Genomic DNA, 72,089 nt, shown 5'->3' with positions numbered 1-72,089 from the left:
GCTCCCCACTGGATGCAGGGATCCCCAGGCCCTGCCCCCGGCCGCCAATCAGCTGGCCAGCGGGGAGACTTAACCAGGAGCATGAGGAAAGCTGGCAACATGGCAACTTCAGTTCCGATCATCACACTGGCAATGCCCAGGTGATACTCTGGTATTTGGGCAAAAACTCTATGGCAGAACCCATTTTTAACATAGAATTTTTGCCCAAATGATAGAGCATCACTGGGATGTTCCAGCATGATGATGTCACTTCTGGTACATGACAGAAGTGACCTCCCAACATTCCCTCCCACTGCTGGTAGGTCCTCCCATCCCCCACTGGTTGCCAAGAGGGACCTGGCAATCCTAAATTCACGGCCAGAAGATGTAGCAATGGCCACAAGCACAGATGATTTTAAAAGGGGATTATACAGATTCATGGAGCATAGGTCCATCAGTGACCACACACCCTAGTGACTAAAGGGAACCTCTAATCAAATGAAGGGAGCTTGGACAAGAGTCTTATACCCAGGACCCTAGTGACTAAAGGGAACCTCTAATCAGATGAAGGGAGCTTGGACTCTTGGAAGCTTATACCCAGGAAATCCTGTTTGTCTTTAAGGTGCTACTGGAATTGAATCTTGCTCTGCTACATTCAGAGGCAGTAAACCTCTGAATATCAGGGCTAGAAGGCAACATCCAGGGAAGTCCTTGGCCTCTATGCCCTATTTTTTGGCCCTCCACAACAAAAGGTTGGTTGTTGCATGAAACTGGATGCTGGACTATATGGACTAAATTGAACAGGGTTCTTTTCTGTATTTATGGTAAAACTTTTGCTCAGACATCATATTATCATAGATCATCTTCCTTCCTGGATGTTTTCCAGGACTTGGTGAGCCATATATTCTGGAAACATACTAAAACAAGGCCAAAAGGACAAAATGCACTCTTGAAAAATGAGGTGTTCACCACTTAGACAATAGCTGTGTGAATCAGCCCTGAGCTCATAAATAATATAAAAATTCTAGAAGTCACCTGGAGATCCATTTCTTACTATCATGGCTTCCACTGTTTACTGCTGATGCAGTGCATCATAATACTGTAATGGACTTTTTGTTAGCTAATTTGAAAGAAGCTTAAAAAGGGCTGAATTAAGCACAGGGAGTGATGCAAGATGGAGGGAATCTCTGTTTGTCCAACAAGAAAGTGATTTTCCTTTCTAAGTTAGGCATCATTCCATACCTTGCTAATTCATGCTTACCCGGAAGGAGATTGTCCTTGGACTGATTCGTTTGAATGAGCTACTGTAGGTAACCAAAGGATGAGAAACTGAAGAGGAGACCTCCGATCCATTTTCACTATCAGCTTCATCAATTTTAGGAATACTTCTTTCTGTTCCCTGGGAAACACACATGAATCAAGGAAAGGGAGATATAAGAGGCTGTGGTGGCTGCACAGAATCAGGTGAATTGGACATGTCTAGATCCAACAGACTGCCTAAACTGATAGGCACTGACTGGTCATTATACCTTCTGGAATTACTGCAGGAGACAGGGAACCAATCAGCTGAGGAATAATTTAGGAGACTTATTTAAGGAAGCAATCAATCACAGCCATGTTGGTGATGTTCCCTGAAGTTTCATTAAATCCCAGATAACTATTTCAAATCCAGTTGCAGGAAGGCAAAACAAACACTTATTAAAATTTAGGATTATGCAATGGTAATTCACACATGCCAATATCCACTGACTCTGGGTGGGAGTAGTCCTTCAAATGCACCGAGTGTTCCTCAGACCATATCTGAGCCACTCAGCCATCCTTGCTAAATCCAGCTCAGATGTCATTACTAATTGCCTTTTGCAAAGCTGCCAGCTTTGGGAACAGATGTGAGTCATGACAGCTCCATCAGTCCATACCACCTCTAACTGGCCTTCACACCCATCACTTTTCACTCCTCAGCTCCATCAGTCCATACCACCTCTAACTTCACACCCATCACTTTTCACTCCCGTGGCTTCCATTTTTCTCCTCTACAAGTATCAAGACCTAATCACCTGTGGGACAGAGGCAGGTGGAGGTGAAGCTGCTTCTGTGCTATTTCTTACTCTTGAGTTAATCTTCACTTCAAGTCGACTGATGCTCTTACGTTCCCAAGCAGTACGCTGAGGTTTTTGCACTGTCTCCTCATTCTGGATTGCAGGTGCCCTCTGGGACTCATGTGCATTCTGAACCTTCTGTTCCTCATCCAATTGCTGATCCTTAGACAGTTTGGGGGGTTTCTCTTTCTGCTCCAAGCTTTCATGCTTTCCCACTACTGGTTCCCTCTTTATCAGACGCAAGTTTTGAGGTTTTTCTTCTATGGGGGTTTTCTGCTGACTCAGGTCCTGGCATTTCTCTGGTTTTGGATCTTTCTGTTCCTGAATTGATCCTGAAAGAGTCTCTGCTTTCTCTTTATCAGCTTCCAACTTCCTGGCATTCACTGTCTCTTTCTTTTCTTGTTTCACATTATTTATGGTCTCTGCTTTCCACCTTGTCCTTCTATTGTCCTGCTTATTTAGTTTCTCTACCAGTTTTCTCTCATTCTCCAGTATGGCGTTTCCCACTTTTGATGGCTTTACCTCTGAGGAATTATGGGACCTACAACAACAACAAAAAAGAAAGGAAGGTATCACAACCTTAGATGCAACACTGGGGGACACAACAGGTATGATGTCGAGACAAATCCATTATTGTCAAAATGTGCATGAGAATGTGAATTATGCTATGTAGGTAGAGAACTTCTAAACCAGGTAGGAAGGATTACACGTATCGTTCAAGGACATATTGGAGAGTTTGTTCCAAATGTCCTGGTATATTTTGGAAACTAGGGGATGTATTTTTAAGAGGAAAGGCTTTTCAATGGATAGGGACACTGTCATGCCCAGCACCTAGAAGCCGCAAGCAAGCATCCAGGAGGTAAGACTGAGAGTGCAGAACTAACATCTGGGGCAATTCTCCCCATCTCTCACCCATAGCTCCTGACAGTCCCAGGTTCTTGATGTTCCAGCCAACCTCAAGAGATGTTAGAGCATACGTTTAAAAAATTGAAAAATGCATCTCAGCAATTGGCTTAAAATTAAAAACACATAGAATGGATAGCCTGGCTAGGCCAGGTTAACAAGAGCAACTCAAAACTCAAGCAAAAATAAAATGAAGCTGGAAGACTGAGCAATTAATCCCCACCACCACCGTCTCTCTGCTTCCAGTCAGACACGCTCAGATCCACTACTTATGTAGTATATTAAGATGTATTTTAATTCTGACTGTGGGCAGCAGTTTGGCTGGAAAACAGGATATACATACATACAGTAAATGAAATTTAATAGATTGATAAATAATTTAAACCACATATCTTTATATTATAATTAATATATGACCATACAAATTTGGCCTTTATATCAGATGCTTTGAGTACAAACCCAGTCCATGCTCTGCCCACCCTTTTCTCACTCACAACTCTCTACGCATGGAGGGGGTGTGTGTGAATGGAAGGAGAATCTCATATGTGAAATAACAAGAGAAACGAAATGATGGATCTGGTGGAAGACTGCATCATTCCTACCTCTCAGTTTCCACTTCTTAATAATAGCAGCTAATCAAGGATGTGTTTCTTTTGCAAGTCAGTGGAGAAATAAAGTGTGATTTATACAGCATCCATTATCCGCCACATGAACCTCCATGTTTTTTCATTGAGATTTGTGAGGTTTGTGGGAGGGTTCATGCAAGCTCCGAAGGCATTTAAATACCTTCGGAGTTTACTTCCATGTCTGGCGGCCCAACCAGAAGTGAGGTCTGAAGGCATTTAATTGCCATCAGAGCCCACCACTGGCCCATGGGCCAACCCAAGTGAGCTTCGAAGGCATTTAAATGCCTTCGAGGATCACTTCCAGGTGGGGCCACAGCTTGAGTGAGCTCTGAAGGAGAAGGAGAAGAGGAGGGGGAGGAGGAGGAGATTGGATTTATACCCCACTCTTCACTCGAAGTCTCAGAGTGGCTTACAAACTCCTTTCTCTTCCCCTCCCCACAACAGACACCCTGTGAAGTAGGTGGAGTTGAGAGAGCTCTGAAACTGCTCTTTTTCAAGAACATCTCTGACAGAACTATGGCTTGCCCTAGGTCATCTAGCAGCTGCGAGTGGAGGAGTGGGGAAATCAAACCCGGTTTTCCCAGATTAGAGTCCATGCACTTAACCACTACACCAAACTGGCTCTCAGTCTTCAATGTCTTCAAGCCCACTTCCAGGACATGCCGCAGGCATGCCCCCAAACAGAAGTGAGCTCCAAAGGCATTTAAATGCCTTTGTAGCTCACTTCCAAGTGGGACTGTAGCCCCATGAACTTCCTGAAGCACGAACCAGTTCGTGCAATGGAGAAGTTCATGGATGTTCAGAGTTTGGGGTTCATGAAAACCCTGAAACACAAACCTCCGGTTCATGCTCACCCCAGTAAGCACTTAAGAACATAAGTACAAGCTGTGGCGTATCTAGCCTATTTGGCGCATGGGGTGGATAATTGTTTTTAACACCTCTCTCCTCTATTTTTATTTCAGGTCTCAATTTGGTCCAGGAGGATTCAGTCCAGGAGTATGCAAAGAATAAATGGAAATAATTCTGACATTAAAAATCACAACATTTAAAAAACAGTGGGGGAACATTTTAACCTTCCAGGACATTCAGTTGTTGACCTAAAAGTAGCAGTTCTCTTACAAATGAATTTCAAAGGGAGATTAGAGAGAGAGACTACTGAACTGCAACTGATAACAAAGCTCAAGACAATGCATCCTCTTGGACTGAACCCTAACCCTAAAAGAACCCAGAAGTGACATCATCAAAAAGAACTTGGAAGTGACACCATCACATTGGCAACATTGCAGAGGACACTCGAGTTTGAGGGCAAAAATCTATGGTAAATATGCCCTTAAACCAGAGCATCGCTGCGTGCGGATGTCACTTCTGGGTGATGTCACTGCATCAAGGATGTCGCACAATGTTGGCCCCCTCCAGGAAGGCCCCCGAATCCCCCCACTGTCGACAAGGTAGGACCTGGCAACCCTACTTTCTTTTAATATGCATGTGTGCGTGATCAGGTCTCAAAGTAAAAAGCAGAGCAGGGCAATCTCGATGTAAATTCTGCTTCTCAGAAGAATTCCCCTCCCTCCTCCCCTCTGAAGAAGTGTGGGTGCACAGGAAAGCTTATACCTTGAATAAAACTTTGTTGGCCTTAAAGGTGCCACTGGACTCGAACTTTGTTCTCTCTCTGGCAATTACTATAGCAACTATCAATATGATCTGTTAAGGCAGTCTGCTTGAGTCTTGGAGAAAGCCAGGGAAGCTTAGTTGATCCTAGAGATTTTTGCTATGCTTAGACTTCCAGTTTGGTGTAGTGGTTAAGTGTGCGGACTCTAATCTTGGAGAACCGGGTTTGATTCCCCACTCCTCCACTTGCACCTGCTGATGTGACCTTGGGTCAGTCACAAGCTCTGGCACAGCTGTCCTTGAAAAAGAGCAGTTTGTGTCAGAGTTCTCTCAGCCCCACCCACCTCACAGGGTGTCTGTTGTGGGGAGGGGGAGGGATAGGAGTTTGTAAGCCGCTCTGAGACTCCAAGTGAAGGGCGGGGTATAAATCCAATCTCTTCTTCTCTTCTTCTTCTTCTTCCCTGTATCCTTAGTGGCTGCAGCCAGAACTGCATCTTAAAAATAAAACGGAAAATGTTCTGCAGGAGGCAGCAGGACAACACTGCCTTTGAAGGCCCCCTTCAAAGGTCTTCCTTAAGCTGCACCCGGGACAGACTGCACCCCCTTACCCCCTTGGTATGCCACTGAGTACAAGTGCCTGATAATAGTGCTTCACTCTGGCATTCAAGCATCGTCCATACACAGTACTGCCTTCAGCTGTAAGACAGGTTAAGACTGATAGCAATTGACCCAGAATCATTCAGTCAACTATATGCACAGCTGAGGACGGGGTTTGAACTGGAGTTTCCTAGTCCAGCACTACACCACACTTTACTGCCACCACGCAATTTGTATGTACACAGTTTCTGTTTAGGCCTTCAGATCAACATGTGGAGGATAGGTGCTATCCCACTTCCCCTTCCACTTTCTGGTTGTCTAGCTTTACCTACTCACATACATCACCCTAAATCCCGAACTTAATCCACAGAAGTAAACAGAAATGTACCACCAGGATTCAAAACCAATGCAATTTGAGCCAGGCTCTGTGACAGCTAGAAACCATTTCAACCTGCACTGCCAAGCAGAGTCTCTCTTATGCTCCTGGCACTGTTATTTCTAGAACAGAGCATTTCCCCATGCCACTTGTAAGCATGCGTGCACACATACCTATTTCGTACTTGACAGGTGACCTTTTGCTCTGCACTGAGGGTTTCCTGCTTGGCATCAGAGCTGGAACTCAACTGTCGGTGTCTTCGCCGGCGCTCCCTTTCCTGTTCTTCCTCATCTTCTGCACTCCATTGTTGGGCCAGGCTGAAGAGAAAAGCATGAGAGAAGGAGAACCATATTTTAGTCAAAAGCTATGTCAGGAATAAACAAGGCCAGAAGATTAGGATGCTTTCCCCACAATTTCCCCCTTCCTTACTTAGCTGCCCGCCTTATGTTAAGATAATGTAAACAAAACTTCCCCCCTCATGGATCACTGCCTTGTCGTGGCGAGGGGGCTTGCGTGGTTCGATGAGGCTGTGGGCTATGCCGTGGAGGGCCACCCAAGACGGACAGGCCACAGCAGAGAACTCAGACCAAGCGTGATCCCCTGGAGAAGGAAATGGCAACCCACTCCAGTATTTTTGCCAAGAAAACCCCATGGACAGTATCAAAAGGCTAAAAGATATGACGCCGGAAGATGAGCCCCTCAGGTCGGAAGGTGTCCAATATGCTACTGAGGAAGAGCAGAGGACAAGTACAAGTAACCCCAGAAAGAGTGAAGCGGCTGGGCCAAAGCCGAAAGGACCCTCAGTTGTGGATGTGTCTGATGGTGAAAGGAAAGTCCAATGCTGCAAAGAACAATACTACATAGGAACCTGGAATGTAAGATCTATGAATCAAGGTAAGCTTGACGTGGTCAAAAATGAGATGGCAAGACTGAACATCGATATCCTAGGAATCAGTGAACTAAAGTGGACAGGAATGGGCGAATTTAACTCAGAAGACCATTATATCTACTACTGTGGCCAGGAATCTCGTAGAAAAAATGGTGTGGCCTTTATAGTCAACAAGAGAGTGCAAAAGGCAGTACTGGGATACAATCTCAAAAATGACAGAATGATTTCTGTCCGATTCCAAGGCAAACCATTCAACATCACAGTAATTCAAGTGTATGCCCCAACCACTGATGCAGAAGAGGCTGAAGTGGACCGGTTCTATGAAGACCTACAACACCTCCTAGAACTAACACCAAAAAATGATGTCCTCATCATCATAGGGGACTGGAATGCTAAAGTAGGAAGTCAAAAGGTAACTGGAATAACAGACAAGTTTGGCCTTGGAAAGCAAAATGAAGCAGGGCAAAGGTTAACAGAGTTTTGTCAAGAGAACACACTGGTCATAGCGAACACCCTTTTCCAACAACCTAAGAGGCGACTCTACACATGGACATCACCAGATGGGCAACACCGAAATCAGATTGACTATATAATTTGCAGTCAAAGATGGAGAAGCTCTATCCAGTCAGTAAAAACAAGACCTGGAGCTGACTGTGGTTCAGATCATGAGCTACTCATTGCAAAATTCAGACTTAAACTGAAGAAAATTGGGAAAACCACGAGGCCATTCAGGTTTGACCTAGATCGCATCCCTGATGAATATACAGTAGAGGTGAAGAATAGATTCAAGGGTCTGGATTTGATAGATAGAGTGCCTGAAGAACTATGGACAGAGGTTCGTGACATCGTACAGGAGGCAGCAATCACCACCATCCCAAAGAAAAAGAAATGTAAGAAAGCAAAGTGGCTTTCTGATGAGGCTTTACAAATAGCAGAGGAAAGAAGGAAAGCGAAAGGCAAAGGCGAAAAGGAAAGATTTACCCAACTGAACGCAGATTTCCAGAGAACAGCAAGGAGAGATAAGGAGGCCTTCCTGAATGAACAGTGCAAAGTAATAGAAGAAAACAATAGAATGGGAAGGACTAGAGATCTCTTCAAGAAAATTGGAGAAATCAAGGGAGCGTTCCATGCAAAGCTGGCCATGATAAAGGACAAAAACGGTAGGGACCTAACAGAAGCAGAAGAGATTAGGAAAAGATGGCAAGAATACACAGAAGAACTATACAAGAAAGACCTCGATGTCCTTGACAACCACGACGGTATAATCACTGACCTCGAGCCAGACATCCTGGAATGTGAAGTTAAATGGGCCTTAGAAAGCATTACTAACAACAAAGCTAGTGGAGGTGATGGTATTCCAGCTGAGCTATTCAAAGTCTTAGAAGATGATGCTGTTAAAGTTCTGCACTCCATTTGCCAGCAAATTTGGAAAACGCAACAGTGGCCACAGGATTGGAAAAGGTCAGTATACATTCCAATCCCAAAGAAGGGCAATGCCAAGGAATGTTCAAACTATCGCACAATTGCACTCATATCACACGCTAGCAAGGTCATGCTCAAGATCCTACAAGCTAGGCTTCAACAGTACGTGGATAGAGAACTACCAGAAGTACAAGCTGGGTTTCGAAGAGGTAGAGGAACTAGAGATCAAATTGCCAACATTCGCTGGATTATGGAGAAAGCAAGAGAGTACCAGAAAAATATCTACTTCTGCTTCATTGACTATGCTAAAGCTTTTGACTGTGTGGATCACAACAAACTATGGCAGGTCCTTAAAGAGATGGGAGTACCAGACCACCTCACATGTCTCTTGAGAAACCTGTATAAGGGCCAAGAAGCGACAGTTAGAACCGGATATGGAACAACTGATTGGTTCAGCATAGGAAAAGGAGTACGACAAGGATGTATATTGTCACCTTGCTTATTTAATATATATGCAGAGTACATCATGCGAAATGCTGGCCTGGATGAATCACAAGCGGGAATTAAGATTGCTGGGGAAAAGATCAACAACCTCAGATATGCAGACGATACCACTCTAATGGCAGAAAGTGAAGAGGACCTAAAGAGCCTCTTGCTCAGGGTAAAAGAGGAGAGCGCAAAAGTGGGCTTGAAGCTCAACATCAAAAAAACTAAGATCATGGCATCCGGCCCCATCACTCCTTGGCAAATAGAAGGGGAAGCTGTGGAAGTAGTGACAGACTTCACGTTCCTGGGATCCCAGATCACCGCAGACTGTGACTGCAGCCATGAAATTAAAAGACGCCTGCTCCTTGGGAGGAAAGCGATGGCGAACCTAAACAGCATGATAAAAAGTAGAGACATCACCCTGCCAACAAAAATACGCATGGTCCAAGCAATGGTATTCCCAGTAGTCATGTATGGCTGTGAGAGTTGGACTATAAGGAAGGCCGAGCGCCGAAGAATAGATTCTTTTGAACTATGGTGCTGGAGGAGACTCTTGAGAGTCCCTTGGACTGCAAGAAGATCAAATCAGTCAATTCTAAAAGAAATCAACCCTGACTGTTTCCTGGAAGGCCAGATAATGAAACTGAAGCTCAAATACTTTGGCCACCAAATGAGAAGGGAGCACTCACTGGAGAAGACCCTGATGCTGGGAAAGATTGAAGGTCAAAGAAGACGGGGACGGCAAAGGATGAGATGGTTAGACAGTGTCATAGACGCAACAAACATGAAATTGAGCAAACTTCAGAGGACAGCGGAAGACAGGAGGGCCTGGCGTGATCTGGTCCATGGGGTCGCGAGGAGTCAGACTCGACTGTGCAACTGAACAACAAACAAAACGTCATAAAACATTGCAGATGTCTCTTATTTCAACAAACATCTCAGCTTCACCCACAAAATGTCTAAAAATAGGTATTGTACTTTCAAGAGGCATCTTATGTTTCCTTTTCCATCATAGCAGCCCTAACTCCAGATAAGGTTTTACAACGAGAAGTTTATCAAAATGTAGAGTTCTGGTGGCTAGGGGAAGGGAGGCTGAAGGCAGATTACAAAGTTTAAGTCAATACAATCAATAGGATGAAATATCTAATAAGCAATATAATAGCACTAGGATCGCAGAAATCTGAAACAAACATTGCACATGTTAGCATGGAAATGAAATGTCTACAGATTTTGAAATTTGATCTGAAAGTTGTCCATTACCACGTTTACCCTACCCATTATTTCTGCTTTAGCTATCCTCTGTTACTTCAGGAACATTTTCAGTCCTACCACTTTGCTCATCTTCATTTCTGCCTGGCTGCTCCAATCTTCTGCTTTGATGCCTAGAGGCCCATGCCAAAATCCCCTTGTGGCTACTGTAGTCCAATAAACTAAGCCCTATTTTAGTTACTGAAGGTACAATTTAGAGACATTCCGCTACGTTCTACAGTATTAAGGAACCAGTAATTTCTGGACTGCCCCTAAAATCACCTGGCCTTAGTTTGTTTTAGAGCAAGGCTTAGAGACAACTGTGCAAGATTATTTAGTTGTTGTTCATATAAGACTTATTTTAAGCCATTCCACATTCTGGTAGTCTCATCTGTGGACCAAGAAATACTATTAAAGGAATTAATTGAATAGGACATGCAATCCACTGGCCGTTAAGGTCAGTCACTATAATATGTTGTGCCGACTGGCTTTCGAGCAAGGGAACCTTTACCTTTACTTTAATTTCTGGACTGCCCCTAAAATCACCTGGCCTTAGTTTGTTTTAGAGCAAGGCTTAGAGACAACTGTGCAAGATTATTTAGTTGTTGTTCATATAAGACTTATTTTAAGCCATTCCACATTCTGGTAGTCTCATCTGTGGACCAAGAAATATTACACCAATAATACTATTAAAGGAATTCATTGAATAGGACATGCAATCCACTGGCCATTAAGGTCAGTCACTATGATATGTTGTGCTTCTGGGTGCCTTTTAAAAATTTGTGGAGCTGCTATTTGTGGGCCTTCATTAGGTCTCTAGAACTTGAATCTTTTTTGGAGACAGGGATGAATGGGGGATGAAGAGATACATCTTGATTGAAATACTCAAGTATGTAAATGTGTATATACAAACTCTAAGAAGTAGTCTCCCATTTCACACACTGCAGCTTACTAAGCTTATAGCATGTCCTAACAAGACAACTGTATTTTTCCAACATGTCTTTAATCCAAAGAACAAACACATAATTCATATTTAAACCAGCACAGTATTGGCTATTGAATACAGTTAGAAATGAATATTCATGAATACACAGGGGACAAAAAGAGCTATTAGTAATGTAGAAAGTGGAAAGTGATTGAGGTAATGATCATATGGGTACAGATAAGGGCACTGCAACAAGCACAATCACCCCCATTTTTATCCATAACACATTGGAGAGTTTGAAAGTACAGCCAATAATTATACAGAATATTCTTGCATCTCCAGTTTGCTTGGATTATTTCACACCATGAACCCAACATGCAAAAAACATTTGCCTTTGATGTACCACATATCATTTGCTTTCTGAGTTACATGCCTATATTCCATTCCTAGGATACTTAAATTGACTCTAAGACATCCATTTGAAGAAGAAGAAGAAGAAGAGATTGGATTTATACCCCGCCCTTCACTATCCAAAGGTGTCTCATAACGGCTTTCAAACTCCTTTCCCTTCCCCTCCCCACAACAGACACCCTGTGAAGTAGGTGGGGCTGAGAGAGCTTTGGACAGAAACTGTTCTTTTTTAAAAACAGCTCTTATCAGAACCATGGCTTGCCCAAGGTCATCCAGCCAGGTACAAGTGGAGGAGTGGGGAATCAAACCCGGTTCTCTCAGATTAGAGTCCACGTACTTAACCACTACACCAAACTGGCTCTCTATTTGGATGTGGTAAAATCAACCCCCAAAACAGTCTGTTGTAAAAATGAACGAAATTAGGACAGAAGAAGCTCAAACCCCTTGGCTCATGGATCAATATCCTGATTTCCTGCCTTCCTGGCTATAGATTCTTGTTGGACTACTTGATCATGATAACTGCTTATCAAAGTGAACCACCCCAGATCTTCACCTACACAGAGGTGTACCCAGCTGCATTCTTACCTTACAGTTTTATGGCTATGTGGAGGTGTTACCATCTCTCAACAGTAAAGGTGTTCCATTTCTGGCTCTCCTCCTTGTGTATTAGGACACATAAAACATTGTGGAAAAGCAGGCTTATGAAAACTGTGATAGGACATAGCGTGGGACTTCTTATATCAACTGTTGTGTTTTACTGCTTTTCCAGAAGCAGTAGTGCTTTAAGGCAAAATACTTTATGCCAGAACTATTGAATTCCATCAGCATTATAGCATCTTTGCAGCACAACACCAATGCCCACAAATGCTTTCAGGCTGTGGCTGTTATTGTCACACTGTGTTGTGAGAAAATAGTATCTTCCTGTACTTTCCTGCACTCTGCGACTCCTGGGCTCAGTCCTGGATCCCTCACATTTGCAGAGAAGCAGAGGAGGCTGTGTTACGAGCCTCCAGGTGTGGCCTGGAATTCTCCTGGAATTACTGATCTCCAGACTACGGAGATCAATCCCCACAGAAGAAATGACAGCTTCAATTGAGCCCTTCCACAAATTCTACCTTCTCTAGGCCCTGCCCCCAAATCTCCAGGGATTTCCCAAGCTGGAGTTGGCAACTCGTCTGAACAATCATCAATGTGGCTGAAAAGCACAAACAAGGCACACAAAAAGCTCTGAGTGAAATCCCTCCAGAGTGGTTAACCTGTTTTGGTGGCAACATCGAGATAGGTGAGGACTCCTGTGACGGACAGAACCACGGCTACACACTGTGTGACCTGAAAGGTGCCTTGTCACCTGGTCTGCCACTCCAGTGTACAGCAGTCACAGGGGGCTGGTTAATCATTATCATTATGAGTTTTGTTTTCAATCAAAGTTAAGCTGTGCTGTTTCTTGGTCTGAGAGAGTCTGTGTGAATGAGGAAGAGAGGGGAAGCAAGAAAAACTACTGCGCAGCCAGGGAGAGAGGAGGAAAAGGGGGGAAACATCCTGAAACCTTTGGCATGAAACTTTCCAATCAGACTTGGAGTAGTATGCTACCCACCCTCAAGTGGTAGTGAACCGAGAAAGGGCACCAAGCTGCTTGAAATGCACAGGAGTGTCTGGCCCATTCATGACTCACAGATCCTTTTGTTGGATTTTGATCAGAACAAGGCTGCCCCACCCGCTTCTACAATGACCTGATTTTGTTTTTTGGAAGAAAAGCAAGGTTTGCAGCAGGTCCTGGGCCACAATAACCACACACGCCTGTGTTGTGAGAGGACCACAGAGCCCTATACACACTTCGCTGTATAATTGTTTGAGGAATTCTTTAGTTTAAAAAAAAAATACCTGGAAACTTGCAAAGTTAAACTTAGACTGTGCAAACAAATTACAGAAATGCTTCATTGTTTCCATCTTGTCGTTATGGGGGGCTTAATACTTTAATGTAGAGTTTGCCAGGGCTCAGGCTTTGGCCCTGAAATTCAGGTTTGGGGTCCAGCACAGCAGGTTCAAACTGTCAGCCAGCCACACTTGGTGGCTTTTTCAACGACTTCAGTGCCTACCTGCTTGTGGAAACAATTGCACATGTAATGGGAGATGGGAGACACTGCCTTAGAGCCAAACCATTTCTTTCATTTATACAGTGTGCCCTATGTTGTGGAAGTGCTACTCCACTGTGGAGTGTATTTCTCCTGCTCATTGCAAGATGCTGACCAGAAAGGTTCTAGCATCAGAAGTACACACTATGCAACAGAGCACTGCCTCTACAATGGAGGACACGAGGAATAATGAACCGTAAAAATTTCAGAATTCCAAAGCTGCCTTTTACATTTAGCACATAGTTAATATCCAAGTTATTCGTTAAAATTGTGCTGAAATCTCTTCAAAGACATCTAGTTATGACACACACAGTCCCACAGACACCACATGATACAATTCCTAGTGGTGTGTGGTAGTACAGTAATTAAGCAGGGCTATTCAATGTGACATCATCAGCTCCACCTGATGAGTCTCAGGGTTTGGCAAGCCGAGAATCTGGTAATCCTACTCTTTTTAGATGAAGCAGCAAGGCAGTTACAACCAAACACAGTCTGCCTCTTGCTGAATTACAGCCCTTCACAACTGCTGTTAAAGCTGCCATAAAGCATATTGCTACAAAATGCAGAAAAACACAACATCTTACTGGTCTTACCACTAGTATAGTAGGCCAAGGCCAGTGTGGTACAGTTGCTAGAGTGCTGGGCCAGGACCTGTGGGACTAACAGTGCAATCCTAGGCAGAGTTACAACCTTCTAAACCTGTTGACTTCAATAAACGTAGAAGGGTTTTAAGTCTGCACTGGATAGGGTTGCCAAGTCGACTTACCTGGAAAGCGGGGGGATTCCGGGCTCCGTCGGGAGTCTCCCAGCATGCACAAAAAGCGTGCGCGCCACGACGACATCACCAAAAGTGACATCATCATGTTGCCCATGTTGGGGGTGGGGCACCGTGAATCAAGGGAAAACCATAGAGTTTTCCCTCGATTCACAGAGTGTCCCCCCCACAACGTGGCCAGCGTGATGATGTCACCTCCAGGTGACATCATCACACTGGGGACACCCTCCGGCAGGGGGTGGAGTTCCCCCCGGGGCCCGATCCGCCATTGGCGGGTAACGGGCCTCCCGGGTGGGAATTTACCCGCCCCCAGTGGGGGCTTGGCAAGCCTAGTACTGGATGGCACTGCAAGATCCAAGTCCCCACTCAGCTTCATCAGGCTTAGTGGGTGACCTTGTACAGTCTCTCTGCCTAACATTTGTCACAAGGTTTTTGAAAGGACAAAACAGGGAGGAGACCCATGTGCACACCGCCCTGGACTTCCTGGGTAAAGAACAGGGGAAATGTATAGATAGATATCTGTGTTAGATCAGTCAGGGGCATCTGCTCCATCTGTCCTTACATTTTGGCCTTGCCACCTCTGCCCTTCTTGTCACTGTTGTCTTTTGTAAATGAAGTTCCCTAGTCCTTCTAAGCAAGGCTGAATTGGATGCTGGGATAGATTTTAACAGCACTTTGGGCATCTGATCCAAATAAGGGAAGTTAATCAGTTTGCTGGTTCTGCATCAAGTCCATACACTTATGACAGCATGACGGCTTTCATGTTCAAAAATAGGCTGCAGCACATTCGACACTGCAAGGCTCTTATTGTATTGTTTACAAGGTCAGTGCTCGGGCCTTGTCTCCTACAGCAAAGCCACAGTTATGTGGCACATGATTGTTTATTAGCTAAGGAGGCTTGGGAGTGTGCTTTGCATAGTTCTGGCAGGAGGAACGGATACTTATATTATCTACACCTCATTTGTCCAAAATTCCAAGAGATAGGAATTCACTGTATCCTCCCACACAAAAATAAAACTGCCTATCAACTGTCAACATGTCAGATGAGGACAGCAACATCCTACGTGATTGCCTCAGATGACGTGGAGAAAAAAGTCATACACTCCATCTCCACTTTGGGCTGGAGCTTTAAAAATATAAGACAAGAAAGATGAAGGGTGGAACTGGAGGCAAGAAGATGGCAGACCCCCTGGGATCTTCATCATTATTTCATAGCAAGGCTATCCCTGGATCATAAGATAGTCACTAAGTAGCTATAAAAGCTAAAGTGCTAATAAAAGAAGCTAGTTGAACAAAGATTTGGAGAAAGACTGACTCAGGTTGCGGTCACACGTGCCCGTTGAAGTGGAGGGGAAGCAAGGCTATTTCCTCCAGAGGAATTTGACCCGCAGTTGCCAGATCACATGGCCTTTTGTAACAGCGGGCACAGCCCAACACTGTGTGACCAGATGCAACCGTGGGTGAGTTGGGGGAGGGGGTGTTGGCCATTTGCTTCCCATGTGCATAAATTAGGAATTGCACCTCTCTACTGAGGGCACCCTATGGAATGATGCGCATACTGCAAGGGGGGGGAACAGCACCAAGCTGGGATGGCCTGATCAGACCATCCCGACGGCATGAGTGCACCCTTGAGCGATCAGACAGGGGAAAGTCCGTCAGAACCCATTTACTACTGGATTTTCCCTGGTGTCTTTTAATTCCACTTCCATGGCAGAGCAGCACGGGTTGCCAACAACTGCGGGATGCTTCCCAGATGTTGTTGTCTGATCGCCCCCTTTAGATCCATCAGGCATTCGCATCTATGTCAGCTAAAGGTGCATGTAATCACAGCCTAAAGCTATCAAGACTTTCTTATTTTTCAGTCATTAAAATATTTTGCAAATGACTTGTAAGAAAAATATATAAAAGATTGCAGAAATGTTGATTAAACAGGGGTGAAATGTGGACTTGTTTTCCTGTCTTTTAACCTGATCTGGTGTTCAGGATTTAAAATACAGTAAAAGAGATGGAATACCCACTCAATTCTGTTCTGGAAATATATCTGGAAATATCTCTATATCTATCCACACACACACACACACACATGGATTCTGCCCCCCTTCTGGGATCTAGTCTACATTTTCAATATCTAGTTTTGGTAACAGACTGTCTGTAATCTGTTGGGTTTTAGTAGCTCTGGAGGTTTCAGCAAGATTGTAAAATGAGATCATGCAGGAGCAGAGGTTTCCTGCACCAAAGTGGCACAATGGCATTGAGGCACGATTACACAGAATCAGGAATTGTCAGGGCTGGAATGGGACCTTTGGATGAGTGTTCTGTTGCCTCATGTAGTGAGCCAGTGAGGCAGCAGATAGAAATGCTGCCTGAATTATAATGTCCTCCAAGTTTTCAGACCATTTAGGCAGCACATTGGTTTCTCCTGACTTGGTGTTGCCATAAATTTCTAGGTCAGACAGTGCTGACTGGGTCTGTCTACCTGTTAGACCTGATGTTATGCCTAAGACAGCTTGTTCTATAGCCTTTCACCTTCCTTCCCTGACAATTTACTCACTGGATTCCATGGGTTTCGATCCAGAAGAACATGCCTTTTGCTTTTCATCCTGCCAGCTTTCTAAGATCCCTATGGCCCAGAATCAGTACATAGGAAGCTTTTCCACACATACATCATGATCTACATTGTCTCTGAAACATTTCAAATCATTGAGGGTGTTTGGAACCTAGCTGCATTCTCTTAAATCCTCAGTCTGATCTAGTGCATTTCTGCAAATTAGTTGGAAAATCCCATATAAAAATGGAATCTGGCTGCATCCTACAGCAAGAGTTTTTCTGTCCACATTAGATAGATCTGTCTATAAGAATGGCAATGGGGGGTCATTCCTTTGCACTGAGAACAATTGCATGTACAATATTGATGTAAAGTAATTCTGAGAAAGTGCACTTCACTAAATAACTAACTGGAAGGATTTAAGCAATCCACTATGGCTTTGGAGATGCACATCTTTGCAGATTCAGAACATCATCTCCCAGTACCTTCCACACACATTGATATCAGTGAGGTTTATGCGGGAAAAAGCCCTGGCAGATTGTGCTTTCTGCATTTTAACCAGCAGAGGACTTGCTCCCAAATGGTTATGGATAGATAATGTTAGTGCAAATCTTTTGTTTACTACAATAGAGTAGGATTGGAATGAAATCATGGGAATTTTTACTCTTCCTTATTGTCAAGCCAAGTTTGCAAATTCAACTACATTAGAAATCTGCAATCCCAGGAGCAAACAGTTACCTAATAATAACCCTGTGTGGTCCAAACATCAAAGTCTTATGGAGCCATGGATTCATTGGTGGCCTTGGGCAAATTATCCTCTCTTGTGCTCAATTTATTCCCCATCCACAGTTATCTTGATTATTAGCAAGATAACCGGAAAACATTTGTTATTCATTGTTTATGTAGTGGTTAATCTACTGCCAATTGATACTTATTCTATGGTGGGTTCTGATGAGGGACAGGAAGGAGGCAAAGCAAAATGTCTCCCAAGCAGGCCATGAGGAAACCCACCATCCTTAAAAAAGGTCCCTTGCTGCTCATGAGGTGGGTGTGAATGACTCCATAGTCTTGGGAAGCAAAATGAGTTTCTGGTATCAGATCAAACAGCCGATTGGTGCAAATTATTCTCAAAGTGCACACCCTTCTGAAGCACTACTTCAAGCATGTTTGGGCTTCTTTCAAAGGAAGCTGAGAATGGAGGATGCATATAAATTGTAGTTACTGTGGCAGCAGCTGGGGAACAGAAATCCCTGAAGCCTATTTCCAGCAAACCACAAGTGCTTGGGAACCAGAGCTGTAGTCAGCTTTCCTTACTAGTGAGTTGAGGTGGTGGCAAAATTTCCAGGTGGGACCAACTTTTCCCAAATAATTTGTATACACTTATGAGGAGCAAAAACCTCATTAAGCTGACAGAGAGAGAGAGAGAGAGAGAGAGAGGTGATAATTTGATTGAGAACATTCTAGTCCCTAGACTGAAGAAAAGGCCATCCCTGCTTTAAATCTTTCTTATTCCCTTTAAACAGCTTGTCATGCTCATAAAAGATTTTTACCAGAACTTCTCTGTTCTAAAAAAAAACTTCCCTTCATGAAATGCAAAATACCGTGTCATAAAATGGAAAAAAACCCACACTGTGTGCATATCTTTTATTAATGCATAACGGGTAATAGTTAGAACTGCATGACCGAAAAGATAATGTTATCATATTGGGAGGCCAGCAGGAACTGGCAAGTTTGGCATGTGCCTTGCAATAAAGGAATTGCAAGAAGGCTGTCTGCATTAGGTGCTGGAAAAATGGCTCGATATTCCCCTGATCCAGATGGCTTTTGGAGCAAAGTACAGGCATAAGAATCATACATTCCAATTGTTAATTTGGGAATATGATCTTAAAGAACGATGCATTTCCTGATCATCCAGGCTTATTTATAACTTGGCCAGCCTTCATTAAGTTTTCCTTCGCTTGGACCTAATTATATTCTTGCATCTCATATTATCATAGCACAAAAAATTCTCCCAAATTAATTTCATATTTTGAGGAGTTATTTAACTTCCTTGTGTATATTTTAAAACTGACAACTGTTGATTTCATCCAATATTCTTTTTTTCGACCTAATTATATTCTTGCATCTCATATTAGCATAGCACAAAAAGTTCTCCCAAATTAATTTCATATTTTGTGGAGTTATTTAACTTCCTTGTGCATGTTTTAAAACTGACAACTGTTATTTTCATCCAATATTCTTTTTTTAAAAAACACCCAGCTTTTGGCACCATTGGACCTTTCTCCTCGCCTTCTTCATCATGTCATTTCTCATTTCCTAGGCAGTCTGATGTAGCAAAGGAACAGGAAAGGCTCAAAATCTTGCTTTCAACAGGAAGTTCCCCTAGTGGCTTTGGCTGAACCACTCTCTTTGACCCTGAGCTACCTAGCTGGCCAGCCCAGAGATAAATCAGTGATTATTATCTCTGTGTAAATTAAACATATGTGTTTGTATTAATTGCCATCAAGTCACTTCCGACTTATGGCAACCCTATGAATCGATGTTCTCCGAAATGTCCTGTCGCTAGCAGCCATTCTCAGGTAATGCAAATGGAGGGCTATGGCTTCTTTTACTGGATCAATCCATCTCATGTTGGGTCTTCCTCTTTTCCTGCTGCTATTAACTTTTCCTAGTGTAAACTCTTTTCCAGGGATTCTTGTCTTCTCATTATGTAACCAAAGTACGATAGCCTCAGTTTAGTTATTTTAGCTTCTAGGGAGAATCCAGCCTTGATTTGGTCTAGGACCCACTTTTTTGTCTTTTTGGTGGTCCATGGTATCCGTAAAATTCTCCTCCACCACATTTCAAGGAATCTATTTTTTTCCTGTCAGCTTTCTTCTTTGTTCAACTTTCACACCTGTACATAGTAATGGGGAATACTATGGCATGAATTAACTTGACCTTGATCGCCAGCGACACATCTTTATACTTAAGGACCTTTTCTAGCTCCTTCATAGCTGCCTCCCCAGTTTCAATCTCCTGATTCTTTGGTTGCAGTCTCCCTTTTGGTTAATGATGGAGGCAAGAAATATAAAATCTTGAACAATTTCAATTTCTTCATCCTCAACTTTAAAGTTGTGTAATTCCCCAGTAGTCATTACTTTCATCTTCTTGATGTTCAGCTGTAATCCTGCTTTGGCACTTTCTGCTTTCACCTTCATCAGTAGTCATTTCAAATCTTCAGCATTTTCTGTCAATAATGTGGTATCATCTGTATATCTCAAATTGTTAATGTTTCTTCCACCTGTTTTCACTCCACCTTCAGCTAAATATAATCCATTTTACTTTATGATGTGTTCTGCATACAGATTGAAGAGACAAGGAGATAAAATGCATCTTTGTCTGACACCTTTGACAACTGGAAACCATTCTGTTTCTTCATGTGCTGTCCTAACAGTGGCCTCTTGTCTGGAGTATAGGTTACACATCAAAACAATCAAATGATGTGGCATACCCATTTCCTTTAAAGCCAACCATAACTCTTTATGATCCACACAGTCAAAAACTTTGCTGTAATCTATGAAACAAAAGCTGATTTTCTTCTGAAATTCCCTCATGTGTTCCAGTAAATTCACAATATGATATCTAGTGCCTCTTCCTTTTGCGAATCCAGCTTGAACACCTGGCATTTCTTGTTCTGTATATGGTAACAGTCTTTCTTGTAAACACAGGGGTCTGCCTTATATTGGTCTATCAACATCTGTATTGTCTGGTCCGATTAGCAGCCTCATTCCAGAGTCTTAGGTAGAGCTCTTTCACATCACCTAATTTCTGATCATTTTAATTGGAGATGCTAGGGATTGAACCTCGGACTTTCTGCATGTAAAGTAGATGATAGACCACTGAGTCACCCCATTTAGAATTTTTTTTAAAAAATAGATAAGATCTCTGTGATTGAAAAGTGTTATAATGATTAATAACAATAATCTAAGCATTAGCTTCAAATATTGCTTCTTCACAAAAAAAGCACTTCAGCATTACAATTTCCTTTGCTACCCAGACAACAACTATAAAAAGAAGCACAATAATGTTCCCATTTCCTCATAGAAGTGAATCATGGCTGAAATAAGTGACATTCTCAAGGCAATAATGAATTGGTTTACAAACCCAAGTCTCCAACAGCCAAGCTTATTTCTCTGTCCAGCCAATGACAGCGCCTTCCACCCACTACTATGGAACATCTTGTATGTTCCTAGCAACACTGTCATTCCTTGCAAAATCTTTTGGGGACAATTTGACCACAGCATGACACAATATTTTACAATATGAAAGTAGGCAGAAGTTACCTAACAGTAGAACTAACTTCGCTGGGACAGCAACATTCTTCAGGGGTGCTGGTGAAGCGACATACAGAGAAGGAGGAGAAGGAGGAGGAGATTGGATTTATATTCCACCCTTCACTTGGAGTCTCAGAGTGGCTTACAAACTCCTTCCCTTCTCCTCCCCACAACAGACACCCTGTGAGGTAGGTGGATCTGAGAGAGCTCTGTCAGAAACTGCTCTTTTTTCAAGAACAGCTCTTATCAGAACTATGGCTTGCCCAAGGTCATCCAGCAGCTGCGAGTGGAGGAGTGGGGAATCAAACCCGGTTCTCCCAGTTTAGAGGCCATGCACTTAACCACTACACCAGACTGGCTCCACTTTCAGCGATGCCAAGGAGGCTCGGACAACACTCTTGACTTCACGCAGCTCACCCACAAATTATACTACAGCATCTGCTGCAAAATAGCAAGAGATTCTGGCTGGGACACATCCCTTTTCTTCCATAGCACAGTGGCACAAGGCAGCAATGTGCCTTGGACTGGCCTTTCACATATGGGACCACCAAGCATGTAGGCTCTATGACACATACCAGGATTGTTACTAATTTTCCTCATCATTACTCAGGTGGTGGGGGGGCAGATCTTCTACACTGTATTGGACAGAATGCTATGTCCTAAGGCTGCCTTGGAAAGGCTTAATCAGTATCCCAAGTTGTGTTAAATATTTCATTTGTGCCCCAAAGTGTTTATTCATGAGCCAGAAAATAATTGGTCTGATATAACTGTCATCATACCTAGATGGCAGAAAACCATCAATTTGCTGCTAGCTTGCATTAATTGGAGCTATTAGAATGAGTTAGTGAGAACCAAATGCCTAGGAAGGGCTGTCCCATTCGTAACCCATTGTCAAAAAAAAAATACTGTAAGAAAATAAGATGCAACAGGAACTCAGACACACATTAGCAACTCCAAGGGAAGGTCTCAGCCTTCCAAATTATCTCTTCCTCTTCATGTCATCCTAACAGACAATGCTCAGCTCTTCCATTCCATTATCATAAATACAAATGGAAAGAGGCTGGACGCCTCTTCTTGAGCGAACCAGAGAATGACTGAAGGTCAAATGAGACAAGAAGCTGAAAGATCCGTCAATGGACCTCTGGCATGCTTCTGTTACTAAAGACTGGCATTCAGACCAGGGTTAGCTATGATGCAGGAGAATGGAGGGTAACTCTTCCCCCAGCTGCTTTCCCAACCTCAAATGCCCGATGAGAGCTGTTCTTTGCCATGTTGGGGGGTAGCTGATGGGGAACATGTGTTGCCGATTTTGAAATGGCTACATTGGCTGCAAGTTTGTTTCAGAGCTCAGTTCAAGGTTCTGGATATAATGTTTAAAGCCCGTCCTGGTCTGTGGCCCATGCATCGGAAGGACCATCTCCTCCCATTTGTTCCAGGGCACCAACTCTGGTCATCATGCTGCCACCTGCTGGCTGTTCCCCCACTAAGGCATCAGCCAGAGTCCGGACCTTTTCTGTTATGACTCCTGTTCTGTGGGATGGGCTCCCTGAAGAGGGGTAGAGGAGCCCCCTCACTGGAGATCTCCAAGACGTGCTGCAAGGCTTGCTTGTTCACCAGTGTCTTTGAACAGTAGGCAGCTTTGAGTGGGTGACAGGCATTGGAGAGCTTTTGATTTTATGCTGTTTTATTTTGAAGTGTTTGAATGGTTACTTGTAAGCTGCCTTGAGCCAAGGTTATAAATATTTTCACTAATAAACACATAAATAAACAAACTCTCTACTCATTTTCCCAATAGGGCAATGAGCAGCTGTGGTCGGGGCCACTGGAAGTTAGGAAAATGGAGCAGGAAGTGTTAACACCCCCCTCCCCCTGCTCTATGGCTCTGATTCAAATATGGGCCACAGCTGCTACTTAGCAATAGAGAAATGTACTAGGGAACCGTTCACAGATCATCCAGCATCTTGTCTGGTTTGACTGTGATGTGCCCTTTATAGGTGGGGCCATGCTAATCTTTTCTGTATCTGTCCAATTTTAGTATATTTGCTGCCACCCCGTGCCCCTTATATGCTACAGCAGTGGCATGGGAGGGGTTTTTTTTTCCTGTGGCCATGGCAAGGCATTGATGTATTGTTTTATGGCCTGGGTATTGCATGGATAGGACCAATTTCATGGGCCTTTCCTGTGCATGACGGCATTGCCCAGTTGGTATCAGGCAGCATGGTTTTACATGCCCCACTCACATTGTGCCAGATAGAGTTGCCAACCTCCAGGTAGTGGCTGGAGATCTCCTGGGATTACCACTGATCTCTAGGTGACAGAGATCAGTTCACCTGGAGAAAATGGCCACCTTGGAAGGTAGATTCTATGGCATCATACCCCATTGAAGTCCCTCCCCTCCCCAAATCCCACCTTCCACAGGTTCCACCTCCAAAACTTCCAGGTATTTCCTAGCCTGGAGCTGACAACTCTACCAGACCTTAAAGTGTTATAGCAACAGCATGAAACAAAGTTATGGAACTGTCACTCCTAACCACTGCCATAATGCACAAGGGGCATCTCTACATGGATTTGTTCAGGATAAGTCAATCTCTGGCGGTATGTGAGATTTCACTCATTCAGATTCTGCAATCATCCTGTTTGGCCTTAACAAGTCCCTGTGAAACTCCACTAAGTCTTTTACCAATTTTAAACTTTCCAGAGAAAGTTATTTGTGCCTGACCCACTGAAAGCAATACTAACGTTTGTGTCCAAACCCATTGTTTTCAGCAGGACTTTGTGCTCATTTCAGTTTCTCTGGATTGTGCCTATTGTTATTAAGGCCATTCTCTGAGAAAACATTTTAAGGCCAACTGACTGTAATTTGGGAGGTGTATTTCAAGAAGATTAAAGCTGCCCCACGTTTTTATAACTGTCCGTATGAATCACATAACAAAGGCCTTGTTCTTGGCTTGGACTGTTTTTGAAATTAGATGAGTAAAGTTAATAAAATTGGGCAAAGTCTCCAGAGTGATCTCTACATTATTTAAACAGGTGATCAAAACAGAAATTAGTTTCAAGCTCCTAACAGAGTCAGCAAATAGGCTTGAGCAGTCTTGGAGTGCAGCTGTGGCTTAGTGGTGGAACATCTCCTTTGCATCCAGATGGTTCCAAGTTCAACACCTCCAGTTAAAAGAACCAGGCAGCTCTACCTGGGGGCCTGGAGAGCTGCTGCTAATAAGGCTAGTCCTTGATAGACCAAGGGGTCTAGCTAACCAGTGGTACAAGGCAGTAACATGCATTCTCATTCATTAAATTCTTGTAAAGTTGTCTGTGGGCCATCTGTGCTGAAGTATCACAGACTGGACATTTCCTTTAGGAACCACTTCCTGTGGCCATGTGATCTCTTAGGAATGCCAGTTTGGCTTTTTACAAGAAAAATCAGGTTTGATTATCACATTAAAAATCTAGAAAATGTGATGTCAATGTTGGTGCCCATATCTCATGCTCTTGTCTCTATCCCCTCCTCTAGACTGATAGATCTGGGATTCTAACTGGCTCCCTGCTAAAGAAGAGCACTGTCCTGTTCCTCTGCTGTATATGCAGGCAATACAGACTCTCCCAACATGAATGTGCAATATCTGGAGAACTGGGGGTGTGGGAAGAGATCCAGGACATCCCACGACTGAAGTTCCACAGAGTTCCACATTATGTCACCCTTTGGCACACAATTGCCAGTAAGGAACTAGAAGGTGTGGCTCTCCAAGGGAAACTGACATTCTGGGGAAGACAGATGAACACGCAACACTATCATCACATGCCTGGCTCTTACTATTGGTCATAAACAGAGGTATGATAGGCGATGAGCCAGAATGGGATAATTGTTCTCACTTCCTCCATTCTAGAGTAAAGGGGAAGGAATCCTTGGGCGGTCCTCTGGTTCACTTCCTCATCTGTCCTACCTGCACTCAGAGCAGCTATTCTAGATGCATCTTCAGAAAACAGGCTTAAATGCTCAAATACCAAATAGAAAATAATAGATTGTTATGTCTTTTATCATAAACTAACTAAAATTAAGCACTAGGCAGCGCAGTTCTAGGCAGACTTAGATCCTTCTAAGCCGTTCATTAATTTCCATTCATTTCAGTTAGTGTATTAATCACCTTTTTCCATGATTCCCATGGAATATGGAGGAATTCAGACATAGGCTATATGATTCCTATTATTGTTAAACTAGCTTCAGAGTTGAAAATTTCAAGGTGTTCAATATTTCACACAATTTCAGTTTCTGCCTATGTTGCCCTGATCATTGTTATACAACCATTGTTCTGATTATACAAAATCATTTTCTGGATGTTTGATACTGACAGAATTCCACTGACTTTGTATACTCTCTCCAAAAAGTGTACATCCATTCTCAAAGATCAAATGCAGACAGAAACAATAATTGAAAATACAATCTTCAAATTCAGAGGTGAAGTTTGAAGTAAATTCAGAAATCTAAAAAAAAAAAAAAAACTAAAATCAGGGGATTAAAGCTCCCCCAAATAAGAGAAACGACAAGTACAGTGTTGAGAAAAGAATGCCCACACAACTGGGCCTGGCCAGGTGCCTGCACTAGCCACTGCACAAGTGGGCCCAGCCCAGCAGCCGCAGTGCAACTGGGCTCAGTCTGGCCCAGCACAAGCAACTGGCCACTCCACAACTGGGCCCAGGCCAGCAGCCACCATGCAGCTGGGTCAGACTTTTCATGGGGAGAGGCTGCTGCAGGAAGGAAGAAGAGAAAGCTGAAGACAGGGGAGTAGATAAAGGTAGTTGCCTGGGCGGGTGGGAAGAACAAAAGGTAGAGGGGAAAAGGGAAAGGCCATGAGGGCTGCCAGGGAAGGGTAATAGGAAATAGCGGAAAGGAAAGAGGAAATAGTGGAGGAGGGGATACACAGGAAAATGAAATGTATCCCACAAGTCCTTGCAGATTTCCCACTTGTACATAATTGATCGTTGCTTGTACACAGCTTTTGCCAACATACAGCAAACTCTTTTCGATCTTTCCTGTGCCCCTTTAACAAAGAAACCACCAGGTACTAGACCAAAGGGGTCACACAGAGACACCATCAGAATAACATGCATCTGATTAAGTGAGCTCTTGTCAACTGAATATATGCTGGAGTAAAATCTTGTTAGCCTTGAAGGTACCACAAGACTCCTGTTTATTTTGCTATGACGTGTGTGTGTTAAGTCAAGTTGCAGCTGACTTACAGAGACCCCAGCAAGGAGCTTTCAATGCAAGTGAGAAGCACAGGCGGTTTACCATGGCCTTCCTCTGCAGTGTCTTCCTTGGTGGTCTCTTTTCCAAGTACTGATACAGCTTAGTTTCAGATCTGATAAGATTGGGCTATACTTTGCCACCTCCCCTTCTTGCTACAATATACTAACATGGTTGCCTTCTCCCATTATTACCAGGGTACCTGTCTCCCATATATTCCATACAGTCACCAAGGCCACTGAATGCAAGTAATTCCTTCTTATGTGGCATCCCTGATTACTTGCACAAAGCCAGAGGTAATCACCCTCCCATCACCTTCCACATCTGCCTTTGGGCTTCCACCGTGTCCCAATAATTATTAATGAGGTGATTGTCATCACTATACATATTCAGACATCGCAGATGGATCCTTCTACAACTTAGAGATGTGTTACATCCTCCAGCAACTGAAAGGTTTTTTTCTCTCCTTCTATGCAGGACACACCTTTGTTGTGTGTGGATTTCATGTTCCCTGGGATATTGGAGCAAAACAGGTTGTATTGTGTGTGTAATTTAGTTGGTATCACACCTGAGATCCCATAAAGACTATGTTATGTGGGTTCAAGTCCTGCCCTGTTACACCTGTATAACACCTCTGGAATGAGGTTTGTCGTCAGGGAGACAAAAAAATACACCACACAAATGGAATGGGGGGGAAATCTCAGTGCATTAAAATACACCACACAAATGGAATGGGGGGGGGGAAATCTCAGTGCATGTGATCATGATACTGTCATCAATTGCCATGACACACAAATGAATACAATCTCAATAGGAATGAAACATTCATCACTGTAATTATTAGGGTAATATATTGCTTCCTTAACAACTGGTTTTAAAACATAGGTTGTTAATTGGATTTTAATCATAGTTGTCCCAACAGTTGCTCATCAACACTGCTGACATTGCTCTGAACACTTTGTATCTGGGATGAGCAGTTAAGTTTCCTCAAAGTCCCCCAAAGTTATAAGAGAACTGCTGGAAGACAATGCAAACTGCAAACTCTCCTTTATACTGGCTACCTGGGCAATGGGTTAACATACAGCTGGGCTGGCATGGTGAAAGCAGGATGTCCAAATATGGACCTGAGGGCAATAGCTGCCCAGCCCTCCACGGTATCAGTTCTTGGTTCAAACTACCAGGTGGTTTCTCCAAGAATTCATGATGTTTGGTATTCATCCGGATAAATAATTAATCTTCCTTCAATAATCTCAACCTGTTTCCCGTACTGAGATGTTATCATATTTACTGTGATCAGCTGGCCAGTAAAAAGCCAGGTTGACTTAAAAGATCTATAATCAGTTAACATCACACTACTTTCTGAACAGCCAGTTCCTCTAAAGGCTGTTTGTTTGGCTATCTTCTGCTGCGCTTTTCCCACAGGGTGGCTCCTGGGAGCTACCAAGGCCCAGTGCAAAAATCAATGAATTCAGTTGCTGGACTTGGCCCAGGAAGGGCTGGAGTCACATGACACTAGGTGAGCTCACTGGGGGTGTGTCTGCCAGGGGCTCTGTTTGGGAATCAAAGTATTTGTTTGATCACTGCAGCGGAGAGGGCAACAGTGGAGCAGTGGGATGCTGGCAGAGGGTTTGTTCCATCACAGCACATTTTGCTTCCAGTTTAATGCTAAAGTGCTGAAGAGGGGAAGCAGAAGAGGTTCCATGGTGGTAGGAGTTTGGAACTCTAAGCCTCAGTTCCACCTGCTGTAAAATGGGAATAAAAGTATGGCTGGCCTGAGACATCTTGTTATCCCAAATAGCTGTAGCAAGTGACCTGTATCCCTGGCATCTTCTTCTTGGCCAATTTCACCTTGGGTGCCGCATTTAGGTTTATGCTGTGCCTCTGGGCCATCTTGAGACAAAGATTAAATTGTTACCTCTTAAAAAAAGGACAGGATACTTATGTGCCCCTGAGTAAGGCCTGCTTATCATCTGATGACTGCAACATCAAACAAAATGTGTGTGAATGGGCCATCACATCTAGAAATAACTTTTAACACCATCCCACTTGTATTCAAAACAACACTTTTCACAACCAACTCAGTTCACTCACTTAGTTGCCTCAGCCTTGCAAGGGCTGGTTCACATGTTCATTGGTCATCACTTGATAGCTGCAACATCAAGAGATGAGTTCCATGGTGTACTCACTGTCACAGATAAACACCACTGAGAATGCTCCCTTACATCCCCACCTCACTTCAAATGCAATGCTTTCCAGGCCACAGCCCACACAGTCAGTGGGTGTAAAAAAGCCAACAAGGGATGTACTTGCACGTGTGAACCACCTGAACTTTTGGGCTCCTAAGTCTATGGTGAAGGTACATGTCCAAAGTGTCCTGCAAATGAGTGGCCTTCCCCCAAATCCATTGTTCTCCTCCTGGAAGCCTTGGCAGCAAAGACAGCTTTAGGCTCCCCTCACTGGGACAAGCACATGCGCTGCTTCGCTGGAGACCGACCTGCCCCTTTCCTTCCTTTCCTTCCTAACCCGTCCTGCCCATTCGCGGGGGGTGGGGGTGGGGGAAAGCAGCACCCACCTGGAAAGCGCAGACCAATTCTTTCTGCCAAAGGACATGCTGATCTCCCCTCGCTGACTCTGGGCTTCTGGATTGTCGCAAGGCGTTTGGCAAACTCTTCAGGGCATCAAGACAGGAGTTAGGTCCGCCGTGAAGAACCTGGCCAAAAGGAGCCACTCGCAGCAGAGCGATCAGCCGCTTGCTTGCTTGCTTGCCACCCTGCTTCCTTCCTCGCTCCTTTCCCCGCGTGGCTTCCCTGCCTCCCTGCCTGCCGCTCCACTCCACGTTGAGCTGCGCTGTGCTGTGCACCTTTACCCTGCGGTGCCACCCGTCTTCTGCCGGGCTGTATCACATGGTCTCTTATCTACCTTGACGGGCTGGGAGCTGTAATTTGTCTATTAGCAGCACCTTGCAAAAGGCACCCTGCGAGGGTGGGACGTGACCCAGCCTGTGCACAAAGCCAACCATTCTTTGCCCGCGCTGGGGAAGGGTTTGAATTCAGTTCCACGCTCGGGCCAAGGCGCCCTGGGATTTTCGGGGGCAACTCCCTGCTCAGAACCAGTTTTTCCAGCCTCTCCGTCTCTGCCTCCGATTTCCCCACGACTGTGCAGGCAGACGAGGTGGAAGGAGGCGAGAGAGAGCGAGAGCGAAAGGGAGGAGAAAGAGTGGATTCAAGTCATCCGTGTCCCATTTCAGCTGGTCGCTTCTGCCACCGTGTCACTTTCATGTCAGTTTCAAAAAACAAAAATCCCCGGGCTCGAAAACCTTCCGCCGGCACCCGGGGGGTGGTTGACCGATTCCGACTTCTTTCCACCGTCCGCTGCGATTGCGGGCAATGGCTGGTTCCCAAGAAGTGCGCGTCAGGATCTGCGGAAGAGGAGCCGCCGTGTTTTTGGGAAGCTGGTTTGGAAACTCCTGGAGAGGTTAAAAGGAGGCAGGAGGACCCTCCACGGAACAATATACACATCAAATCTCTTTGCCCCTATTTTTCAAGACCAGGGTGCGCTAGGCGTGGAGCCTTGGAGATACCTGGGAGAGAAGTTCAGGGGCAAAACAAATACATCTCTGGCACTTATTCCCCCTCCAAGAAGGAGGGGTGCATGATCTGGCTTTAAAACACAACACAGAAGTCTAGACGTCCTACTCCTTGCCCTGACAGGTCATTCACGTCTGCCTGGCATTACACAGTTACTGGGCAATCATTCATTTGTCAAGCAGATGACTGGTTAGGAGCCTGAGATGACAGGCTGGTGTTCAGTGATTCAGGGCAGCCAGTGGTTGGGAGATGGTTTCTTCTTGAGCGTTGGGGATCCCTCTGTATTTTTAAGAGAACCTCCCTCTAGCTGAGGGAATATGGCAGAAGTTGGGGAGGGGAGATGGCAGTTTTGAAAGAGGCAAAGTGCTTAGAAGTTTCTTTGCAGAAGAGAGCTGGAGCTTGAGGGGAAGCACTGGAAGACTGCCCAAGCTGGTCTTTAGGGAATCTTTTAGGGAAACCACAGGCAGGATACGAATAGAATCCTTGTGATGCAATAGATTGTCTATCACTTTATGTCATCATGATGGCTATTATAGGAAAATCTGTTTAGTGTGTGGCTGGAACCACAGATTTAGATATCTGCAGATGGGGGCTACATGTGGCTATTAAATATATAGAAGATGAATTAATGATTTATCTTGCAGAAACAGATTCTGATTGCAGAAAGACATTTAGTGGTACTATTTTCAATTCTATATTATTTATTTTTGAAATTACATGATATGTGATCCTGGTGCCAGAGACTTGGAATAGAATAGGGGTTCTACTGGTGTACCGCCCACCCACTTGCACTACACATTTCCTGCTTGAGCTGACTAAGGCTGTCTCCTATTTGGCTTTGAGAAACCCAAGGTTTGTCACCTTGGGGACTTCAGTGTCCATACCAAGGCTACCCTGACAGGAGGGGCTCAAGACTTCATGGCCACTAGGAAAACATAGGGGTGTTCCGAACTTTCTACTCCCTATGTAGGACACATTTGATCTGGTTTTCTTTCTGGGAACAAAATGCATGATTTAGTAATGGAGAGATTTTCTACTCCACCCGTATCATGGAACGTTTGTGCCAGTTGACTTGCCACAAAGTTGACTTTGCAAACTACGAACCAGCCAAAATTCGTCATGAACTTTAGTTTGTGAGCCAGCTTGTGCCCATCCCTAGTGGCAACCAGAATCAGGGCTTGGCCAATAATGGCACCTCACCTGTGAAATGCCCTTCCCCTTGAAGACTGTCTGGTGTCTATACTACTTTCTTATAGACACCAAGCCAAATGTTTCTGTTTACGCAGGCTTTTAATTATGTTGTTGTTGTTCAGTCACTCAGTCGAGTCCGACTCTTCGTGACCCCATGGACCACATCACACCAGGCTCTCCTGTCTTCCGTCATGCTCCAGAGTTTGCTTAATGTCATGTTCATTGCCTCGATAACACTGTCTAACCATCTCATCCTTTGCCGTCGCCTTCTTCTTTGACCTTCAATCTTTCCCAGCATCAGGGTCTTCTCCAGTGAGTGCTCCCTTCTCATTTGGTGGCCAAAGTATTTGAGCTTCAGCTTCAGTATCTGACCTTCAAGGGAACAGTCAGGGTTGATTTCTTTTAGGATTGACTGATTTGAAGTCCAGGAGACTCTCAAGAGTCTTCTCCAGCAACTTAATTCAAAAGAATCTATTCTTCGGCACTCGGCCTTCCTTATAGTCCAACTCTCGCAGCTATACAGTACTACTGGGAATATCATTGCTTTGACCATACGGACTTTTGTTGGCAGAGTGATGTCTGTACTTTTTAATATGCTGTCTAGGTTTGCCATCGCTTTCCTCCCCAGGAGCAGGCATCTTTTAATTTCATGGCTGCAGTCACCGTCTGCAGTGATCTTGGATCCCAGGAACGTGAAGTCTGTCACTGCTTCCGTGACTTCTCCTTCTATTTGCCAAGGAGTGATGGGGTCGGATGCCATGATCTTAGTTTTTTTGATGTTGAGTTTCAAGTCAACCTTTGCGCTCTCCTCTTTTATCCTCAGCAAGAATCTCTTTAGGTCCTTTAATTAATTAAGGTGTTAATCTTTTAACAATATTTTTACCATTGCTTTTAGTCCTAAAACTGTTTTTCATATTTAATTGTTTAATGTTTTATATTTTATGCTCTGGATGAGTTTTAATGTTCGGTTTAAATTATTAATGTTTAATTATTTATATTTTTCTATTTTTATTTTGTAAGCCATCTTGGACAGTTTTCCCATAGAGGCAGCATGATTTTTCCTAAATAAATAAATGCATTCATATGGTTAATTTGTCCACAGTTACAAAGTGTAATCAAATGAATCAAATCAATGTTTGACTCAGTATCCAGATTTATTGATAGACCTTTACTGTGATCTATTAAACTGGAGGCAGAAATGAGAATTTGTTTTTCTTCCAAGACCACAAGAGAAGCCATGTTGGATCAAGCCAGTGACACAGTAGCAAAACCCAGGTGCCATCAGGAGGTCTACCAGCAGGGCCAGAACTCCAGAAGGCCTCCCACTGTTGCCTCTCCAAGCACCAGGAATACAAAGCATCACTGCCCCAGACAGTTAACATAAGAACCTTTAGTTAAGATAAGAGACACCAATGTTGGATCAGGCCAAAGGCCCATCCAGCCCAACACTCTGTGTCACACAGTGGCCAGAAATACCAGTGCCAGTGCCATCAGGAGGTCCACCAGTGGGGCCAGGACAATAGAAGCCCTCCCACTGTTGACCCCCCCCCAAGCACCAAGAAGACAGAGCATCACTTGTCCCAGAGCCCCTATCTATACCTTGTGGCTAATAGCCACTGATGGACCTCTGCTCCATATGCTTATCTAATTCCCTTTTGAAGCTGTCCATGCTTGTAGCCGTCACCACGTCCTGTGGCAGTGAATTCCAGGTGTTAATCACTCTTTGGGTGAAGAAGTACTTCCTTTTATCTCTTCTAACCCGACCGCTCAGCAATTTCATGGAGTGCTCACGAGTTCTTGTATTGTGAGAAAGGGAGAAAAGTACCTTTCTCTAACTGCTCTATCCCATGCATAATCTTATAAACCTCAATCATGTCACCCCTCAGCTGTCGTTTCTCCAAGCTAAAGAGCCCTAAGCGCTTTAACCTTTCCTCATAGGGAAAGTTTTCCAACCCTTTTATCATTCTAGTTGCCCTTTTCTGCACTTTTTCCAAAGCTATAGTATCCTTTTTGAGGTGTGGTGACCAGAACTGTAAAAAGTACTCCAAATGAGGACATACCATTGATTTATAAAGGGACATTATGATACTGGCTGATTTGTTTTCAATTCCCTTCCTAATAATCCCCAGCATAGCGTTGGCCTTTTTTATTGCAGTCACACATCTGTCTTCACATTTTCATTGAGTTATCTACTACGACTCCAAGATCTCTCTCTTGATCAGTCTCTGCCAGTTCAGACCCCATCAATGTGTATTTATATTTAGGATTTTTGGCTCCAATGTGCATCACCTTGCACTTGGCCACATTGAACCCCATTTGCCATGTTGACGCCCACTTGCCCATCCTTGACAGATCCCTTTGGAGTGCCTTACAATCCTCACTGGTTTTCACCACCCTGAACAACTTCGTATCATCCGCAAATTTAGCCACTTCACTGCTTACTCCCAACTCCAAATCATTAATGAACAAGTTAAAACGCAATGGACCAAGTACTGATCCCTGCGGTACCCCACTGCTTACCCCCCCTCCACTGAGAGAACTGCCCATTTATACTCACTCTGTTTTCTATTACTTAGCCAGTTTTTGATCCATAAAAGGATCCCATGATTTTGAGCTTCTACTGCAGAGATTCTCTGAGACATTGATTATGTTTTGCTAGGCTTCTACTGCCCTTTCTTTTTGCCATTTCCCCACTCCATTGGAAACTTGGAATAGAATAGGGGTTCCTATTCTATTCCAATGGAGGATGGAGGCACCTTATGGGGGGGCATACCGTAAACCCCGTAAATCCAATCCTTACCAAACTTGGAGGACATGTATAGGAGAGTCAGCCAGAGATCTAGCTTGCACAGAATCCATTCTATACACTCCTGAACCTCCTGAACCTGCATCTGTCATTTCCCCAGAAAGCACTTTCTTGAGGGTACTTTCTTTGAGGGGGAATAACTCAGACCCTGTAAGCCCAATCCTCACCAGACTTGGAGGCCAGGTAGAGGAGAGTTAGCTGGAGATCCCCTGTGCGATTGGTGTCACTAATATGTCGGGGGGCATTCTACTGTGTCACAAACCTCACAAACTGAACCAGTTCATTCAGCCCCTAGAAGTTCATGACAGTACGTGGTTCACAAATTGGACACACCATGAACCACAAACCGAACTGCATTTTCCTAGTTTGTGCCTGTGACGGAATTGGTCCTTACAAATATCCTTGACAAAGAAGTAAAACAAATACCCCAAAGAGACTTCTGTAGATTTGTGTAGGGGACTGGTCAGGAAAAACAAAATCTAACTCTGACTAGGTCCTGACACGCAGACCCTTCCAGAACTGGGAATTTAAAGGGGGTTCGTGTCATATTGCCCATCTCTAATCCCTGCATAAGTTTCAGAGAGTGCATCTGGTCTACCCTGTCCATAGTACATTCCAGCATGGAGGCAGGGTGTCACTGAAATGTATAAAGTGTTCACATTCCCCCAGCTCCAACACATGCCTAATAAAATCATATCCCATGCTCCAAGGGTTACTTCATCAAGGCAATGTGAACCATTTCAAACTATAAACAGCTGGGCAAACCTCAAGTATCCCTAGTCCAATCCAGCCATTGATAAAGGCAGCCTGATATCCAATCCACCTCGGATGAGCCATCAAGAGGACATTGAAACTCCTCATTCATGCCCAGTCCTTTATCAATGTGCTAAACATATCCAGTTATCACCTCACCTAGGTATGTCATTTATTTCACTTTTGACAGCAGTTACATTTAAACTATCCAGTCAAGTTCAGACTTCATATCTTGGACCAATCCTGACCCCAGGAAAGTGGGATATCAGGTCTAGCTATGGAACCCTTCCCTCTAAAAAGACCATCCCAAGTTGATGGAAAGTATGCCAGGTTCTGCAGTACCTGGATACCCCTGCAACAATTTTGCAAGTTCTCCTTTTCCTCCTCGATACTCTCCCACCTTGGACTTCTGCTGGACAGACTGCCCACAGTTCTCAAGCTCTCTGACAGTTCTCCATATGAACGCTGTGGTCCCTAAGTATTATGACAACCAAAGGAGGGGGGAACAGGAGAGGTGGAACTGTAATGTTTCTGGATTCCAGTATAGAGACCAGAAGGAGGAGGAATTGAGGCCTGAGGTCCTTCTAACAATGAACATGTAGACCTTGAATTTTATCAGAACCAGGGCTTTTTTTCTGGGGGAACACGCTGGAATGGAGTTCCAGAACCTCTTTGACAAAATTCTTTTTAAAATGTTTAAAAGTTCATGAATTTTCAGTACACAAATTGAAAACTTCATTTCCCTCTTGAGAGTCCGGGCACCTCTTTTTCAAAAAAAGAAAGAAAGAAAAAAAGCCCTGATCAGAACTAAAGTGCATGGTTTGAGCGCCTGCTGTTAGCTTATTCCTTATGCTTTTAATGCTTTTAGTGAATCTGGCTATAATTGGGATTGTGACATCTTCAATTGTCCTTGTCCTCACTGGGACAACAAAGACCTGAATTTTACAGTACCTTAGAGAATATTAGAATATTAGTGAAACAACCCAACGCTCAACTCTCAGCACGCTTGGCCACTAAGTAATGCCTGAGTACAACCGAGTACCGCTAGTACTGCGTAACAGCTGAGTACTGCAAATATCTGAATGTCATCTTGTTACTACTAGCTGCCGTCGGGAACTGACCCATGGTGATTATTTACCGCAGAGACTGCTGCCTGTGAAAATCGCCAGTTGCCAATGAAGAAGACCTACCAACTTGTCAACTGTTTTGCAGTGGTCTGCTCAGTGGGGCTCTGTGTCTGTGATGGTGGGTGGTCTTTAACATTTAGAGAATTTGGGAGGCTCTGGATGACTTTGGAGGCCCTTGGAACAAATTGGGAGGCCTTGGAGGACTTCAATAATTCTCGGAAGGCCCAAAGACCCTGGAAGCCTGTCTTCACTGCATGGGTGGAGCTGACCACGAATGGAGCCCCAACGGCCCTGAGCAAACCCGGAGGAACTCGGAACTTGGATGCCTGGGCTCACAGACGCCGATGGAGTCCAGGGTGATCCAGTGGTACCAAGAACTGAAGGGGACCCCAAGACTGTTGCAGGGCTTGTGGGTGATCAGCTGGCTGGATTTGAACTCCCCCAACTGCAATAGAATGTAGAGCTGTTTAGGTCTGATATTTCTCTTGTGGACAGAACAATTCCTGCTTCTAACACAGGTCATGAGCTGCCCCTGCTAGGTAAAAGTCAGGATTCTTAATTTGTTTGTTTTTAATCTGCAACCCATTAAATCTGGCTTCCACCCATTGTTGGGTAGGGTTAAGCTAGAGCAGCCAGCTATAGAAGTATTTTATTCCTCTAGTCCTTGTAGGCCCTGAAGGCATTCTGTAAAACTGGATTTATTATAACTGTAATTGTAATTTTAGTTATAGGGGGCTGTAAGGGGAGGGAGCAGAATTAGTTAAGGGATTGTTAGAAGTAGAATATATTGATGTATAGTTAATTAGTCAGGGCTGTTGTACTGCTGTATTAGTCAGGTTTAGAGAGGCTGGGGTGAATGTGTGGAGGTTTGTTGGGGGGGGGAGTGGTGGTGGATGAGATTTAGTGGGGAAGGCCACCATGGAGTAGGGGATCCCAGTAACTGGGGGATGCAGGAGGTATCGCAGGGGACAAGGTATTATAAGGGAAGGAGATAGAGAAATGGATATGCTTGGTTGCCTTCCAACCTTCATCCTATCTTGAGGCATGTTGGTAGTGGGACTAGGAAAAAAATCCCTTTCTCCAGGACTGAAACTGTGTAATGCTAGGTCCATTAACAACAAGACTTCAACATTGGAAAATTATTTTGCAGCACTAAAAGTGAACCTACCATGTGTGACCAAGACCTGGGTGAGGGACGGTGAGACTGTCACCCTGAAATAACTACCCCCCCCGGGTTTCTCGGTCCTCCATCAGTTCTAAACAAACGGTCAGGGAGTGGGGTGGTGATACTCATATCCAAGACAGTTTTTCCTTCAGGCCATTCCCCACACCAAAGATTACCAGCATTGATTGTGTTGGTCTAGCATGGGGATGCTGAAGAGAGTTTGGCTATCTGGCAGGTGTACTGTCTACCTAGCACACCAGCAAGTACCCTGTAGCACCTACTGGAGGTGGTATCGGACTGGGAGTTTCCCAGACTTTTAGTTCTGGGGGACTTCAATGTCCATGCCAACAAGGCCAGCTCCTCATAGGCTATGGACCTAGTGTTGTCCATGGCGGCACCGGGACTTTCTCACTTTGTATCAGGTCCCATGCATCAAGCAGACCACATGCTGGATCTGATCTTTGGGATGGGGGTAAATGTGGATCTGGATCTTATAGATGAACGCATCAGTGTAATTGCTCCTTGACGCCCTCTCCGCTCTCATACAAAACTAGCCCCTTGGTATACCATGGAGCTTCGAAGGAAAAAGCAGGAGCTGAGATGGTTAGAGCAAGTCTGACAGCAGACTTATGACAATAATGCAAGAACATTGTATAGGGTGTTTATGACATCCTATGAGATGGCAGTGAAGGCCACAAGGAAGGAATTCTATGCAGCGGCCACTGCATCTGCTAGGTCTTGCCTGGCTCAATTATTTAAAGTAATTTGATCATTAACATCTGTACCACAGGGTATACAAAAAGATAGCAATTCAGCAATCAGCTGTGAGGCTTTTGCTAGCTATTTTGCGCATAAAATCTTGTCAATCCACCAAGACATGCTGACCAGTACTGCTACAGTATGAGAACTGGAGGCCCCTTGGCCGTCTTCTGGCCCAATAATGGACCATTTCAGCCAACTTTCTCAGGATGAAGTTGACAGGATCCTAGGTGCTGTGAAGCCTACAACTTGCCTTCTAGACCCATACCCATCATGGCTGGTGAAAGCCAGTCGTGATGAGGTCCAGGTTCGCCTGGCAGATATCATCAGTTCAAAGTTCGGGGACCTTTCCAGGGGCACTAAAGGAGGTGATGGTAAGACTGCTTTGGAGAAACCATCTCTGGACCCTACTGAGCCAGCCAACTACTGCCCAGTTTTGAATCTTCCATTTCTGAGTAAGGTAGTTGAGACAGCAGTACCCAAGCAGCTCCAGGATTTCCTCAAAGATTCCTCCATTCCAGTCTGGCTTCTGCCCTGGCCAAGGGATGGAGACAGCATTGGTCGCCCTCATGGATGACCTCCAGAGACGTTTGGATTGAAACAGATCAGCACTGCTGTTATTGCTTGACCTGATTGCAGCATTTGATATGGTTGACTATGATCTTCTGACCCACTGCCTTACTGATGTGGGGATACGAGGGGCAGTGGTTCATCTCATTTCTCCACAGTCAGGAACAGAGGGTAGCACTTGGGGAGAGAGTTTCACTGCATTACCCTTTGGTATGCAGTGTCCCGCAAGGGGTAATTCTCTCCCCTACACTATTTAACATTCATATGCACCCCCTCACCCAGCTGGTCCAGAGTTTTGGACAGGGTTGCTATCAGTACGCTGATGACACACAGTTATATCTGTTGAAGGATGGCCAGCCAGACTCTTGTTACCATATTTTGGCAAAGACTTTGGAGGTTATGGCTGGGTGATTAAAGCAGAGTTGACTGAAGTTAAATCCAGCAAAGACGGAGATCCTATGTCCAGTCCAGGGGGTGGGGATCCAACTCCCAGCTCTTGAGGGGGCGCTGTTAACACCAGCACCAACTGTGAAGAGCTTGGGTGTGAGTCTGGATGCCTTGCTATCAATGGAGACCCAAGTCACAAATGTTGCCAGACTGGCATTTTACCACCTTCACCAAGTCAGGCAGCTCGGTCTCTCCCTCTCCCTCTGTGACCTAGCCACAGTGATCCATGCAATGGTCACCTCCAGATTGGATTACTGTAACTCATTTTATGCTGGGCTTCCCTTGAGACTGATCCAGAAGATACAACTGGTCCATAATGTGGTGGCACATCATTGAGAGCACACGTACAACCAGTGCTCTGCCAGCTGCACTGGCTTCCAGTTGAATACCAGCTCAAGTTCAAGGTGCTGGTTTTAACCTTTAAAGCTCTCTGTGGTCTGAGACCAACATTCCTTCAGGACCATCTCTCCCAGTACACCCCCCAAAGTACATTTCACTCCACAGATCAACATCTACTGGTGATTCCTGGCCTGAAGGAAGCCCACCTAGCCTCGACCAGGGCCAGAGCTTTCCACCTGCCTGGTGGAACAGTCTCCTGAGTGAGATCTGGGCCTTGTGGGACTTAATGCAGTTCTGCAGGGCCTATATTTTTGATCAGGGATTTTTTTTGCGGGTTGGGATGATCACACATCCCTCCCCGAACCGCTTGTATCACGCAACAAAGCTTCAGGCATCATCCAGGTAGCAACTGTTAGCCGTGAACGCTCAGTGGAGCTTCCATGGACAGAGGCAGTATAGCACTGATTATCCAGTGAAGAGGGGGTCACAGTAAAGAAACCCCACTTGTGAGTGTCTACCCCCCCCCAGGCCAGTCTGTTCCAGAAGTGCCAGCCAGTGCTGGGGGAGGTGAACTCTGGGCTCGGCCAGGATAATTTACTCCAGGCGAGGTGAAGAGGGAACACGCAGCACCAGGGGGCAAGGGAAGAAAACCCATATGAAAGCACCTGCCCGCCTGCCTTCAGAACGCTCCTCTACTGGAGGCATCGCTCCCCCTTGCTCTGAGACTGCTGCAGAGGGGGAGGGGGCTGTCCTGCGGTGGTTGACCAGGCATCTGCAGGGCAGATTTCCAGGTGGAGGTTCTTTCGTAGGCTGGGATGGATCAGACCCAGCAGAGAAGGAAGCTGTCAGCAAGAGGAGCCTTGCTGGAAACCTCTGAAAGAAAGAAATCCAGGGTCTAATTGGGGGGGGTGGGAGAGAGGAGAGGAAGACGTCTACGTGTGCTTGAACATTCATGCAATGGGTATATTCAGCACAGGATTGCTCATGCGCACAACAGCAGAAGCTGGGACGGGAACACATTGCAAGAAGGACGTTCAGACAACCTAATAGTGATCATTGCGAGAGATGGCTGTCCAGATTGGCAAAATCGTGGATTCAAAGTGCAAATATCCAGAAAGTACTTGATTTTCCAGGTGATGGAAAACTCGCTAGGGAACTGGGAGGATTGTGCGAGTGAGCCCACTTTGGTGTGAAGACTGTGCTTGGAACTCGGTTTCCAGATGTGTGAGGGGGCAATTTGGATCAAAGCTGTGTTGGCCAAGGAGAGGAGGCTTCAACCATCCCCCCCATGCCATTTTCCAACCTAAATCATCCCCAGGGAGCTGCTATTTGCCCGGTTGGGGAAACATCTGGGCAAAGAGCAGCTCCCTGGGGCTATTTCAGGAAAATGGTGTACAGAAAAGGGCTAAAGTCCCCCCCCCCGCACCGTGTGCACCATGCTTTCAGTCTGAACGGAGCCCAACATGCTTGGGGCTGGAGTTCCAAACGCATAACTTGTTGCATGCATCTGATCAACAGACTTTGGCAGGACACAAAGAGGCCCAAGTCTGAATATCCTCTTGATCTGGAGGAAGGCACAGGGGGTTGCAGAGAGAAGAGGAAGGTGGACAGGATGCCTTGCATGAACTGGCTCCATTTCTAGAAGAGTTGAATCCAACCTTCAGACTTTTGGCCCAGATCAATGTATATCTTAGGAGGTGTTTGGGAAAGAAATGGATGTCAGTTAGGGCAAATGTCTACTGCTTTATAGTTTAAAAACTTTTCCCAAATATTCAGTTCAGCAGCATGCATGAATCCCATGAATCCTACGTAAGCATTTGACAAAATACTCGCTCAGCAAAGGTGTAACTGAAGGGTCTGGTTTACGTTCTCCCACGAACCACACAAATCTCCCTTTCGCAATCCCTTCTGCGCTGCCTGTTCCCTCCCTTATTTTGATGCCCTGTATTTCATGTTCTTATCCAATAAACCTGAGCAACTGGTTGGTTTGCAAGCAATCTCCCGCCCCGCAGGCTGAAAGGGAGGGGAATTTTCGTACTTTTGACAGTTGAATGCAGACTGTTAACATAGTATTATTTTAATGAAAGGTTCCTGACTGCAATTATCCTTTAAAATGATAAATCTGTCAAAAAAAGTCCTTCTCTTCCATTCTGAACAAACTTTTCTCTGTCATCTGCTCTTCTTAAGCAATTTTTCATGTGCCCCGAAAACTCAGTCCATTGAAGAAAGCCTGCAATAGTTGTCACCTCGTACAAAGGGCCTAATGAGCCCACATCTCCCCCATTAGCAATGGCAAAGCGACAGGCCATCAGCTCGTACAGCCAGAGCAGAGTTAAGCTTCAGAAGTCACTGCCATGGGACACGGTTGAGGCCCTGGGCTTATTAGGGCTCTGAAAAGGATTAGGCATTTGAGCGGACAATGGGAACACCTACAGTTAGCATAGACATTTCTAAAGGACACAAAGCTTCATGCTTCAGGGATTAACTGTAATAAGAGTGGTTCAGAATCCCCCACCCAAAAAAAGAAATAGATAAGTAAATAAGAAAAATCACATCAATTAACAGGCAGCTTGTTTGGGGCCATGGTGATTTTCTGAGATAAAGTTCTGAAAGTTTGTTAATAAATATTAAGTCTTTTCATCTTCCATATTTGCACTGGAACAATTGCATCATCAGGATTAGGGGTTTATTGTCCAGTTGCAGCAAAAAAGGCAAAGTTATTATTCAGAATTCAGCAGGCAGAATCTGAGGCTCACCTGATCTGAAGAGCTTTCCCAAAGCCTCTCAGGGCAAACATGCATCCCACTATGCTGATGCGATTCAATCACAGCAAAGGAGGTTCTGCTGTTACATTCTAGTAAGAGGGCTTTAGGTTGTGGCTCCATCCCCCCCCCCTGCCCCGAGCATGCATATCCTTTCCTTGAATCACCTCATTCTTTGTGAATTGACTGGATGTCTTCCACATCCACATAGTTTCTGGAAAACCAGTGTACATTGTCTTGGATTCCAGGGTGGAAGAAAAGTGGGCTATGCATGAAAGGCGGAAGGAAACAAGCTTGTCTCCTTTTTTCCTGGCACATGCTTGGTGTTTTTTACTGCTCCATGCCAGGCAGAAATCTACAGGAAACACGGTTTTCTTCTAGTACAGAGATGAGAAAAGTTGTGAAAAACTTTGTGGGAAAAGTTACATTACTCAAACTACTTGTTACAGCAGCCATGGGTTGGACCTGTGGCCACCAACTACTATTTTACAGAAAAATTTGACCATTTAAGAAAATCCTGCAAGAGCCCAATCCTGATCAAGCCAGGAGTGTTTGGGGGGGGGGGGCAAGGGAACTTGTCGTCCCACCCCCCCTGCACAGCCCTTCTTGGGTTTTCCTGAGTTTTCCCAGGATCAGGTTTTTCTACATGTTCTGGCATTGGTATTAGTGGCAATTAATGAACCAGTTCAAATGTGTGGAAGTTTATATTTATAGTGCAATCTTAAGAATAGTTCCCTGTTAGAAAGTCCCACTGAATAGACCTCAGTTGGATTCTGAGTAGACTTGTTCAGAGTTGCGATGTTAAATGAAGAAACCAAGTAAGGATTTTGCCATTATCAGAGGCCCATTGATTATCTTTTTGCTTCATTGTTGACTGTTGTGAGTTTAATCTTCACAGTTAAACCAGATTCTGAACTGAGCTATTAATCCCTCCCATGGAGGAGAGAAAGAATTCCTTAAAAAATCTCTCACTTCAAGTACCAGAAGTCTTCTGTGGGATTGACCCTATGGATTTCATCTGACACAGACCTCCTCCAGCATCGCAGTTTTACTTGACCATGTTGTGTGTAAGCACGTACCTTTCTTCAAGGTCAATCCCAGCAGTAAAGTTCTGTAGGCCTTGTGCTCAAGTCACAGGTACAGTTTGGTGCAGTGGTTAGGAGCGTGGACTCTAATCTGGGAGAACTGGGTTTGATGCCCCACTCCTCCACATGCAGCTGCTGGTGTGATCTTGGGTCAGTCACTTCTTCTTCGTCTTCGTCGTCTTCTTTGTCTTCTTCTTCTTCATCTTGTTCTTCTTCTTCTTCTTGTATTCTCCTTCTCACTACCTATCCAGCAGAAATTCAATTGGTACTGCAACCTTACTCATTTTTCAGGCTTGTCTTCCAAGGAACAATCAGCACCTTACATTTCTCAGTCAGCAATAACTCTTATTTTGGGTTAATTTAACAGAGGAGTTTACGGTTTAGTTTGTGAGATGGGACAGACTGCCTCCATTATCATAATTTTGTTTTCTCATCATAGAACATAAGTGGAGCTGAAATGATGCTCTGCTTGTTAAGATTCCTGAACGAAAGCCCTTGAGGCTATGGGTTGGATCCCACTGAAAAGATCTGGGCATGCAGGGGGGGGGGAATGATTTTCACGAATCCCTCCCATGGTAGTGGTTCCACTCATCCCCCCCTGCTGTTCCTGGGAGTCCCCCTCTTCCAGAAGCACACTTTGGAGGAATCTTGTGCTGCAGTGGAAGGCAAGGGAGTTCTTTGGTGCATGGACATTTTAGATGGGATCCAGCGCTTTGGATTGAAATATGAAAATAACTTTTTTTTCCAGAACTTAGCTAAAACAGCGTGGTCACAATGATTATGGGAAATTCTGGCCATTTGAGGAACTGCACATGATGTCATCATATGAGAGTTAAAACAAAAAGACTCAATCCTTTGGTTTTGTTGCTGAGCTATATAGACTGTGATTGGAGAAAATGGAATATTTTCCAAAATATTGCTATGGACATGCACTATGCTAACAGCAAATAAGGCTTTAATTGGTGACTGCTTCCCTAAGTGAGCATCAATGACTTTTAATGGCTGGTGGTTAAGGACTGAGCACTCTCCATCTGTTTAAGTATGGATTGGAGAGAAAGATTGTAACTAACAGAGGAGTCAGAAGTCTGGTTGTCAACAAAGAGTCTTGGTGGAGCAAGAGTTTAGGGTTGCCAGCTCTGGGTTGGGAAATACCTGGAGATTTTTGGGGGGAGTCTGGAGATTGTGGGATTTGGGAAGGGGAGGGAACTCAGCATGGTACAGTGTCATGGAGTCCACCCTTTAAAGCAGCCATTTTCTCCAGGGGAGATGATCTCTGTAATCTGGAGATCACTTTTAAAAGCAGGAGATCTCCAGGCCCCACCTGCAGACTGGCAACCCTACAAGAGTTTGCTCTTGCTTCTAAGGAAATTGGTGCTTTTTAGAAGACCAGCACAGTCTCCTTATATCCCTCCCTCTCCCCCCTATTCACCCCCCCTTGTAAATCAATGGGTTTATAAACTCACAGCAACTCTTCCCTTCCAAGGAAACTAATCCTGAAAAGTCTGCCTATGGGAGATCACAAAGCATGATGGGAATGTATTTTGGTTCGGTACAGTCGAGGAGGGTGGTAATCCATATCACATTAAAAGTGCAAAGGCTCAAGCTGAAATGGACAGTTCCCAAGGATATCAGAAGCCTGTTTTCCTAGAGGCATGGCCAACCAGAAACATCTCACACTGCCAGTTTGTAAAGCAGGCTTGAACTGCAATGGGTCTTGCTCAGTAGACTGTACCACTCTCACCAACAAACGTAGTGGTGTGGCTGGCTGCATCAGTGAACATGAGACACAGCAAAACCTTGAACAGACATCAAAAAGACAGCGAAATAGAAGGAAGGAGACTGAAGGGGGTGGCACAGAAGAGAATAAAGAGACATAAGAGCATGTGGAATGTTTGCATATCTGGGGGACAACTTGTGATTTAATTTTCTGCCTGTTGTGTTAGCTTAAGGAGAAGCAGCATCCCCTTCCAAAGTGCAGGCTGAAATGTTATAGGCCCAAACAACTGCCTGATTGTCTCACCTGAATAGCAGAAGGGAACTACAAAAACGAGGTCCTGATTGTTGCATTCAACCAACAAGGTTTTGTGAGCACATTTGGGCCTGCTCACAAATGGTGCCATTTAACCAAAAGTGGCCAGCTAGCGTCTGATCTCTGATTCCAGGTTTTAGCATTTTCTCCCTCTCCTAAGATAGAGTTCATATTGTGGGGTCCATACACAGGTTTCTGGTGAAGAGTATGTAAGGAGATGATGCAGTCGGTAGCACATCGCCTAATCTGTTTGGACAGAAGCGTCCCGCTGTCAGTCACTCTTCCATAGTTCCGTTCACCTTCTGCTCTGTAATTGGAGCAATTTGTGTGTTGAATTTATGTCACTGCAAATGTCTACAGCTAATATGTTTTAGCAGATACTTACATTTGGTGATTTCATGATCCTAACTCACAATATACTTCACATATATGTGTGCACACACCCATTTTTCAGTACACTGCACCAAGTGTACTGGGGCATTTAAGGGTGTGTAAGTGCTCAGATGCACAAATTCAAGGTTGTTTGACAGGAAAAATAGAACTCTCCACCTACACATCTGGAAGGAAGAAGAACAGATTTGTGGGCACAGATCTATGGAAAGCGGGCAGATAAGATTTGCATTGGGACAGCGAGGTACATCAGTACAATGGAACAGGAATGCTGGTTTGTTCTGGTGCAGTTCTGTGGAAATTTTCTGGGTGAGTTCCAGCCTGCAACAGTGCAAAATGCTTTGTAAATCCACAAAAGTTTTAGCTATCTGCCAGGTTTTTAAAAAATCAGCCCAGGACAAGACTCTGTCCTCAGATCGTCTTCTTTCCCGAGCGGTGGGGCCTGCCTTGTTTGTTTGTGTGTGGCCAGGCTTAATCAGCAAGCTGCATAAGCTGTTCCAACAAGGGCATCCACTGGCTCCCTGGGGGGGCAGAATAAAGGTAATGTTTAACTTTATCTCTACTGTGCTGCTGGTACTTTAGCCTGGCAGAAAGCAATGTAAAATAGCAGGTGGAGGTTTTGTTTTTAGACAAGCTGTACTTCTGATCCAAGCAAAAGCGGAGGTTGCATGATATTTGCTTCGATTTTCTTTGCCCGCTGCCCAAAACAGTAATGGCATTATGGGCAATCTTGAAGACGACACACTCTGACAGCCCTTCAAGCAAGAGGGGAAACCTATGGGAGGAAGAACCAAGAATGCGGCCAGGGTCACTTGGGGCCACTGGAAGAGGAAAGGAAGTGGGAGGGGTTCCTTTCAAATTAGGCCCATCCATTTAGCCTGTGGTTCATTTCCCCTGCTCTGTGTAACAAAGCAGGCTGGGTCTATGTCAATTTGAAAAGAAGGGGACAGCTTCAAGTCAGCCTAAGAAGAGTGGGGAGGCATCCCATCCCAATCAATCCCATCTCAAGCACTGTTTGGGGCTTTGACGGTCCATGCCAACACTCTGTCCTAGATCTGGAGACAACTTGGAACACCAAGCAGGAATCTGTCCTCTGCTTAGACTCACCCAGATCCAAGCAAGCTCTCTCAGAAGGCCAGAGAGGTCTGTGCCCCTTCCAACTTTTCAGGCCAATAGACATGACAAAAATAATAAATGACAACAAATGAAACCCAACAAAGGCACCCCCCACACACATAATTTGAATTTTTGTTTTGGACTTTGAGGCTCTCTTTAAGCTTGAAGCCTAGGCCAGGTGGCCCTCCTGTTCCAACTTTGGCCCTATACCAGAGACCAGTAGGGCTGACAACCTCCAGGTGGTGCCTGGAGATCTCCCAGAATTACAACTAATCTCCAGATGACGGAGTTCTGTTCCTCTGGAGAAGATGGCTGCTTTGCATGGGAGACTCTATGGCATTATACCCTGCTGAGATCTCTCCCCTTCCCAAACCCCACCCTCCCCAGGAACCACACCCAAATCTCCAGGAATGTCCCAATTTGGAGTTAGCAACCCTAGAGATCAGTGACCAGGAGAGTATTTATGCCGATAGCACCCCCACACTGGTAAAGTGAAAGCCACAGTCACATGACAAGGGAACCAGCTGCTTCGTACTTTGCCTTGCTGCTGTTAGGGTTTTATAGAAAGTTGTAAATTTTACAGGTGACACTGAACAGGTGGGGACACAATCTGGCTCTTTTGTGTACACACATAGGTCAAAGAGGAGCACTTGGGTTCTCAGAATGGAATCACAGATTCCCTTTCCTTTGACGATTGATGGAGAATTAAGAGATATGGTCATTTTGATTTTTAAAGGGATTTGCATACTTTGGTGACCCCTTAAGTTGCAGGTTCTGTTCCTCTCAAACTCTTCTTTCTGTTAACTGACTGGGTAGCACCCAGCACATAATCAGTGAACTCCACTTTTTCTCATCTTGACGCATGCTAAAAATCTGAGAATTTCTACTTTTGTTCATAAAAAGTACGTTTCTAGGCTTTGTGCTTGCAGAGATAATGCCTATGCTGTCCATGATTATCGATCAAATGACAGGGAGGTGGTGAGCTCCCCCTCCCTGGCAGTCTTTAAGCAGCGGCTGGACAAACACTTGTCAGGGATGCTCTAGGCCGATCCTGCACTGAGCAGGCGGTTGGACTAGATGGCCCCTATGGCCCCTTCCAACTCTTGTAATTCTATGGTTCTATGAAATGACCAAAATAATTATTTTGTTGGTTTTAAACCAATAATATGTAGAACTAATGGCCTGCTTCCTTCCAGCCTGCTTAGTGAGATCTGATGCTTTCTGCCAGCCTACAGCCTAAGGAGCTCTTCCACCAGAGGAAGAACTCCTTAAGTGAAAGGAAGGTGTCAGCTGAGCAGAACAGAAGGACACAAGTGGCCATCATCATTTGGAGCCAATCCCCCAAAAGTTAGGCATATATGAATCCTCTCTAAACGTAGGAACCCTAAATGATGAGCTAATGTTGCTGTTATATGGCACTTATGCCATGGTGCTTCCCAGTTTGGGAGCCAGTTTGGTGTAGTGGTTTGAGAGCCAGTTTGGTGTAGGGGTTAAGTGTGCAGACTCTAATCTGGGAGAACCGGGTTTGATTCCCCACTCCTCCACTTGCACCTGCTGATGTGACCTTGGGTCAGTCACAAGCTCTGGCACAGCTGTCCTTGAAAAAGGGCAGTTTGTGTCAGAGTTCTCTCAGCCCCACCTACCTCACAGGGTGTCTGTTGTGGGGAGGGGAAGGGAAAGGAGTTTGTAAGCCGCTCTGAGACTCCAAGTGAAGGGCGGGGTATAAATCCAATCTCTTCTTCTTCTCTCTTCCCATACTAAGGATGAGTAATGTACACCATGCTGTGTGTACCATATAACAGGGGTTACTTTCTTGTTCATGCTTAGGAATGCAGACTTAGATTAATGTACACCATGCTGTGTGTACCATATAACAGGGGTTACTTTCTTGTTCATGCTTAGGAATGCAGACTTAGATAGGCCTGGATCTCTGTGGATCAACCCTCTATTTCATGCACATCATTATTTTAAACCAAACTGGTTGACTATTTTTGTACTACTGAGAATGTCAGTAGCAGTGATGGCAGGACTTTGAGGCAGCTGGTTTGCACATAGCCAATGAGACCAGTGAAAGAACCTCTTCCTCCCACCCAATCTGTGGATCTGGGTGAGCCTCACTGATATATTATTGTGGCTTCAAAATTGGCTTGTTCATGCTTAGGAATGCAGACTTAGATAGGCCTGGATCTCTGTGGATCAACCCTCTATTTCATGCACATCATTATTTTAAACCAAACTGGTTGACTATTTTTGTACTACTGAGAATGTCAGTAGCAGTGATGGCAGGACTTTGAGGCAGCTGGTTTGCACATAGCCAATGAGACCAGTGAAAGGACCTCTTCCTCCCACCCAATCTGTGGATCTGGGTGAGCCTCACTGATACATTATTGTGGCTTCAAAAGTGGGTCCTTTGCAACCTATTCACCTCACCCTACTCTTAAGTAGATTGCATCGTGCAGCTTCTTTACTTACTCTCACCTTGTTCTTCCAGATAACCTTAGGCCAAAAATACCAACTCCACAAGCCTTTTTAAGACACTACCTGTCCCTGTAGCCCTGAATGGATGAGTAATGCTGGCTCCTGGCATATCTAATAACTGCATTCCTGTTGTATGAGGTGGAAAACATTTTTCTGAGATGCACAAAGAACCCACTGAACTTAGTTACTGGTAAACTGCAGCCGAGGCAGTGTGCTGATCTGTTGTGGTTTGTGGCAAGATGCCCAGCGAGGCAATAACATGCCCAGTCGAGGCATCTGCTTCGGCCCCAGGAGGCGGGAGGATGGAAAAGAACTGATTTTTTGTAAAAGGAAGGGTTTTATTGGACCACCCAAAATCAATCTGGGACATGCTTTTTTGTTCTCTGGAGCTGACAAGAAGGAAGCAAGAACAATGGAAGGTCCCGAGACTAGTTGGGAGAATGTGACAGCGGCAAATCAACGAATCACAGCCTTTAAAGGGGGAATGATATGGGAAGATAGACCCTGCTGTGGTGTTTTAAAGACTTTCCCCTCCCTTGTGCCTGGATATCTGTCAAAGGCTCACATGAAATAAGGTACCCATAATTCACATCACAATTAAAGGGGTTTGTTTCCAGGTGCCACAGCCCTCCTCCCCCTTTTCATGCTGTTTTATATAGGGTAGCAGCCTGAATAGTCCAGCATAGCCTGGGCTTCTCTGATCTTGGGAGCTACGTAGGGTTGGTCATGGTTAGTAGTACCTACATGGGAGACCACCAAGTAAGTCAGGAGGAATGACACAGTGGAAGGCAATGGCAATCTACCCCTTCTCATCTCACACCTGGAAGGCCCTGTGGAAGGGGTCACCTACCAGCCAAGTTGGTTCTGACTTTAGGGCATATTCTTCTTACCAATATTCTTCTTGGTGAGGGACAGGTCTTCTTCAGCTGCATGTGGCTCTGAGCATTTCAAACACACTATTTGAAAGTGGATCATTTGCAACCTATGGTGATGCACCAAGCGTTGTGCAGGACCCACAGAGCTACAGGCAGAGTTTCCATGCCTGTTTCAGGACTCTCACTGTATCCCCTGGTGCACCCTGAAAAGCATTACTAGAAAATGAATCCCAGGAAAAGGAGATCTGCAGTGGCCTGGTGCGCATCTGGCAAGTGCTTGGGCAAAAATGAGGTGAATATTTTTGTGGTGTGTTGTATGTGTGGAAATTCTTGTCTACAAGCACCCAACAAAGTGAGATTTAGGACAAAATTGTAATCTGGTAACCCCGAAAGTCAGCATCTCTTAGCTATTGTCCATGGAGGTATTTTTGAAATCAGGTAAAGTCTTCGTTTGAGGAAGTGCTGGTGTCAAGTCAAGGAGAATGACTCATCCCCGGAGTGATGTTCCTGGGACCACACTGCTCCCCTTGTTGTGGGAGTATGCATACATTGTATATAAAGGGTGCCATCTACTGGTCAGGCTTTGAATTACGATTTCCCCATTTTGTCAATAGAATTCCATTCAAGTGATGCTTTTTTGAACAGCAAAATATATAGATATGCCAGAATCTTAATGGATGTCCTAGAGATGAGTCAAATGACCAGGAAGGGGTGAGGGGTAGTCTTTTCTGTAGGGAGATCCCTTGGGCCATAGCATACACATAAAAGATAGCCAGAATTATATAATTTTTTTTTTCATTTGTGTAGACTAATTTCTTGCTGAGGTGGTATATGTCTGAGATTGCAGGTGAGAACCTCAGATAATTTCTATATTCAGAAAAAATCCCTCTGTATAGATACCTAGATGAAAGAATGCAACTATCCATAGGGATTTTTTTTTCTTTGTATGAAAAACTTTGTATCATGTGGGCACCCTGAAATGATACAACCTACACACAGGTTTACCACTATGGAGAGAGCCAGGCCTCACCTTGTGGTTTCTGTTCCATGGTCTGAGAGTTAGAATTTTTTTTCCTCCTGTAATATAACTTAGAATATTCTCGGTATAAAATACACAAGTGCCATACATCAACAATGAGGAATGGTTTTCCAGCACAGTGTAGTAGTTAAGAACTGTAGACTCTGATCTGGAGAACTGGGTTTGATTCCCCACTCCTCCATGTGAAGCCTGCTGGGTTACCTTGGGCCAGACACAGTTCTCTCCGAACTCTCTCACCCCACTACCTCACAAGGTGCCTGTTGTGGGGAAGGGAAGGGAAGGCAGTTGTAAGCTGCTTTGGAACTCCTTCGGGTAGTGAAGGCTGGGATATAAAAAACAACTCTTCTTCTTTTTCCACGATTCATTTTGGCCATTAATAAAACCCACACACAATGTGCATTTGCTTATAAGTATCATGTATGTTCTGTCTCACCTATACCTTCTTCTTCCTCTTTCTCACAGATACACCCTAAATTCACTTTCTCGCCTGCAATCTGCTGGGGGATCTTCCAGGCAACTCCCAGGAGAATGCTGCTAAGGAGAAAAGTGAGGAGCTCCCCTCCCCTCCCCTCCCCTCAAAATGACCACATTCCAAAAGGGATATCAGGTGGAGGAAGCTGCAGCCGTGGAATATCAAAGCCCTTAAAGGCATGGAAGTTCAGTCCCTTTTTGAATAGCATCACCTCAGGGACACTCCCAGATGCCTGTGCTGCTTTTGCCTTCCAGCAGCAGAGCATGACCATGCCTCCTCCTCTGCCAAGTCACTTTTCTTTTACCCCCTAAGGCTGACCCAGCAGTCTAGAGGAGATTCACGGGGGCTGAACGAGGAGCATTGCTTGGGGATGTGTTCAGGAGCACCTTGAAAGGTGCTTCAACTACTATGCTCTTCCAAAACTCTCTTGAATAACACCCTTCATCTACCATAGCTCAGTGGTAGAGAACTCACTTTGCATCCATAAGGCTCCAGATTTAATCTTTCTATCTCTAATTAAAGATTTCCAGTTAGAAGAACTATATAAGATCTTGGAAAGCCAAAAGCTTAGGCCGGGGGGCGCGGGAGGGCTTGGGCCAGGAGGGCGGGATAAAAATCTAATAAATAAATAAATAAATAAAAGAAGAGCCAGTGGTCTGACACCACTTCTTTTATGTCCCCAGGAAATACCACCTCAGATATGAGCATATCTTATTGTGGAGATGGAGTTAAAGCTAAAACCAAAGCAAGCTGGTGTCCAATGGAATTGGTGATGCGGAAATGGTGACCAGACAGATAGGGCCCCTGGCCCATTAATGTAAACCTTTAAAAGAGGCAAAAGATTCACCCTCACACATCCATCACAGCACTCAGGCAAACTGCAAAGAAGCTCAGGGACCTGTGGTCTTTGTCCTTGCTACTGCTTTTTTTTTAATGAATGGAGAGAAACAGAGTTTGTATCCTCCTAGCTGTACATATCAGAACTGTCACGGAGAGGGCTGGAGTACCATGGAGTTGATCACCCAGATTTCTGGATGGGAAGAAGAGGCCAAAATCCCTAGCAACATCCCTCATGCATAAGAACTAGGGAGGCCGACAGATCTGCCTTTCTGCATCTACTAGCTAATGCAATTGGTGAGCTCTTCTGTATGGCACAGGATGGCCGGCTAAGTTTAATTACCCTCTGTCCCTCTGCACTTCAGTACATTCCTCTTCTCAAGGTCGGCCTTTCCAGCCTGGTCAAAGACAACCTCAGGGGGAATGCTGCAGTCCATGAGAAGCTCACTGGTCACACCACGGGCCTGGCTGGCTAGAAGAAACTGCACCTTTCTTTTGATAGTTCTGCTGGTTCAGGCAGAGTTGAGAGTGCATGAAGTGCAAAGTCATGGCCATCTTTCAGTAACATTCAGAACTGTTGTGACTCTAAAGTTAATGCAAGAAGATGAGGCAAGGTAAGGGCAAAAGATGGGCAAAGAGATGCAGGCACTGTGGGAAACAGTCTTCGTCCTTCTGTAATGGACCTGAAAGAAACAACAGGAAAATGCAATGGAACAGTTTTGTTAATAGGGATGGGAGTGGTGTAAAAAGACACAGAGGAATTTCTGACAGATGATATAATCCGGAAGAGGAACAGTTCCCGAACGGTTTCTGGTCTGTCATTTCAGACAGAACCGTTTTAAACGTTCGCTTTATAGCATTATAGCGCTATAACGCTATAACGGAACAGCAGTATAAACACCATTGGAATGCCTGGAGTGTTTTGTTATAGTGCTATAGTGCTATAAAGTGAACGTTAAAAAAAAAAAGGCGGAGATCGCCCGCACGGGTGAAAAATGGCGGAGGGAAAGTGGAGCAGTCTGAAATGGCAAACCGCTTCAGATCCAGCTCTTTACCAGAAGGGGAAAGCCATGTGTGAAATGGCAGCCCTATGGCAGTTTACTCCATGACAGATCAAAAACGGCTTCAAAACGGGTTAAAAAGGGTAATGTGAAATTCACAGTCTCTGCTCTGATACTGAGCTAAATGCCACTGTTGAGTACTATTAGTCTCTATGGGGGAAAGTGGGGCTCAACACCCTCCCTCCCATCTACCCCACACCCTCCCATATGCCTGGCATTTAAGGGGTGCCCACACTCAGCTTAGGACTAGAAGCATCACTGAGAACTGCACTGAGACCAAGACACTTCTGTAGTGTCAAGAACAACTACTATGTAAACGAGACAAAAGTACCTCTCACTGTCCTGTTGGAGACTTGGCAGCATCAAACATCTTCTTCCTGCCCTCCATTCCTGACATGGCTTCCACATTCTTACGCCAGTCGCCCACTTCAACGGGACGCTCCTGTGAATGGAACCAGGAAGTCAATCCTTTTGCATTCATACTGCCCAACACAGAACAGTACATCTTCTGTTACTGCCATAGAAAAATATAGTATGTGTCAAAGAATCCAGCATCCTGGGGAGTTCAGTTTCATTTCAAAGTTTCCTGACCTTATGCCTACAAAGGCAAGATGGGTGAGCATTGGGCAGTGCCTGGTGAAATCTCATACCCTGGAGGGGTGGGAAGAACCATTTATTCTCCAATGAATAGCAGAAAAAGTATCAGTTGTACACATTTACACAAATGAGCTTAGTCTTCCCTGTCACCAAGCATATGCCACCTGCTTCTAACTGCTCCTCTTGAGCCCACCCACCCAAATGCAGTCAGGCGAAAAAGGTTTTTATGTGTCGTTGCCAGTGCTCCAGCCATAGGTTTATAGAGGTGTGCAAAAAAGTCTTCTTGTTTCTATTGTGTTTATATCTCCCTTTTGTTCAATGACAGAACTCAAAGCAGCAGACACCGAAGTACTGATTGATCCCCCCCCATACAGGAACTAGGAGACCTAGAACGTGTTTTCTTCAGCAAGGTTACTGAAGGTTGTATCTTGTCCCCTCCAACCATACTCTGGGCTCAAAATACTGTGCTTAACTTGCACACAGGAAGCTAATCCACAAAGCTAACATGAGTTTATTATGTGAGTGAATCAGCAGTCAAGTAGTACTCCTCAGAGCAAACGTAGCAATAGATGTGTTGGGAAAAGAGATGTGTTGGCAGTGGCCTAACCCTCATATGAAAAGAAGCAGAAGCATTATGCCACATGAGCTGAATAAATGAACTGAGATCTGTAATGTATTGCACAAACGCGGGCTGATTCTTTGACCAAGCCATGTACACAACTGCCTGGGGTGGCATAACAAGGGTGCACCCTCAGTGTTGGTCAAAGAAACAGATCGTGACACCGTATCCTACTTGCACATGGGCAGAAAGCTGAGCAGCGGCTGAATATAGGCTGTTGTCACTGGAGCTACACCGGTGGTTGCTTGCTACATCACTGGTAGATGAGAGTGAGCCAGGTCCTTGCCTGACTGGCTGCACATCCTTTCCCACTCAGTTTACTGTTCCTGTTCCCCTCTGCATGCCCGTCCATCTGGAATTACTGCTCTGGCCAGCACCAGGAAGCAGTCTATTGGCTCACTCCTCCTTTAATAACTGTAAGTCTGGTCAGTTCTGGAGGACTCCTCTATGGTCACAGGATGGATATATTTGTGCCAAGACCACACACAGTGCAAAAAGTATGTGTGCCTGAAGCCTCATTTCTAGTTTCCTGGAAAGAAGGTTGTTCTCTGGTTGCTTTTTTAATATAAAGAGCAACCGTCAAACAGAGAGACGTTTGTCTTTCTTTGGCTAAGGGTTGTGCAGACTAAGGGTTGTTTCTGAACAAATGTACATTAACACTGATAAATGTTGGACAGTTTGAGTCCAGTGGCACCTTTAAGTTCAACAAAGTTTTATTCAAGGAATAAGCTTTCATGTGCACACACAAATAAAATAAAATTATATGCCAGGAACCCATGTTGTGCTGTTTGGGAATCATGACAGACTGTCAAGGGTTAATGCCTAACAGAGTCTGAGCGCCTCTGTGTGACATGCTGTTTGAATGGAATTATGTCGAGAGAGTCTGTTAAGCACTGACTGTGGACTGGAAAAGAGGCTAAGAGAGTGAGTGGATCAAGGAGGATCCTCATTCAAGTCAAAAAGGGGAAATAGCTTCTAGTAAAGAGAAGTGATCCCTGCCCAGTTAAGAAGGGGACTAGCTTCTAGAAAAGAGGAGTGATCCCTAGTCTGTGCATAAAGAAGGATTTTGGGAATTTGGTTGTATGTTCCTGCCTTCTAACCTTTATGTGTCAATGAAACTCAGAAACCTATGTTTGAGTGTTTAAGCAGAGAATGAAAAGAAAGCCTCTCTCCTCTAAGTGTATATAGCAGCTGGGTGGGACAGCCATAGACAAACAAATAAGAACAAAATAGATAATGGGGCTGCTCAGCAAGAAAGAAGATGGAAGGGAAAACCCTGCATATGAGGGAGGGAGGAGGGCCAGATTGCTATAACAAGGCAATAAACTGCCCCTTGCTTTCATCACTGAAAATCTGCATCATCATTATAATCATAATTGCTGTAAAAACATGCTACAGCACAATCTTGAGACCTTAAAAACATCCCCATGCTTCTTTAAGGTCAGTACACAATCTTCTGTTTGGAAAGGAGCCAGTCCAGCCAATTCACGCAACTGTCTGTGTGGGTGGCAGCTGCCTGAAAAGCCTGTATATGCTGGCTTCCTGCCCTCTGTAAGCCAACTGACTTCACCTCATCAGTTTTCAGCACATATTTTCCCAGCATTTGCCAGAGCATGAAGAAAACAGAATCCAACAAAGATCGTGTCTCCAGGGCCCTGAACCAATCAGAGCTGAGTAAGTCATGAATGACATCATGCATAGGAATGGGTAGCTACATCTCCGCCAGGTAAGAAATCCCATATAGAATAGGAAGCACAGACACAATACACCTTCCTTCTTAGGCTGGCCAAGTCAAGGGAAAGGCATGCAAACCATTCACTGTGATGGCAAACAGGATTAAACCAAAGAAATGAATCAGGCACACATATCTGGGAGACATGTCAGCTTTTGCAAGCTTGTCGAGTTCTCAAAATGGAGTTTTGTACTTTTTTAAATGGAAGCCAACACTATCAAGCTGGCCCAACCTTAGCAACCTTTATGTGTGTATTTATTACATTTTTATCCCACCCATCCTCAAAGGAGCTGACATTAGTGTACATTATTTTCTCCTCTATTTTATTCTTACAACTACACTATGAGGTAGGCTAAGCAGAGAAAGAATGACTAGCCTTGAGTCACCCAATGTGTTTTTCATGGTGAGTGGGGAATCACAGTTGACATGTGCCTAGTTCATCCCAAGTGAGTTTTGACAAATGCATACAGACTCAGGGGGCACTAACACACACAGAGGCTCTTTGAGCTGCCTCCAGACACTCAGATGGCTGAGCAAAAAAAAAGACCCTCACTGATGTAAATTTGAATAATAAATAAATAACGCACTCTAGCAACCATGCCGTATTTCAAGTGTCAAGTTCTGGGCATTTTCTAGACCTTATCATTCTTATCAGAAAATTACCTCATGCAGATTTTTTTTCAGATCTGAGAGATTTTATGATCAATAAAGAGAACAGCAAGAGCATCAAACCTAATGCTTCCTCTACATTCAGCACTACGCAACCGCTCATATGCACTGTGAATTCCTTTCCTTATTATGAAATATTCTCCATATGCCTCCAAAGCTGGGAAGGCTGATATACAAACCGGACAGAGAGAGCCATAAACACCTCCAAGGATTGCCTTTTCTGCCTAGGAAAATCCAGTACAAATCAGGAGAAACTGTGCTAGGCTTTCTACAATTACATTATTTTAGCATTTGAACATGCCTTCATTAGCACCCCCAGTCCCTCTAGTGATACTTGTAAGAACTCACAATATGTCTTGCCCCTATCATATTATGAGCTTCCATGCTCCCAGCCTATAACTGTATAATATGCTTCATGACCCCTTGTAACTGAATGTTGTTCAAATTATTTAACTCATATATGGTACCTTTTACTTCATTATGTGTCCATTCTTTTTTTTTTAATTTCAGCTGCAGTTTTCCTCCCACGTGACCCAGAAATACACAATGGGCTGTACCCTACCATTTGAAGATTTCTTCCAGCCTGAGGAACCTCCTTCCAACTTAAACAGCTCTTCTTTGGGCAAGTATCCTATCTATGTATGCTACCAGGCCCTGTCTGTTGCCAGATCTTCTAGTATGGTGGGAGGCATCCCACCCATAACTCACATTGCCTGGTAATCCTAAGAGGACAATAAAATTATGGTTTTACCATAGTGTAAAGAAGAGTCTCTTTGAAAAACATTATATTGGGGATCATGGGACCTCCATATACAAAAGTCGAGTAGTACTGGGGCTGGAGAAGGGACCAAGCTTCATGGCAGCCCTCTGAAGAGCATTTGCTGAAACTTTAGTTGAATAAAAGCCCTCTTTTTGGCAGCCACTCTTAACACCTGAGAAATAACTGTCATCAGTATGGAGAAAATATGTTAGCTTGATTAGCAAAGGTAAATCATGATGTGCACACCCCTCAACCTGATTTTAAATGCTGTTTTTGACAACTGTTGGATTGAAATGACCAGAGTATGCTAGGAAATATCCATAGGACCAATTGTTCAGTCTAAAGAAAATGGACACTTGGTTTAACCTTCCAAAAGCAACATTTCAAGTAGCCTTAAGATATGGGACCATTTGTAGGATTTGTGGCCACCAACCTTTTCAGTGTCCTCCTTCTTGACAGATTTGAGATTGGCTCTCAAGTCCATGGAAACTTTGTGTTTAGACCCAAGCAGAGCCCTCAGCATGGCGTCGGCAGAAACCCGGACACGCCGCAGTGGAGGCCGTTTGAATTTTCCCCGAAGGTCAAGCACTTTCAATTTTAGGTCTTTAATCTGCGGAGGAAGAGAAGCCACACAAGGTCATGATCCATACATAAGATTCATTCCTAAACAGGAACCAGTTAGAATGAATCTGAACATCTTCCTCGACCACAGGAAGTAATATCTGCCTTGAGATTCTGGGTACAAAGAGAGATAGAGAGCAGCACTTTTACAAGCTTTTATAAGTACAAGTAATATATTTTTGTACTTGTAAAAGCTTGTGAAAGTGCTGCTCTGTATCCCTCTCATACATACTTTATTTCTACCACTAGCAGGAAAACCCATACATACATCAAACTTCAGAAACAACAGTCAAGAGTTGTCTTCTTCATACTGAAGACCTCACAACTGCAATGGAGGAGGAGTCTGAAAGCTCCCTGTTAAAATATTGTTCCAGAACTCTATGGAAATTCCAGAAATCTTCTAATTAAATTTCCATTCAAGAGATAGCTTCCCTCCAGTTACCTCTGAGCTGACTGCCATAAATGCCTGGTCCCAAATCCAACCAGTTTTTCTCAGAACAATAAATACAGATTTTCTGTTAGAACTTAAGCAGGATCATTTTGCCTTCTCACCTCCCGCATGTTATGGTTACATTTTGCTTCTATGTCATAGCGTTCCTCATCCACGACGTCTATTTTCTCATGTAGCTCCCTGCACAGGTCCTGTACAGTTAAAAAGAAAAGTGGTCAAGGGACGTTTTCTCAAAGTCTTGTGCTCTGGTTTGCCAGCTTACCCAAAAAACTAGTCCAAAAAAAGGCCATTTCTATACCTTTTCCTGTGGAAAACTGAAGAAAATATTGGAGAAGGGGACCTATTTTTGGTTTTCACAAAATAATATTACTGCTGCCCACTAAGGAAGTTGTAAAGTGTTGTTATACCATAAGACATTATTAAAAGTGATATTTTAGGCTACCTGTCCCTCCAGATAGTTCTTTTAAGCACCTCTTACAATCTGCCTCTGAAGCATGAATGAACTTTTTCTTTCCTGCCTGTGAGTGTGAATTGAATCACTGACTGGAGGCTGGAGCTGACCCTCCTAATACAGTTCTTATTAGACCTTCACCATGCTCAACAGCCATCTTGACTTCCTCTCCAATGTCCAGACCAAAAATCTACCTGAAGCTGGCTTGAGGAAAGTCCACTGGTCCGCAGAGGTGCAACCCTCTCTGACAAATATCTCTCCTTCTCTCCTTGTTTGTCCACTTGCTCTTGTTCCCACTGTTCTTTGGCCTTAGCCAGCATCAAACTCTGAAACAAAGAAGCCAGAATGTTTTAAAGGAACGGGATCTAGCCACACACTACCTTAATATTTGTTGTGTGTTTTCAGAAAGATGTTATGCCAGAGGTAGGGTGTCCAAATTCCAGATGGGACTGGAAATCTCTCAGAATTGTGCCTGATCTCCAGACTCCAAAGATCAGTTCCCCTGGAGAAAATGGCCACTTTGGAGGGTCACCTCTGTGGCATTATGCCCCACCCTCCTGAGAGACACTTCTGGTGACATGGGGGTGTGGCCTAATATGCTAATGTGCTGTGCTTTCAAGGGTGTGGCCTAATTTGCTAATGAGTGTCTGCTGTTGGGTGTGGCCTATTATGCTAATGAGTTCATGCTGGGCTTTTTCTACAAAAAAAGCCCTGTTAATTACCAAAGTCTGTATGGAAGAGTGTGTGTGTGTGATTTCATATGTGACTGTGTGAGTGTGCGTGTGCCGCCACATTCATGATAGCTATGAGAGGATAATGGATTCATTTGCTTTGTTTAGACATGTCCAGGAAAGGTGGCGTTGTATCACAACTCACCTTCAAAAGGAGTTTGCGCGAGGCTGAGATCTTGGATTTTCTCTAGGGAGCAAAAAGAGACAGCCATTTTACAAACAAACCTCTAATCAAATACATAGCCATGTTGAAAATTCACAGAAAAGGTACCCCTGAAACAGCTCTTACCTCCCTTCAGGAGTTCATTTGAGAGAAGAAAAAGGAACAGATGGGGGGAAAACAGGAGACAGAATGAATATGAAGAATGTTATAAGGATATTATCCTCAATAGTTTTTAGATAGTTAACATGGAATTAACTGACACTGCATGAAAAAGTGACCACAATCCACACCACCACTTCTCCGCACTCATCCTCAAAATGTAATTCTAAGTTAAGTTACACCTTTGATTTTGAAGAGTGTGTGAATCAGTTTAGGTTTGCACTGTAAGACTTCTTGATGTAGCACCCCCTACTCAGCCTCCTATTTGGCCCGTTGCTGGACCCCAGTGGACCTACCCCACCCCCTTCTCCCTACATTCCAAAGGGAAGAAGGAATCTCTGGATTCCTTTGTCTTTCAGTTCTCAATAAACCCTTCATCTTGGTCTTGGTGGGTAAAAATTGCTTACAACACATGCCTTGCACCTAGCCCAGGATTGATGGGATTATCCTGACTTTTTCCTTCCTGCTGTTGGTGACATCCCTTCCATATTACCTGGATCTTCCCAGCCACATTTCAACCTGCTCTGATCAGGAAGTGATTGGATCCTGTAGCAAATGTATTGTATGATTCATAGGACCCGTTCCACAGATTTCAGATTTATACAGCCCATAACTCCATATAAGAATATGCATGGGAAACATGTGAATATTAGTTCCAGGACAACAATTTCCCCACCCCAATGAACATGGTAATTATCACTTTGGTAATAACCTGTAGGATTTGTGAAACAGGCAAAATGTTTATTCATTGACAGTAAAAGGTGCCTTTTTTCTGATTTACGTTTGAGGCAGGTTCCCACAGCCAAATCTGACTGGATGGGTGTATACCTTTGTGATGTCATCATGATGTCTATGTAGGATTGCGAGCTCTAGGTTGGGAAATGCCTGGAGATTTTGCAGGTGGAGCCTGAAGAGAGTGGGGTTGGGTGGGTGTGGGACTTCAATGGGGTATAATGCCACAAAGTCCACCCTCCAAAGTGGCCACTTTCTCCAGGGGAACTGATCTTTGCTGCCTGGAGATCATTTGTAATAGTGGGAGATCTCCAGCTACCTCCTGGAGGTTGGCAACCATAGGTCTATGTGACCCCTGAAGGAAGCAGCCATTGCTGTTACTCTGTCCTACAGTAAAAGGTGCCTTTTTTCTGATTTACATTTGAGGCAGGTTCCTACAGCCAAATCTGATTGGCTGGGTGTATACCCTGTAGGATTTGTGAAACAGGCAAAATGTTTATTCATTGACAGTAAAAGGTGCCTTTTTTCTGATTTACGTTTGAGGCAGGTTCCCACAGCCAAATCTGACTGGATGGGTGTATACCTTTGTGATGTCATCATGATGTCTATGTAGGATTGCGAGCTCTAGGTTGGGAAATGCCTGGAGATTTTGCAGGTGGAGCCTGAAGAGAGTGGGGTTGGGTGGGTGTGGGACTTCAATGGGGTATAATGCCACAAAGTCCACCCTCCAAAGTGGCCACTTTCTCCAGGGGAACTGATCTTTGCTGCCTGGAGATCATTTGTAATAGTGGGAGATCTCCAGCTACCTCCTGGAGGTTGGCAACCATAGGTCTATGTGACCCCTGAAGGAAGCAGCCATTGCTGTTACTCTGTCCTAACTTTGTACCATCAACACATAGGCCAGGGGTCACCAATGTGGGTAGGGCCAGGTGGGGCTTTTGTCCAGCAAGGTTTTTGACTAGCTACGCAGATTTTGCTAAAAGTTCCTTTGGCAGAAGCTGCCACCACAGTACAAGGATTTTCATGGAATTACTGAAGGTAAACAGTATGCATGTGAGAATTTTTCAGAAAAATATTCTAATTAAACTTCCTGTTAAACAGAGCTTCTGCTTGAAACATTGAAGAGCTGCTATTAGAGGTATCCATAACTTTACTCTAGGGTTGCCAATCCCCAAGTGGGGCCAGGAGGTCTCTCAGCATTACAACTGGTTTCCAGACTACAGAGATCAGTTCTGCTGGAGGAAATGGCTGCTTTGGAGGGTGGACTCTCTGCCATTATACCCCACTGAGGTCGCTCTCCTCCTCAAACCCTGCCATCCTCAGGATCCACCCCGCCCCCCCAAAAAAATATCCAGGAATTTTCCAACCTGGAGCTGGTAACCCTGCCTCACTCCTTGACATTTTGTACTTGGCTCACCGCCTGTGGCAGCCATTTTGTAGTCACACCCACCACTCTGGATCAGAATTCCATGGGTGCCTGCAGGCTCAAAAAGGTTGAGAGCCACTGACATATATGAATAGGACTGGCTACCTGAGGTCATGGCATCATCATGATCCCTGATTGGCCGGGTCACCTAGGCAACCAGTAGACCCCCTCACCAAAGCTGCTCAGTGGGGCAGTGAACAAGAGTGGATAGGTGCAAAAGACAAAAATGGTAAGGTTTTTTGAAGGCTATTGGAGGATGCAACTGAAGCTCCCTTTTCATGCCAAAAATGTTTGCCTACAAACATGGGAATATGGAAATGTAGCTTACTGTTAGAGATCATTAAAATGTGATTTAAAATATTTTAGGCATTTTGCACAACTCTGTTGCTCACTGATATAAAATATCATACATTCTCAAAGGGATTGCCATAAAACAGGAATATCTATATAGTAAAAACCAAGCATGAATATTGCTGTGGATTTTTACAGCTGTTCTCAGTCCAGTTGATTCCCAGTTTCTAATCAAATCTGTGAGCGGGATGTAGGGTGAATAGTCTGTGAATGAGTGACTTATGTGAAAACAAAAGGATGAAAAGGACTTCTTATCCCCAGGTGTGGAAGCAGCGAAAAGATATGAGAATAGCATTTAACAGGTGAAAGGTTCCCAGAACCTTCACTTCCATTTAGCATGAATTCCTGTACCTATTCGAACAATGATATTGTCTCATCTTTATTCCTTGTTTAATTGAATCCATAATGCTGCACCTTACTTTCCTAACCTACATTTCTGCCCTACCCTTCCCCCCCCCACCTTTCCTTCTCTTCTAATAGGACACATTAGGGAAGAGGGAGGGGGTGGGCTATATAGGGTTTGTTTGTTATATTACCTTTTTGTGTGAAAACAATAAAAATCTTAATTTTAAAAAGATATGATTCTTTCAGCAAAAGCTACCCCATGATAAATGTTGACCGCCAGGTCACTCCACTCTTGCAAAGTGTAGGTCCCTCTCTGCTCTCTAGTGACTAGTTTGTAGAACTGATACAAGAGCTTCCAGTGCCATCCTAAACATGGTTACACCCTTCACTGAAGTCAGTGAGCTTAGAAGGATGTAATTGTGTTTAGAACTGCACTGTCACTGTTTATAGCTGAAACTAATTTTGCTCTTCAAAATTCTGTCTTGTGAATATTGATGTCATATTCACTTTTGGTTTGTTGGCAACAATACCCCTGAATGTGGAAGAGGGTTTTGAGGAATGCTCAGTTTACACGGGGCACTGTGTTGCCCTCATCATTCTCCGTTACCCATTGAGAGGTTTTGTAGAACATAGGCAGCATTCCCAGTAGCTGATCCTTGGTGAGGAAGGGAAGCTTGACAACTATTAGGGTGATAACATTTACAATTTAGAGATACTGTCATATATTTACAAGGATAAGTTTCAGTAATTTCTAGACTTTCCTTAGATCACATGGCCTTAATTGGTTGGTCTACAACAAACCGTGGTGGAATCTTAGGGAAAGTCCAAACTTAAAGACTGCTGTGCAAGATGTTTTAGTTGCTGTTCATAGAAGAGTTGTCTTAAGCCATTCCTCATTTTGATAATCTTATCTGTAGACCCAGAAAACATTACAACCATGACTGATCTTATTAAAGAGATCACCTGTAACGTACGGTGATAATTAATATTAGTCAGTGGCTTACAAGAACTGAAGTGTGCAAGAATCAAAACACTCAGTGGATCATGTCATGTATAAAGCATTGTTTTCAAAATTTGAGGGGAGGGGAGTTCACCTTTAAAATGTGACTGGCAAGATTGGAAAATTCACAAGTGTTGAGTATTTGTGAATATTTGTTTCAGCTCTGCCACTGATAGTTTCTCTTTGATTTTTGGGAAACTCACTTTAAGGATGAAATTAGACATGATGTTCATTATGGGGATGCCACTGAAAGTGATAGCCTCTGAATTCAGTTCTTCCTTTCCGCAAACTTACAGATCATTTCCCTATATATTCCCAACCCCTTCCAGAAGAAGCCAATGACATCAAGCAAGGATGAAAGCCTGCATACCTTGATGATGCCAAGAGACAGATAAATCAACCTAAACATCATGGAGAGAGGAAGGGGAATTCAGGAGGGGAGGTTCCATTCCCTGCAGAAGGGCCAAAATAAATGTCCCATCTAAATTAGCCCGTCTCCAACATGAGAGTTTGAACCCAAATCAGAAGCTGAATATAAACCATATGAACCGAACAAGATATGCATGGAGGACAACTCGGCAAAAGAAAAAGGGGGAAGGGAGTTTCCTACTTACGGTTCAGGCATTGTGTGAACAATTTGGGTGCCTACAAGTCAAAAGAAAAATAATCAGCAGCATTCAAGCCCAGCATTTCAACACTCACATAAACCCCAGTTCAAGAGACAATGAGACAAGTGTCATATCACAAACTTGCACTCAGTCTTTTGATGGCAGCTGGAGTTGTATTTGAGCTTCACTGGAAATTACAATCTCTGCCTCATAAGAAAGAACGGATGTGTAAAATTTTCCTTTCTCACCCCATGACGGCTGAGTGACCGCAGCAGCAAAGCCTAGGCCCCGGCCTCTATCCCTCCCTCCCAGTCTGATCCTCTGCAGACTGCCCCACATAGGAAGGAAGCTGACTATCACAGAGAAGGGGGCCAAAGCCTCTGCCTTCATCGCCCCCTCTAGTCTTAGAATCTTGCCTGCCAGTGCAAGCAAAGCATTTGCCTCTGCCATTTCTTACAGGGTAGGAATGCTAGATATTGCTGGGGTGGGAGCCCCCTAACAGGGTTGCTAACTCTGGGTTGGAAATACCTTAGGGCTCTCAAGTCCCCCCGGGGGGCGGATTTCCCCCCGCTTTGGAGGCCCAATTTCCGCCGCCGTGGAATCGGGCCCGGGGGAAAACCCCACCCCGGCGCGCACGTCAGCCGAAGGTGACGTGATGAGGCCGAGCACGCTGGGGGCGAGGCCACAGCCATCTGAGGGGAAAACTCTATGTTTCCCCCTCAAATGGCCGTGGCCCCGCCCCCCGCGTGGCCGGCGTCATCACTGGCCGTGGCCCCGCCCCCAGCGTGCCCGGCGTCATCACGTCACCTCCGGCTGACGTGCATGCGGCACGCGCACGCTCAAGATGCCGTCCGGGAGCCCCCCGCCGCAGAAGAAAAAGAACATGGTAACCCTAAAATACCTGGAGATTTGGGGATGGAGCCTGGGGAGGGAAGGGTTTGGGGAGGGAAGGGACCTCAGCAGGGTATAATGCCATAGAGCCCACCCTCCAAAGCAGCCATCTTCTCCAGGAGAACAGATCTTGGTCGTCTGGAGATCAATTGTAATAGTGCCACCTGGAGGGGGGCAACCCTAGCCCCACAGCAGGCTCATACACACAAAGCAGTGCTTGTATAGTTGGGTTGCCGGCTCTGGGTTGAGAAATACCTGGAGATTTTTGGGGTGGAGCTTGAGGAGGACAGGGCTTCAGGAGGTACTTCAATTGAGCCCACCTTCCAAAGTGGCCATTTCCCCCAGCTGAACTGATCTCTGTCACCTGGAGATTAGTTGTAACCCCAGGAGATCTCCAGCCACCACCTGGAGGATGACAACCCTAGCATCAGAAAACCCTCCCAAAGCCACTGAGATGCGGCTGAATACCAAGCAGTACAAGAAAACCCCAATGCAGATGACTGTCTAGTTGGATGATGTTTTTGTTGCTTCTTCCTCGTGTTGCTCCTCTCACTGCCTAGGAAACTGCAGCTGGACAGTGAGGTGCTAGAACAGCATTTAGATGCAGTCCCAGAAATAGCTGTAGTTAGATTAGTTATATAAACTGTATGCAAGGATGGGTATGTTTGGGTTCAGCTCCTGATAAGTTTATTCAATTTCATAGCCCTGGCCTGGAACCCTGACTTTGTCCCCCTCAATCAAGTGACTGACTGTTACTTTATCCCAGGCTACCTCTTAGCCCAGCACCTATTAGGCCACCATAACTTTAGGGAGCCAAGCTGAAGGTAAAATAGAGGTCACTGCAATTCACAGAATGCCAGTGTAGAGAGGTCTGCTACAGTGCTGGAGACACAGGTTTGACTCTCCACTTGCCACAAAGCTTGCTTGATGATCTTGGGCCTGGATAGTGGTGGGGTTAAATACAATAACCGTTATCTATGCCACCTTGAGTTTCTGAGAAGAAGAATAGGGTACAAATGTGAAGAAAAAATAAAAATACATCAGGCAAGCTCTGTAAAAATGAAGGATCATTCACAGAAGCCAGGCACTCTGCCCAAGAGCACTTTGACTATTGATATTCTTCATTTTTCCCATGGGAAAAAAATTCTGAAGATGCCAGAATTTTTGGAAACAAAGTAGTCAGCCCTACTGTTGTAAAGAATGCCACTGAAGATGCCACTCTGGAGTTTCTGATCATGGCTATCGTAAGGTGAGAGTTTAAATTTGTGGCTCTCCAACAGCCTAAAGGATAATGTTAAAAATAAAATTCTGTGACTAAACAATTGCCATCCATCATCTCACTGTGTGTTGTGAACAGTCCTCATGCTCGCCACCAGCAATCAAAGTATCATCTAGGCATCCTGCTCTGCTTATGTAACTTTTATCTTTCGATCAATCAAATTTCATCGTCTCTAGCTATTAGATTTGGGAGCTGTGGGTTCGCAGGGTTTTCTGGCAGATATGATATGGACTACTTGCACCTATTTGCTCTCGCCTTTTAACTAGCCAACCCTGAACTCTCTGTGCCTATTGTATCCATGGAGCACCGTATCTGCCGCATGGATGGCCTGATTCCGGAACGCATGACTTAGAAACATGATATGTACTAATAAGTAGAAACCCATAAGATTCTGGGGGCCCATAAGAAATAGGAGATCCTGGGAAGCCATAATGGGTTTTTCACACCTCGTCAGATCAGCTGAATTATCCAAATCCGTGGGAGACAGGGAGAAGCAAGTGGGCAAAGGGCAATCTATCTGGGTGAATGACAGACTTCAACTCAAGATGGATCCTAGCATGACTCTGATGACCAATCAGCAGCCCACTGTCAGCATTTATGAACTGCTGCTTCCATAGAGGGACAGAAAGCCAGCTTCAAGCAAGGAAGCAAGAAATGGAACAGAATGTGGACAGCTGGGTGAACAATTCCATGCTTATCAGTGGTTGGGAGGCTTGGCGGCTCTTCCCCAAATGCAGATTGTCTACAACTCCCCACAGCTGCTCAGTTTTACAATTTAAAATTTCAAACATTAAATTTGTGTAAAAGTAATTAAAAATGATTAAAACATGTAGCTCACATGGTGGGGTTCCATTTTATCATTTGAAATTTCAGACATTAAATTTGTGAAAAACTAAGTGTAATTAAAACATATAATGCACTTGGGGGGGGGCAATTCCATTTCACAGATTAAATTTTCAAACATTAAATTTGTGCAGAAGTACTTAAAACATGTAACAAACTTTAGGTTTTTATTTGTGTATTTTCCTTTGCACTTGCAGTTCTCTATCTCTCCTTTTACATGCAAGCTTTTACCCTTTTACACTTTGTAGGTTTCCTCTACTCACAAACAAGTTAGAAATCTTTATAGGTAGCATTACAAACTTTCCCCCAGGAGCCCTGGGTTCAAGTCTTAGTTCAGCCATAGGTTTATATTGGTCTTTGGAAAAGTTAGCTGTTGTTTCACTGTGAACTATGGTTCTCTTGCATTCTCTTAACAGTAGAAGCTGGGATTTCAATTAACTTCAAATATTATGATGTATCCAGCATAGCAGTTAAGAACTGCGACACGATGAGTCATCGTCTGTAATTACTGAATTCCTCCCAACTTCCTAATAGCTGGACACATCTGCTGGGGGCTTAAAAGAATAGATTGTTTTTATTCAGTACTTACAGTGCAACTCAAGCAAAGTAGCACCATTCTAAATCAGTTGATCTAAGATTACACTGTTAGACCTTTTTGTCATCCACTGGAAGTGTATTAGCAATGGCGCTCAAGTGCTAACCTTGCTTTTAACAAATAAAAATCACACAGGATCTGTCCTAGAAACATTCTGGGCTGGGTCTTGTACACTTCCCAAGGAATTCTCTTGATGCCCAGTGCATATGACAAGCATTCAGAAAGAATCCCTGCAATTACGTTTCTGGAAAGTAAATTACCCTTGAGAAGATGGGGGGAGAGCTGATTTGTTTGGCTTTGTCACATTGCAAAGTTAACAAAATGTCATTATTCACAAAGACACAGAAAAGGCTGATTCACCACAGAATACAGAATCCTACAGAGATGTGCTCATATGAAACTGAAGCTCAAAAATCATTCTCAGCCTCTCTCACCGACACTGGAGCTAATCTGTGCTGATGGAGGAAACCAGATTGTTTCTTTAACTAAGCTTTTCCCAGAAGCTCATTTTATATTGTTATGTGCTCAACCCTCTCATGCATTTTACTTTTCACTAGGGCTGATTGTTAGCTTCTGCTCCAGGGAATTTCCGTGTATATTTCTCTATAGATCTATTGAGTTATTAAATTTATAGCTGAAACTTGTCCTTAAGCTTATCTGGAATAATGGTGCTAAGATGCTTGGGATGAAAGAAAGAAAAAGTGCCAACTCCTGCATTAGATCATATGGCATTGATACTGCAAGTACAATTAATATGAGTGGCAGTTGCCCAGCACTTCCCACCCTCAACTCCTGCTCAACCAGCTCATCTTCTCAGCCACCCTGAATAGAATAAAGAGATCATTCTCTCCTCCCTGCTCCAACCAACAAATCGATAAGCACATGATTTCTCTGAAGCTATCACACTGATTTCCTTTGGCTCGTGATTTCTCTGAGGCTAACCCATTGCTGAAGTACCTTACCTAGTGCAGTCCTGGCAGGAAGACGTTGGTGCCTGGAGGATGGATGCTTCCAGACTGTGAGGGGATAGGGAAAGGATGGGAGTCTTAAGCTGAAGCCAGACTGCAACTGGTTGATAAAAATAGAACAGACACAGATACCCCTCTGGTACGGCCCTGTTCACAGAGGAAAGGGATTATGTCCCCATCCACACCACACACCCACACTTTGCACACTTGGTACACATGAAATGCTCTCATACATCCTGTGCATTACACACCCACACATATTAATCCACATATTTACATTATTTCAAGTCTGCCTTTCTCACTGAGACTCAAGGCGAATCACACAATATTAAAGTTGCTGGCTCTTATGTATCCTATATAGACACACAGTCAAACAGATCTTCATATCTTCTGGATGGACCGGAACATATGGATCAGGTTTAGCTGCAGCAGAAAATCTATGGCTTCTGTTGCTGCAGGTAAGTGTGATCCAGCTCATGAACCCCTTCAGTTACTTCTGCATCTTGCCATTGTGTGTTTGTACAATCATATGTTATTTAGACAGCACCTAGAAGTCACAAGGCATATACAATAGTAATTAAAAGACACATAGCCCAGCCCACAGATTTCCATTGTAAAAAAGGCAACCTGATTTCTGTGGAGCAGAAATATTTACAGGATGTCACACAACGGGGCACAAGGGACCAGTGCAAGGGACAACAGTTAGCCCAGGAGATGTAACAGTGTCTGCACTAGCAACGGGTGTGTGTGGGGGGGGGGTTGCAATCAAGATCCAGAACTGGTAGAAAGTTATGATCTTATGTTGCAATGGGCTCCTAGCACCAAACTTTAAGCATCTCCAGAGTGATATTTTATTTACTTTTCTTTAGCTATAGCCCATGTACTGAAATGCAAACCATTAGTTGTCTGAGGCAGCAATCATATTGATTGTTGCAGGTTAGGGCCCTAAGTTTAACTGTGGAAACTGTGGGGCATTCGCTTATTTGCTTGCCAGCACCAACTCTGCGGTAACAGGCAGCACACGTATGCTCACTTATCTTACTTCCATTTGCTTGCTTGCAAACCCCCGCGGGGTCCTAATTATCTGACCTCATCTCAAGCTCCTGAATTCTGATTATAGAAATATGGGATCCCTGAACACACACGACTACACAAAACTGCCTTATACTGAACCAGACCCTTGGTCCATCAAGGTCAGTATGTCTACTCAGACTGGAAGCAGCTCTCCAGGGTCTCAGGCAAAGGTCTTTCACATCACTTACTGCCTAGTCCTTTTAACTAGTGGTGCTGGGGATTGAAGTTGGGACTTTCGGCATGCAAAGGAGAGGTTCTTCTACTCAGCCACAGCCCCTCCCTGGATGGAGCTAGAGGGCAGAGCCAGGACAAGAACTGAGGCAGAAGCTGGCCAGTTGTGTGTGGAAGCTGGTGAGTCTAGGACACAACCAGGATGGTTGAGGGTGAAGCCACAGTCTAGATATCCATGGGCGTAACCTGGCATTCAGAGTCTGGGGAGATAGCGGAGCTTAGATACAATTAAGAACATAAGAACATAAGAGAAGCCAATGTTGGATCAGGCCAATGGCCAATCCAGTCCAACACTCTGTCACACGGTGGCCAGAAATACCAGGTGCCATCAGGAGGTCCACCAGTTGGGCCAGGACAGTAGAAGCCCTTCCACTGCCCCCCCCAGCACCAAGAATACAGAGCATCACTTGCCCCAGACTGAGAGTTCCTATCTATACCTTGTGGCTAATAGCCATTGACGGACCTCTGCTCCATATGTTTATCCAATTCCCTCTTGAAGCCGTCCATGCTTGTAGCTGCCACCATCTCCTGTGGCAGTGAATTCCATGTGTCAATCACTCTTTGATGTTTCACACAACTTTCTTCATTGTTGATCCCTAAAAAAATGAACGACACCAGTATTGATTGAATGAGGCAATGTCAGTTAAGCACAATCTCAGCCCTTTCTATGGGGCTGCACTCTTTGACTCTGAAAGAAGTGACTACAAGGCCCCTTGGGGAGGCCCAGTGAACACCTGTTTCCATGCGTATATTTTTAGAGCAGATCTTATGAGCACACAATTCACAGACGATAGTCCAACAAAGACAATGCCTGGCATTTTAATCCCCGCTTCTATTATGGTGCAGACCGAGAATATAGGAAGAAGATTCATTGGCGGCAACCGGAGTGTTGGGCACAATGTACCTTTTTTTTTTTTTCATCTTTTGACCTACAACCAGGAGTGAAATCAGCCTGATCTTATGCTAGATGTAAATGCTGGAAGATGGAAGGTGGACTCAACCACTACTCATTATACAGCTTCCTGGGCAGTCCTTGCTATCAGCCCCATACTCTTCTATAGGATACACTGAGTAGAACTCTCCCCTTTCTTCTTAATGGTTGGGAAAGAGGTGGGGAATGTATGATGTCTCAAAGCTTCTTCTTTCTTCTCACCTCAAACTCTTCTTCTGGCTCACTTCTAGACAGTGGTGTACGTGTATTCCTCTGAGGTTCCCCGTGGAAAAATGTGTATGCCATCAAGGTTCATAGAATCACAGAATCATAGAATTACAGAGTTGGAAGGGGCCGTACAGGCCATCTAGTCCAACCCCCTGCTCAGTGCAGGATCAGCC

General features: G+C 44.5%; 2 protein-coding genes across 2 annotated transcripts in view; both read right to left on the bottom strand.

The window, feature by feature from the left end:
• The window catches only part of LAD1 (ladinin 1), a 41,490-nt gene extending 11,905 nt beyond the window's left edge, over positions 1-29,585 (bottom strand). The window contains exons 1-4 of the mRNA XM_015416373.1: positions 29,146-29,585; positions 6,359-6,502; positions 2,034-2,616; positions 1,241-1,378 (exon numbers count right to left, since the gene is read on the bottom strand). Of these exons, the coding sequence (XP_015271859.1) occupies positions 1,241-1,378; positions 2,034-2,616; positions 6,359-6,502; positions 29,146-29,183 (903 nt within the window). The 5' untranslated portion in view covers positions 29,184-29,585. The remainder of the gene's footprint in view (positions 1-1,240; positions 1,379-2,033; positions 2,617-6,358; positions 6,503-29,145) is intronic.
• Positions 29,586-52,495: 22,910 nt separating this feature from the next.
• Positions 52,496-69,837, bottom strand: TNNI1 (troponin I type 1 (skeletal, slow)). Its single transcript, XM_015416376.1, is given in 9 exon segments — positions 52,496-53,083; positions 53,793-53,903; positions 58,272-58,448; positions 59,012-59,101; positions 59,556-59,687; positions 60,238-60,279; positions 64,879-64,913; positions 69,447-69,552; positions 69,820-69,837. Coding segments are annotated over 8 exon segments (708 nt in total). The 3' UTR covers positions 52,496-53,083; positions 53,793-53,795.
• Between the last annotated feature and the right edge of the window lie 2,252 nt (positions 69,838-72,089).

The sequence above is a fragment of the Gekko japonicus genome, unplaced genomic scaffold (genome assembly GCF_001447785.1).
Source record: "Gekko japonicus isolate JY-2015 unplaced genomic scaffold, Gekko_japonicus_V1.1 scaffold1284, whole genome shotgun sequence".
Taxonomy (NCBI): domain Eukaryota; kingdom Metazoa; phylum Chordata; class Lepidosauria; order Squamata; family Gekkonidae; genus Gekko; species Gekko japonicus.
The sequence above is the reverse complement of the archived record's forward strand: the minus strand, read 5'-3'. Positions and strand labels throughout refer to the sequence as shown.